The sequence below is a fragment of the Amaranthus tricolor genome, chromosome 5 (genome assembly GCF_026212465.1).
Source record: "Amaranthus tricolor cultivar Red isolate AtriRed21 chromosome 5, ASM2621246v1, whole genome shotgun sequence".
NCBI classification, from domain to species: Eukaryota; Viridiplantae; Streptophyta; class Magnoliopsida; order Caryophyllales; family Amaranthaceae; genus Amaranthus; species Amaranthus tricolor.
The window spans coordinates 21,919,323-21,991,411 of NC_080051.1; the positions used below are offsets into that span (position 1 = coordinate 21,919,323).

The 72,089-nt window shown below is 31.3% G+C and overlaps 4 protein-coding genes across 5 annotated transcripts; 2 read left to right on the top strand and 2 right to left on the bottom strand.

The window, feature by feature from the left end:
• Positions 1-6,138: 6,138 nt before the first annotated feature.
• LOC130813736 (probable disease resistance protein At4g27220) lies at positions 6,139-15,443 on the bottom strand. 2 transcript variants are annotated; one of them, XM_057679593.1, is made up of 5 exons: positions 15,315-15,443; positions 9,725-11,351; positions 8,365-9,611; positions 7,345-7,913; positions 6,139-6,827 (listed from the first exon to the last, which is right to left on the bottom strand). In XM_057679593.1, the coding sequence occupies exons 2-5, from the start codon at positions 11,238-11,240 to the stop codon at positions 6,695-6,697; spliced, it is 3,465 nt and encodes a 1,154-aa protein (XP_057535576.1). In that variant the 5' UTR covers positions 11,241-11,351; positions 15,315-15,443; the 3' UTR covers positions 6,139-6,694. The 2 variants fall into 2 exon arrangements, with proteins under 2 accessions (XP_057535576.1, XP_057535577.1); XM_057679594.1 differs by having other exon boundaries at positions 9,725-11,248; positions 15,315-15,433.
• A 16,593-nt stretch (positions 15,444-32,036) lies between these two features.
• On the top strand, positions 32,037-37,236 carry LOC130813738 (protein Brevis radix-like 2). The gene is made up of 5 exons (XM_057679595.1): positions 32,037-32,707; positions 32,818-33,203; positions 34,970-35,105; positions 35,615-36,003; positions 36,647-37,236. The coding sequence occupies exons 1-5, from the start codon at positions 32,573-32,575 to the stop codon at positions 36,723-36,725; spliced, it is 1,125 nt and encodes a 374-aa protein (XP_057535578.1). The 5' UTR covers positions 32,037-32,572; the 3' UTR covers positions 36,726-37,236.
• A 2,108-nt stretch (positions 37,237-39,344) lies between these two features.
• Positions 39,345-50,038, top strand: LOC130813739 (uncharacterized). Its single transcript, XM_057679596.1, has 10 exons — positions 39,345-39,786; positions 41,412-41,455; positions 42,020-42,143; positions 42,738-42,873; positions 43,625-44,193; positions 46,118-46,454; positions 46,800-47,019; positions 47,697-47,789; positions 48,512-48,952; positions 49,567-50,038. Exons 1-10 carry the CDS (start codon positions 39,615-39,617, stop codon positions 49,900-49,902), a joined length of 2,472 nt encoding a protein of 823 aa, XP_057535579.1. The 5' UTR covers positions 39,345-39,614; the 3' UTR covers positions 49,903-50,038.
• A 15,939-nt stretch (positions 50,039-65,977) lies between these two features.
• Positions 65,978-66,373, bottom strand: LOC130813568 (uncharacterized mitochondrial protein AtMg00810-like). Its single transcript, XM_057679402.1, has one exon. The coding sequence runs from the start codon at positions 66,371-66,373 to the stop codon at positions 65,978-65,980; it is 396 nt and encodes a 131-aa protein (XP_057535385.1).
• Positions 66,374-72,089: the final 5,716 nt, after the last annotated feature.

Consider the following 72,089-nt stretch of genomic DNA (forward strand, 5'->3'; position numbering starts at 1 on the left):
ATATTTATATACTTATATTAACAACCGAATCTTTTTCATTAAAAGCACTATATATTCTAAAATTCTTTATTTAATATTTATATTTATATATATTTTTATACAAATAACTTCGTGCATTGCACGAGATGCTATATTAGTATTAACTAAAAAGATTGAAAAATTCTATGTGGCATCCTTTTAAGATTTACCCCGTGGAATAATCAAATTTTTTAATTGTTATATTTATTGAACTAAATATCATACAATTAACTAAAGAGATTTATTTACAAAGATTTGACACATGATATAGCATAATTTCTTGTAGAGGAGTTAAAAACACTAAATTTCTCTTTTCAAATAATTCAAAACAGGGGTAGTATACTCAAAGAGCAAAGAAAAAAAATATATATTTTTAATAATATTTTTAACGTTAAAATTTCAATTTAATAACGAATACATTTTTTTAAATCATAATACTTCTATATCTTAATATTTATAATTTCACGTATTGCACGGAATTCTATATTATTGAGAGAATAATGACGTAATAATGATGGAATGATTTATGGAAAATAATTTTTTTTTTCCATTTGAAATTTTTTTGAACAATAATCTATTTTTTTCTTTAATATTATAATTTAATTAATAATTATAAATGGGCCAACCAATTTAAAAATGTAAATGTCATGATATTTCTATACTTAAATAGGCTATAAAAAAATACATTGATGGAATATTTATAGTGACAATTATTATTATTATTATTATTATTATTATTATTATTATTATTATTATTATCTATAAAAAATAATAGAATAGAAAATTACTTATTAAACAATTTTTTTTGAATTTTTTCATATAATTATATGAAGTATTGGTAAAGATCATCTATTAACATAAACCAAAACTGTATCCAGTATATAAATAAATTGAATATGACATGAATAAAATTGAATACAAATCAATTTGTAACCGACTTTAATGTATCGATCAACATTTCAAGTGCCCTATTCTAGTATAATATAAATGACATCAAGATAGTGATATATATCTATTTCAATAAATAGAAATGATGCAAAATGAGAAAAACATTTTGAAAAAAAAATAATTCTAAATGAGAGATACGAAGGCAATATATACTTTTAATCTCTCTCATCTTAATCACGTGTTCAGTTTTTTTTTTTTTTTTTTTTTGTAATGGTTATTTTTTCATTTTATAGTAACATCTTTCCTTTATAATTTCAATTTTGTTTCTTCCTATTAGGGAAGTTATGAAGTTTCAAATTCATAGAAATCAACAATTATTCAATATAAACACGCATATGAATTTCCATAAGTACAAATTTAAATTGTTTATCGATTAATTTCATAATAATATAAAAGAAAATTGAAAAAAAAATTGTTGAGTTATATAAAATATATGACTCGAAATGTACGATTTGACTTACATTCTTTTTTTATTTTTTAAAATTTATTGTTAAATTTTATTCATATTATTGATGTTATTAATTATTTTTTAATACAATGAGATCAAATATGATGAGCAGTAAAGAAAAGAAATTTACAATTGTGAAAATCATTTTGCATTCACTACATTGAAATTTGAAAGACACATGTGAAAAAAATATTGAAGAAATGTAAATAATGTGAATACATACTACAAGGACAAGGAGTGTTAGAGTTGATTGACAATACAGAGATAGTTAATTAATTATCAATTGCTTCATATATAATCCTATATTCAATTTTTTAAAATGAGTGGTAATGGAGGTGTATCATCTTTCATAAGTAATCAAACAAACCCCACACATGTGCAATAACTTTAGTCTTTTTGATTTTGCACTTTTTTGTAGGGGAAGAATCAACACATTGTGATCAGTGTTATACCCCTTTATCAGCTCCAATAATACTCCGATTATGGACTTTACAACTTATATGTTATCATCTAACGCATTTGTATCGTGCAATGCTGCTTATACGGTCCTTAAATACTTATATTATTATGATTATAACTTATTGATTTGTTATTTGTGTTTGTGCCGCCTTTTTAAAAAATGTATCAAAAGAGCTAATACCGCTATCGATATAGTATTTGATGATTGTTGGTTCTCGACTCTACCAGTAGTTTGATTACTCATATGTACATGATCATTATTCCATACTTACACAAAACTTCTCCTTATGTTTGATTCAAGTTGTTGTTATATAAATTAAGTGTACAAAGTCGAAGTGTTAATATAGAAAGGAAACTTTTGGTGAACATTTTATGATATTTAGAGAGATAAGTTAGTTGAGAGTAGACATTGCGAAAAGGAAGAATAAAGTTGAAAATTTTATAAAAAAGAGGGTGGTGGGACAATAAAAAAAATAGTGATAAATAAAAAGTGATTTTTTTTTGATCGAACTCTTAGCTTAGCATTTTCATGCCTCAAAAACTTGTATTTTTCCATATGAAAACGTTTGTTACTTTTTACATTGAGAATACAAGTTCTCAAACGTTTTCAATGAAAAAAGTAAAGAGTATTGAGGGTAAAATGAGCGTTTTCTAGCATGAAAATACCAAATTAGAAATTAGATCAAAAAAAGAAGAAAAAGAACTAAGACGCAAACATTCAAAGATTTAGAAGTAAAATTTGATACGTGTTTATTATTTTGGTCATAACTTTTGATAACAAGTCAAAATGCTGCAAAACCAATGCCATTTGAAGGAATATTTTAAGAAATTTGCAAGGACATATATACACCCCAAACAGAGGCCCAAATAAAAAATTATAGCCATTTTACGATAGCATACGCTCATATGTTACCATTAGGGCTTGTTGACTTTTTTTTTTTTTGACTCTTTTATGCTTTTACATCTTTTGCTTAGGCTTTTAATCAGATAAAAATTTCCGATGATGGCTAAGTTTTTTAATATTTTTATTTAAAGAAAACTTAAAATTTTAAGGAAAAATTGTCCAGAATAATTCCACTTATTGTCAATCTGCTATGAATAATCCCTACTATTGATTAATTCTAAATAATCTAACCTTTGTATATTATTTGCTGATAACATCCTTTTCACATTTTAACCGGCTACTGTAGGTAAGGTACCAACTAGTCGTTACACATTCACACTGACTTTTTCTTCTCCATTATGCTTTTTCGTTGGTTTAACCCTACTTCTCTTTGTTGGTAGTTACTTACAGTAACGAATTAAAATGTGAAAAGAGTTGATATAACAAATATATATAAAGGTTGAATTATTTAAAAATAATTATAAGAGATTATATTGGACAATTTTTCAAATTATAAAAACTTTCATTTTCTTGCTGTCTTCGTAACCGACTTCTCTCCGTTTTAATGATAATAACAAAATGCTCAACTTTTCTCTAGCCGTCTCAGCCGCCCTCTTGACGCCGAAGCCAATCTGACGCCACACGCCAGCCCATTGCCAACGCCGACGTCGAGCAGCGAGCGCCTGACTCTCCCGTGTTCCCGGCTCATTCAGGGTACATACCCACTCAAATAAGATTTTCAGTCTATTTTTATTTAATGGTATGGAGCTCTAAAACCCTAAATTATGCTTATAAAACTTCTTAAATTTGATGTAAATTTTGATTCTGATTTGTGGAATTAAAATTGTTTTTGCTTATAGTTGTGATGAAATTGTTTGCATATGGAAGAAAATGCAAGTAATTATTGTAATTTTGTTTACTGAAACTTTAGTGGTTGAATTCCTGCTAATGGTTGTGTGAGTGGACTGTTGAAGGCTTGTGTTTAGTTTTGGTACGTTTTTAAATGATGAGGGAAGCTCTCTGTAAAAACTAGCAAGTGTGATTAAGTTTAAAATTCGTTGATTAAGTTTGTTATCATTATATTCAATCTTTACTTTATATTTGGAGCACCGGGGCTTTGTTTATGTCTCCATTTTAAGTTTCTTAGACCTATAAATTTGCTTTAAATATTGATGATTTCAAAATTTTAGGACATTACTCCCCTCCCCTTCAGGAAAAAAACCTGAAATTTGGAGGGTAAAAATTGATTTGTAGTTGAAGAAATACACAAAATAAAAATGGACGGTAGAAATAAGTGGTTAAGATGGAGTGAGGATAAAATTGTAAGATTGAAAGAAAGGGACTGAAACCATTATTGTTTCTGTTTTTGGGCTAGAATTAATCTAAACTTAGAATCAGTCTAAACCTAATTATGTTTAGGTTCTTTAGAGTACTAGTATGTTTAGGCTTTCTAAGGGTTTTGTATAAACCTCTCTTAACCTATTGATTGTAGTTTGTATTCTTTTCTCTCCACACTTTTAATAAAATAAGTTATCTCTACCTCTGAATGTAGGTAACACACTTTTAGTGAACCACGTTAAATCTTAGTTTGTTATTTAATATGTTTCGTTATCTTTCTTGTGTTTTTCATAACAATTACCAAAAATAATCTTTGTGAATGAGAATGAGTGGGATAGGCCACAAAAGGGACGGAGGGAGTACTGAATGAACCTAGGCGAGATTCCAAATTCTTTATGTCCATTTTATAAAATCTAATGGCCTTTGTTTTGCCTCCTATTCTCTTGCTGAAGATTAATTTTCTTCTTTCTGTAATTAGTGTTGATATTTAAGTATTGATAATAGTATTAGTATAATTAGTCTTTTTATGATATCTAATGGCCTATGGTTGTAGAAACTAAAAGCAATGTAAAAAATAATCTTGGAGCTGGTTACCATTTTAGCAGAAGTTACAAAAAGAACGTAAGAAAAGTCTAACATTTTGATCACTCCATCAATATAACAATACAGCAGGATAAGTGAGATAGGGAGAGAGTTAGTGTTGTTGAATTTTTGCCTTTGTTTTTAGTAATTTAACTATAATGGTCTGATGGTCGGGGAAGGAAAAATAAATAGGGGAGAGGTTTGATTACACTTTGTTTGGATGTAGGGAAATGAAAGGAAGGAAGGAGGGAGATTTAGAAAGATGAGTAATCTTTTGTTTGGACAACAAGTGGGAAGATGGAGGGATTTGAAGATATAAATGGATAACCATGAGTGTAACGCGACATAACTCTATTTTTTACGAGCATGTATATTTTTAAAAATATTCTTGAAATCATATAAGTTATCACAGCCTACAAGAAGATATGCAATACTCTCGTTCAAGTATTAAAGGGGTGATGAAGACTCATGATCTTCTTTCTCTCAGTTTTTTTCTCTTCCTTTCCTTCTTAACTTAATTTCTATCTAAATGAAGGATGGATTTTTCTCTCCCTTCCATAACTTATTTTCTTTCCTTAATAAGTATCTTTTGTTCTTTCCCTTCGATCCCTTTCCTCTCCTTCCCCCTCCTTTTCCTCTTAAAATTCTATTCAAACAAAGTATTAATGACAATCTATAAGGGGAGGGAAGACAAAAATTTAAATTAGGGAAGCCAAATGACCGATATATTAGCAAAATAATTATGTCAAATAACTGACACACTAACAAAATAATTATATGAAAACAAGTTATAATTGGAATGTTTTTAAATGAGAAAATTCAAAGTCAATTGAATTGTAACAAAATATAAGAGGGATCGTTAACCTTTACAAAGAATCGAACCACAAACATTATGTTTAATTTTGTTACTTTGACGGTTTGACCTCATATTTTTGTTTGATTTTGTGATATTTAATTATTTCTTATAAAAATTACATATTATTTAGGGGGTTGAGTTAAAAAAAACAATAGACACGCTTGGATTGGGGGGCTAAGCCTCAGTGTGGCTTCACCAGTAAGTATGAAGATTGCACGGGAAAGGAGGAAGATAGTAAGGGAAGGGAAGAGGAAGGGTAGGATGATCACCCTGCATGGGAGAGAGTTTCTAATTGAATTTTATGTAAAAATTAGTTTTATTAAATTTCGATTTATTAACAATCTCTTAATTCTCTTTTAAAAACCTAACTTGTGTAAAATTGTTTACTAGAAATAAAATGATCCCGAAGTTTTATCCATTTTTATAATTTTCTAAGTTCAACCTAAAAATGGAGGAAAGGTCAAAATTAAATACAACAAAATCAATTTTTTATAATAGTTATGATATGTACTAGAGCATTCAACTACATGTCTTAAATTATTCAATCAATTCTATATAAAGTTTATTGAAATTTGATCACAAGTCTTATTTAACATTTACAAGTGATATAGAAATAAAAACCATACGAACGTATCAAACTTAAAGACACTTGTAAGCATCCCTTTGTTACAAGGAGACAACTTTATCAACCAAATTCTTATTTTGCTCAATTTCAACTATTTATTGTTTCTAACAAGGAACAAGCTTTTAGAAAAGAGCTATGGGCATAAGCAAAAGCAAGATCGAAGAGGTTTTGTATTTGTGCCAACTTTACTAGAAACTAAATTTTTAAAAATAAAATCGGTTTGCTAAACAATAAGATGGTATAAGGACACAATCTTATTCTTTAGCAATTCTAATGATATAAAGTTTCTAGCTAGATGACTTAAACTTCTTTGATCTTAATTACTTTTTCTTCAAGCTCTATTCTTTGATGCTTGATTCCCGCACGGACAATGAAATTGTTGAAAATCAAGCAAATTATGATATAAATGAAATCCGTATTCTTTAAAAAGGTTTAAATTCAAATAAAAAAAGATGTACATGAAAAAAACAAAGTATCATAACACTTGAAGATAATTCCCTTTACACATTCAGTCTTTTCCTTACTGTGATGCCCTTCTCATTTTCTTTTTTTCTTGTTAGGCTCTTTCAACTTGTCGTCAAAGCATGAAAAGTTGGCGCATCCAACTGATTTCTTGCCCAAATCAATGGGTGCAACCTCATCAGTTTCGCTTGATTCTTCATTCGACTTTCTGATCCAACAAAAACATATGGTTTTTACTCGAATAAAGAAATTATAATTTTTCTTATCTTAATGCTATAATTTCTTTCAAGACATATATAAACCTCAACACATTCGATAACACATTATTTAGATTGAGGGAATTAGAGGAAAAGAAAGAGGAGAGACTTAGAGGGATATACTTTTCTTTGTTAGGATACCAACTTTGGAGCTGAGGGATTTAAAGGAATGAATTTGAAGAGATGAATTCCCTTGATTTTGTTAGTGACCAAATCAGTCTCTTCAAATGTTGAAATATTTGGAAGCAAAATGCTATTTCTCTTTTATACCCTTCCTTTCTTTTGTTTCCTCTCCTCTCCTCTCCTCTTTAAATTGCTATCCAAACGAGTATAAGTTTTATAATATTGGAGACAACAATTTCACAAAGATATAACTTCTTTGAGCGGGATATATTGGGTATGATGATGATACACTATTGTACGACGATTTTACAATTGAAAACAAAAGAGTAGGTATAGAATACTAACCTTGGCTCCTTATTTTGATTCTTCAAGAATACATTAATATTTTCGATCTCTTTCTTAGAATGGGTGCAAGGTTCAACTGTAAGCCACCATAATTTGGGTGTTTTGATTTCAATGGATGAGAAAATTTTCATATTGGGACTATCTTGAATTCTTAACTTTTCCAAAGAAGGTAATTCAAAGGTTTGATTTCTTTGATAATTTTTATGTGAGAGAAAATTTTTGACATTGTGGCACTCGGCAAGGGTAAGTTCTTCAAGTGCTGGAAAAATTTGAATGTTATCATTATGAGTGAAGTCTTTATAATCTTCTTTATCAGCCTTTATCACCGTCTTCAATAATGAACAAGACCTAATTTCCAGCTTTTTCAGTTTAACAAGTGCAGCAGCTATGGCGAGTGAGCAAACATGCTGGAGTTTTTGACACTCCTTAATGTGTACTTCCTTCAAATGCTTCAAGCTAGGTTTGAATCTTCGTGTCCATGAGGAAGTTTCAAAACTAGAATTACTCCAAATTTGCGTAATTTGGCTGCATTTAACCAGTTCCAACGTCTCTAACAAGGGACATATTACCTGCAATGGTGAAAAACTGATCAAAATGTGTAAATAAGCAAATGTTTTTACAAAAAGATGTTACATAAAACACGAAAAGTTGGATTATGGGGGGTGTTTGGCAAAAGATTTGGCTTTTTTAGTTTGCTTGTTTGATTAGTCGGAAGTGCTAGTTGTTTTTTTAGTTTTAAGCGAGTGCAACTGTTTAGGGAGATGTTTGGTAAGATTAGGTATTATTGTTAGGTGGTTATAGAAGAAAAAATGGACCAACAAACCCAAATTCAACCAAAGTAGCTTTTTCAGTATGGTTTAAAAGTCTGTTTTTCAACTGGTTAAGTTATTTACTAAATACTCTTTTGTGCCTTTTGACCAACCAATAAACCAAAAGCTAAATTAAAAAATCAATTCAAAAGCCAGCTATCAAACACCCCCTAGAAGTGTTACTAGTTAGTTACAAATGAGGAGTAAATACCTTTCCATCGAACAAAGAAGCAAAGGCTTCATTGCCAGTGATGTCAGGGGATGATATACAACCCAGTTTTTCCAATTTCTTAAGTACCAACTTCTTTAATAAAGGAATGGAGTTATATTCATCTCTGGTATCCTTTATATGCTCTATAAAAAGGAAGTTCAATTTGTTACACTTGATCACTTCTATTTCAGTCAAGTTGGGTGCCTTGAGAGGTTTAGCTGCGAAACCCTTCATCCCATCACACTCGTACATTTTTAGAACTTCCAAATTTGTGTATTCAGCCACATCAATTGTTATTTCAGGAGTGTCGAGTTTAGTCTCATTCTGCTGTACAAAAAATGCTGTATTCTTCATCCCCTCTAAGCTCAATAAATCAGTTTTGGCTAGCAGATTTTGCAAACACTCGTATTTATTAGCTTTCAGCCCACTCTCTAAGTATCCAAACCTCATAATCCGAGAGAATCCTTTTGCTGATATTGATTCTACTTCTTGATCCTCCTTACCCACAAATATATAAAAATGTTGAAGTTTTTTGACGAACTTATCATTTTTAGGCAACTGATGAAGGTGTGGCACTTTGATCTCTAGTACATTCAACTGATCCAGCTCATTCAATTCATCGAGGCTTGCATTTTTGTCCTTCCGATTCAATAAAAACGTGAAATCCTTCCAATCCTTGTTTCTTTCTTGTGTGAGATCAGCCCAATCACTTCCCTCAATACCATAACTGTATAATCCTTCCAATTTATCCAGTGTTTTCAGCACATTAGCTGGGATTCCGTTGGAGGCAATCTTACACTCGTACAAATCAAGCACAAGAAGTTCGCTCAACCTCCTTATTTCATATGCTGGAAACTTGTTCATCTTCGATTTTCGAAAACTAAGAACAACAAGGTTAACTAAGTCTCCAATCAAGCTAATATCTTCTCCCAGTTCACAATTTTCCAAATGCAACAACCTAAGATGATCTTTCAAACTTTTCAATGACATTGGTAACTGCTTCTTGAATTTCATTTTCTTAAGTTTTAAAACCTTCAACTTTGTCATTCCATAAAAGAAATCATCTTCAAATTGATCTCGAGGGTAACTTCCATCTAGAATCAACACTTCAAGATTGATGAACTCTTTTCCACTAATACGCCCATGATTACGACCAGACCACAACGAGATAGCATTGTACATCGACTTGCTAATTTTTTCCAAATCAAACCATCGAGGAATATCATCTAACAATTGTATCTTCCCACCTGAAAACAATAATAATTCTAATCATTTATACTTTCTTTGATTAAATGCATCGTCAAAAGCCAAGCAAAATTCTAAAATTGTGATTAAAAAAGGGATGTACCGAGTGATGTACCTTTTAGTTGGTCACGAGCTTGACGGGAGATTGTAACATGGCCCAAGCCTCCCATAAAGCCTTTTTCTTCCTCTTCAAGCAAAGATGATGAAATCATATCTTGAATCCAAGTATCAGCTTTGGACATGGCTTCACTAAGGCTATCGACAACTTTAATCAAGTCTAATCCGATGGCATATCTCATCCATTCTTGGATTGGTATGCTTGTTTCTGGTTGAAACACACATCCAAGCGAGAAAAACTTTTGTTTTTCTTCCTCATGAGTTTTAGAACGCTCGTAATTTATATTCAAAATCTTTGTTTTCCTCTCTTCTTGGCCCAATTCATCGCTTAATTCATCAGCCAACTTTTTCCATTTTTCGATCTCTAAATTAGCAAGATAATTAGCTAACGCTGCAACTACATTTGGGACGCCTCCACAATGGTTCAAAATCAGTTTTCTTGCGAGAGATATATACGCGTAAGATGTAATCTGATCAACCATTCTGTTCTTGCTCTTTTGATCATAAACAACATTCCAGAAAAAAGCTATAGATTCATCATCAGTCATGACCTTCATTTCTAACGTGTTTTCTTTTGGTATGTCCATTAATTTGCACACATTTTCTGACCTGGTTATTATCAAATGCTTGCAGTATTCATTGTTTCTGCCAGTTCCCAAATTGTTCAAATCTACTTTGGCCCAAAGATCGTCCAATATTATCAGTATATTTTCCTTTTTCGTTCGTATATGGTTTTCCAAAACTACCGCATTTAGCTCATTCTTGTCCTCGTCATTCAACTTCACTCCTATTCCCTCGGCGATCTTATTCTGAATGTCTTTCAAATTTGGAGAATCTCCCATCAACACCATCACTATTTTTTGGAATGCTTCTTTCACTTGGTTTTCTCGCGTAATTTCTTTTACCAATGTCGTTTTACCTACACCTTTGGAACCACAAAGTCCAACATGATGACGTACTTGCCCATCTAGCACCTTCACAATCAGATTTTTCTTCAGTTTTTCTCTTGTATCCCATTTTTTGCTCCGCAAAAGCTCCAGTTTTTCTTTAACTCGATCACCTAATATTTTATCAGTAATCGGTGGAGGAGGTGGAGTACGCAACTTTTCAATTTTTTCAAGCTTTTCACTCGCCTGTTTACCGAATGTAAAACGCTCATCCAAACTACCATGGCAGCACCCGTAACAACACTGATCATCATTATTATTCTTGATCTCAGCCGCCTTCTCTAAAAGTACTTTAAGTTCTTTGTTATCCAACATTTCATTAACCTTATCAAGCCAATCCTGAGCTGTTTTTTTTATTGCTTCTTCTTTTTCGATTTCCATATTCTGCACCTGTACTTCGAAATCTGCTTTAATGTTTTTCAGTTCATCTACTGCTTTTTCTAGTTTGATACCAATCTTCTGGTACTCTCTTATGTAACCAATGCCTTTAATTGTGTAATTCATTAATGCAGCCATGATTGGATTCAACACCTTATCGATTGCAATATTAGCAACACTCTCTGCCATCCAAGCTCCTTAACCAATCAATATAACACAACACTTTTAGTCCTTTTTAGCGTCTAATTGTCATTTGTTAAGCTAAATAACATTAATTGAATTATGGTCAATATGTTATTACTGCATCAAAGAGAAAGTGAGTAAGTTTTAAAAAAATGGTAATAAATAAAAAGAGAGAATAGATTAGATTTTATGGATGAAATTAAAAAGGAGATAAAATGTATGAATGAGATTAAAAGAAAATGGTGGGTTATTGTCCAAAAATAGAAATGATGCAAATTAAATAGGACAGATCAAAATGAAAAATGATGCACATTCAATGGGACGAAGGGAGTATGTCCGATTGGGCATTTGCACAAATATTAAGACAAAAGGGACCATGATAAAAAAAGGAAAAATTGTTGAGAATAATCTTTACTTTTACATTTTTCTGTGAATAACTCATACTTTTGATTATTCATGATCCGAACTTTTCACCTTATTTACTCACAACACCCCCATCGAAAATGTGAGTGGCTACAGCAGGTGATAGAGTCATTTCTAACCTGTTCTCTTCCTTCTTATTGCTGCCATCTTCTTCCTCCCTCTTACTCCATTTCTCCATTGTTAAACCCAAATTTAGGAGAAAGAAAATTCAGTTCATCCCTTTACATTCGAAAAATAATACATTTGGGGATTACAATCGAAAATTAAACAGAAATTTGTACATTTAAAATAGCAGAAATTCGCTCATTTAACCAAAAATTTGCAAATAATAACCGAAACATCCATGAGAATAGCAGCTTACCATTTTTATGAAGAACAACAATAAAAAAAACAACCAGATTCAACCTTCCTTCTTTGAATTTAGGGGTGAAATGATGAATCCTAGAATTGGGGAAATGCAAATCGGGGGTTTTAGGATGAATCCTAAAATTTTGGAGGTGAAATGAATTGGGTTGTAATTCAAATTGGAATGGAATTGAATGTTGAAAAGGGTTATTTTGGTGAAGACATTAAACTCAGCTTTTCGACCTGCTGTAGTCGGTCACAATTTTGGTGGGGGTGCTGTGAGCAACTAAGGTGAAAAGTTTTGATTTTTCATGAATAATCAAAAGTAATAGTTTTCCTTAAAAAAAAGTGTTTATGTCTATAAGTTAAGAGGGGATCACAATAATAGTTTTCTACATGTACACATTAAAAAAGAGACTACCATAAAAAAGTGTATACACTTCACATGTACGAGTTAAGAAGGAACCACAACAAAAAGATGTTTATATGTGTTGAAAATCATTATTTAAAATAAAAATAAGACAATTAGAGTGAACTGTCCTATAAAGGTAATGAGACACAGGGGCGGTTCTGGGGTCGTGCGAGGTGTCAACAGCACAGGGCCTTGAACCTAACGGGCTTCATATTAAAAAATTATATCAAAATAACATAGTAGTGTAGTAGAGTAGTTGGTAAGAGTTTTACTTGATATACCATAGTCATATGTTCAAAACCTATTGATTATATTTTTCTCTCCTTTTTTATCTCTTTCTAAAAGAACTCTACCTTCTAAATATTTTTTTCTTACCTCATTTAATGTTCACACATTTATCAAGTATCAATTATCACTAACTTAATTTATAAAATTAATCAACAATTTTTTTTAGTTTTTCAACCCTTTAAACTTTTACTCTTTCTATTATTGATCATCGATCTATAACTAACTTTTTCCTTCCATTTTAACATTAAAAAAAGTTTAAATTTTGACAACTTAATTTAAATTTTAAAATATCTTTTTTTTTTATTTAATTATGAAGGGCTCCAATTTGAAAATTTTATGAAAAATAAACAAGGCCTCTGAATTGTTTGCTCCGTCTCTGATGAGACATTTGTTTTCATTTCCACTTAATTTAAAGCAATGAGTATTTTTAAATATGATTTATTTGAATTTTTATGTACTAAATATGTAATTATCAAACTGCAAGGCAATTTTCTGAATTACTCCTTATAGGATTAAAATTAGTGGGTGGTTTTCAGGTATTTTTTTCTATGGTTCGAAATTTACCGAATCAAATCACTTATACAATTGTTCAAATTTCATATTTCATATTAAAAATAACAAATTAAGTAACATCAATTACAATAAGAAAAAAAAATTAACAAAAATCAAATACTAACTCTTAAATTAGCCAAGATCATTCACAAAAATCATAATCTATGTACTATATGTATCAAACTTTTGGTTTATTATTAATTATTAATTCAAATCTACTATTTATTACTTCATATATCAATCTATCCTTTTGAATTTTGATAATTAAAATGTTTAATAGGAAAATAAAAGTCAAATTACACAAATGGAGGTAAATATATTTCCCCAATATTTTTATTTCCCCAAACATATTTACCTTCACTATAAGCATGCCCTTAATATTTTTGGACCCTATGGATTCGTGTCGGATCTGGGTCCATAACCTTAGGGTCTCCGGGTATGGGTACACATGTTTGAGATCCTGATCCGACCCATGGACTCATTTACGTCCTTTTTTAAAATTATATATTAGTTATCATGTGTTATATACTTGTTTGATTTGGAATTTCGTTATACTTTTGAACATTAAGTGATTTTAAATTTTATCGGTTCATGTAATTTGAAACGTGGTCGTTGTATCTATACTTTTAAAATTAAAAGACTTGATAAATATTTTGGTATAAGAACTTGTTTGTTGAAAAGCTTTATATATTTATTCGCTCAATTAGTATAAAGTATTACAAGATCCTTGTTAGTCGAAAATGTTTAAAAATTTTATACGAATGGTCGAAAATTGTATAATATATAATTTTGTAAAAAGCTCAAGAAAAAAAATTATTTTGGACCTAGATCTAAAACTTAGACCCGCCAGACCCTAAAGGTCTGGGTCCGGATCCGGGTCCAAAATTTTCAGACATTATGAATCTGGATCTAGGTTTGGGGTCCAATAAAAAATTAGACTTTGATTTAGGGTCTAGCTAGACTAGAACCAGATCGGACACGTATCCTCCCTACTTATAAGTAAGCAATACTTTCAAATATTGTGCTAATGTCGACCACTATGGAATATTCCCTTGAGTTGACATTTAAAATTGATAAATTTGAGAAAATCATTTAGAAGGACAATGTATAATTAAGCATTTCATGAATCTAAGAAAAATCTATATTCTCCTAAACTTTTTTGATGGATTTCAAATTAACATTTTAACCCTAAGAGGTTTATTAACAATAATTTAAAGGCTTTTTATGTACTTTTTAGGTAATATTTTACTATTATTATTATTAATACTTAATTTAATGATAAGATTTTTAAAAAAAAATTTCAATGTGAAGTTGGAAGTTTGAAAAGAAAATTATAATTTGATGTTCACTAATAATGGAATATGGTGAACCAAGGGAATTATATTATCCTTTCATCAACCCATTTACGTGTAATGTGTGTAAAAAAAGGCCACCACAAACATCAATATTTACACGGCAATATTTTTTTATAATAATAAAAGGAACATGTGGTCCTCGAAACGCAAAATGTTGCATGAGACGATTTTACCGTGAGAAGCGTTTTATACATGGGTTAAAAAGAGTTCATTTAATACATATATTATGATAATATGAGGTATTTATTTGAGGTTGTCTTATCGAAAAACGATCTCTTACAAGAGTATCTCATTAAAAAAAAAAAGCAAGGGGTTAAAACTAGGATTATAACGATTTATTATTTGATTCAAGTTAAGGTAAAAGAATCCTTACAAGCAAAAGGGAATCAGAGAGCGAAATAGTCTTTTATTTAGGTGGTGAAAATCAAACCCTTACTATAAAAGTGAAAGAAATAACATTTTACGACTAGACTAATATAAGCTTATATTAATTAGTTAGATTGTCATTTGGCACAAAGGCACAATTTTGTAAGATAAATCTGACAAAACTAATTAAAGCAATTATACAAGTATACGACCATGCAAGTAAAACAATAAAGTAAGCCTCAAAATATTAGTATAAGCTTATATTAATTAGTTAGCAAAAAGAAAAAAATAAAAAAAGATGAGATAATATTTAAATGATGATCTAGGTGAGAAGCAAACCTCTCTCTATATATATATATATATCCTCTTCAAATTAATGTGTAGGGATTGAAATCTCTTTGAAGTTTATTTATATTTGTATTTGTTTAAAACCTTTATTTGAAAATAAATAATGAAATAAGGATTTTGTAGGTGGAATGAATGCTAAGGCATAAATTTTTATTAATATATATAGTGTTTCTAACATTAGGAATATTATATTACTTTGGATATAGTTTTATTACAAAGTTAAAATATGTAAGAAATGAATATTCAAAAGGTTAATTCACACATAAAATATTGTACTTTAATTTGATCACAAGAAAATACAAAGAATCTGCCCATTATATGCTCTATTTATTTGGTTGGCAATGTGCTACTATTTTAACTTGTTCAACTACTACAATATACAAATTAAACAAGCAATAGGTTTTTTTTTGTAAAAAAACAATATTTTCAAAATACTTTTAATAAAACTGAATTATAAATATAAATATAAAAGTGCACCAACCATTAACGTAGAGCTAATTCTTTTTAGAGAAATTCTATGTGATAGTATTGTGGTTTGGCGAAACGCGAGTGGTGGCATTTTTTAAAGTTTTTTCCACTTGGTAGCTACAAGATTTTAATGTTACAAGATCAGTAACAAAATCCGTTAAAAAAAAAAAATCTATTTTCCGTTAACTTATCTCTCAAACCCTAATTTTTTTTGAGAATTTTGTTCTCTGTAATTCTAAGACTGAAGTTTTGGTTTTGATCTCTTAAGGTCTTAGGTTTTCTTTTTTCGATTTCTTGTTCGTCTTTGGGGTTCTATCCCAAACATCTGTTGGGTTCCTCCTTCACCCTTAATAATTTGGTTCTACTCTCTGAATTCATTGTTGTTTAACTCGATTCCAGAGAGTAAAGTGGATGAGTTGAATATGGGGTTGAACTTTAAACTACCCTTGCATTCTTTTGGTTTAATTCGAAGCTAGCTTAGTGAGTATCAAACTATAAATTGCAAGCTTGTATTTGAGGTTAATAAACTAATTGCTATTCCTTACAATTCGAAACTAGTGAGTATCAAACTGTAATTTTCAATCTGGTATTTGAGGTTAGCAAACTAAATTATTTTCCTGAAATCTCGAATTTGTGGGTTTAATGACTTAATCACTATTTCAGAATGCAGTTTTCAAGTTGGAATGTGAGATGGATGATTTAATGCAGGTGTCCCTGACAACTACTTCCAGTGATACCAACTCCGCGACGAGGAGGCGCAGATGGCCAGTCCCCTCATCATAAGGGTTTGGGGAAGATGAATAGCGTGGGATATTGAAGGAAAATATCATTTTTTTTAAAGAAAAATGATATTGTTAAAACACAAAAGAAGGAAAATATAGAAATTATTAAAGTTGACGGGAATTGAATGTTTTTTAACGGATTTTGCAACGGAATTTGTAAAATTATAACTTTGTTGCTACCAAGTACCATGTGGAAAAAACTTAAATAAATGCTATATCACTAGCGTTTTACCAAACCATAATGCTACCATGTAGAATTTTCCTTCTTTTTAATTAAGCACATACTTAAATGACATTTTTTTAGATAATACTTAATTAATTTTAGTTCATATATTAGCATTTGAAATAGAAAATATGCAAATTAGGCATGCAAAATGATATATAATACTCCCTCCGAACCAATTTAGTTGTCCCATTTTCTTATTTGGCGAAGTCTTTTTAGTTGTCTCATTTCTATTTTTGTCAATCTTTTTTTACCTAAATATCCTTAGTTCACACAAGTAATTACGAATATATCCCCATATACCTTACTTACCCAACTACCCTTCATTACTTACCCTTCACTGCTTACCCTTTACTACTTACCCTTTTTAATGAACCCCACACCATCTTTAATAACCGTGCCCAAGCAAATGGGACATCTAAATTGGTTCGGAGTGACTATATTAGAAACATTCTTTATTTAACATGCCATTAAATTATTCTTTTAATATGGAAAGATTATTGTCCATTTAGATTTCTCACTCAATCAAATAATTACAAATGGCAATACACTAAGGAACTTGTCATTTTTCATTTTACTTCAAAATTATTAGTATGTAATATAATATGATTTCTGTGATAATAATTAGCCAGCAAGAATGTTGTGAATGAGCTATGGTAATGGTGAAGAAACAATAACAAAAACAATTGCAAAGAAAACAACCAAAATAGAGCACGAAATAACAATGGCAAACACACAAGAGATATGATGTATCTATGGATACCTCCCCTCAAAACAAGTATCTTATCATTAATATATTCAAAAATACATTAATGACTCACCTTACAAAGCTTCAAGAACTACCTCTCAAAGCAAAGACCTCACCTTTAATGGTGGTCCCACACAAACAACCTAATACAAAGAAGGGGGAGCTCTAATGGATGAACGCTAGTTGCCTCTCAAGTATTAGTCTCTCCTTACTCCTAATAATGCTCTAAGACTCCTTATATAGTCATACAACATATTAGGGAACCCTAGAACAAATGGCTAAAAGCCCACAAAAAATCCCGCTTAAAACAGAATGTCGCTGAACTTGGGTGCTGGGCCTTGCTCGACCGAGCGCCAACTGCTTAACCAGGCGAACGATGTTCCAGAACATTCTGACCTCTTCTGGATCAACTACTCCACTGAGCCAAAGATGCTCGACCAGCCGAGTGGTCCATCAGGGCCTCTGATCTTCGTGTCTTCTCCACATTAAGACACTCCAATTCATCATCATTCATCACTTCATTTAGTGACCCAAAGTATATGCTCTCATACTTCCTTGCACTCATAACTTCGTTCTCAAAACTGCAAGTCAAAGAGTAAGCAACGCAGTGATCAAACTCACCTCCAGCAAAGTGTGATTTGGAGCTTGACTCAACAAAGAGCAACAAGTTTTATTATTACTATTATGTATGATATGATATTGAATAGCTTATACCTCCTCTGTTCCACTATATTTGCTATATTTGAATTTTTACGCAATTTAAGGTGTTAATTTTGATCATTTATTATACACATCTAAAAGTTATACTCCCTCAAATTCAATTTAGTTGTCCCTTATGGTTTAGGCACAAATATTAAGAAAATAAGGAGTCCACCTAACATAGTAAACCCATGTGCAATATTAGGTATTTTAATATTAAGAAAATGAGGAACCACCTAAAAATATATGTCTTAAAATGAAAATGGGACAATAGAGATGAACTGCTCAAATATGGAAAGGGGACAACTAAGAAGAATTGGATGGAGTAAAAAGTTAATGAAAGTATGCAATTAGACAATTCAAACAAGATCTCACTTAACTATATTATTTCTTACATATTAGCCGCAATATAAAAAATAAGCTTGAACGATCAATAATTGTCAATAATTGTCATGTAGCAAGTATTTTAGAACGAAGGAGGTAATATATATTTTTTTTCATCATTCTAATTTAGTTTCAGCTCGTCTTGTTTGAAACCGTCTTATCATGAGACGAATTCATATATTAACCCATTTTTCTAAGTGATCACTTTATACTATAAAAAGTAAATACTTCAAAAAAAAAGTAGTAATTACTTTCACATACTAAATGTACATGGGTCAGTCCAATAAATTAAAATAGTCTCACCCTAAAACCGTCTTAATTAAGAATTTGTAATTTAGTTTTAATAACTCGTTAAGGCCCTATAATATAAAAAAATATAGGTCGTCATAAAATTTTGTGTATATTTATGTGACAAAACAACTAATTAAGTAGACAAGAAGAAGTTAAAGCTGAGAACTTTAAATTAAGATTATCAAAAAGCTAATGAAGTTTGATTATCTGACAATATCCAAAAGCCAAAAGGTCTTATAACAGTTAACCCTTGGTTCTTAAGGACCCATAAATTGATTTTGCAAAAGCACAAAGTTGATGAAAAAGTATATAAGTTGATACTTACATGCTATACAAACTTAGCTGCTTTTATTAGTTTTAACTATAAATTTTGGCAATACCAACCTTAGCTACTAAGGAGGGTACTAAACAAAAAGAATATTTTGGCTTCATTTAGAGGGAGGACAATTTAAATATCATCACATCTTAATCTTAATTAATATTAAATTTATCTTCAAACACAAATCTAATTTGAATTAGTAAGTCCTATATGAGATCGTCTCATCATGACACGGACATATATAATCTACTCATTAATCTAAGGGTAAACTGTTAATAATAAATTAACCTTTGCTTGATCTGCTGAAAATAAACTCACTTATTATTTATTTTTAAATAAATCCAAGTATTAGGTATAAGTGCTAAAAATAAATGAATTTTTAAAGCTTTTTTGTAAGTCAAGAATTAAAAATAAACAATAGTTAAATTTATTTTCAACATTTATACAGAATAAGTGGATTTATTTAAGAAAAAACAATAGTTGGATTTATTTTCAACGGATCAAGTAAGAATTGTTTTATTTTTTTACAATTTTTCCTTTTTCTAATCGATCACTTTAAGGTTGTAAGTGATCACTTTAAGTTTATACTTGATCACTTTAACACTCTACATTAAAGTTATAATCAGTCATCTTAATATTGTAAGTGATCATTTTAAGGTTATAAGTTATCATCAGGTCAACCCAATAAAGATGATCTCACCGTGAGGCCGCCTTATTTGAGAATTCGTCATTTTGAACAACGTGTTCCTTTGATTTTTTTTTTTTTCTAAATTGAGGAAATCTAAGTCAGTGTTTTTTGTGTATTGTATAGCAAAATCAAAATACTGTGATAACTCTTTTTATTCCTTTAAATTTGTTACAATTTTTTTGAACTGCCCTTTTAGTGTTGTTACATTTAAGTTTTTGGTTATGATCTTGTATTTTTTCATCTAATTTCATGAACATATTTTTTCCCTTATATTTCATCCACATATTCTTTCAATGAACTTATTTTTTGTTCTGATCTACACTTTTATTCAAATTAAATAATGCAAACTTTTACTTGTTAAGGCAAAACTAAAAGAACATAGAAAGTAGATTAAATATAATCCTTAATAGATGCCCAAGTCCCAACTCTTAGTCTCTAAGTTTACCATTTATCATGGAAAAAAGAAGCTGATATATAGTAACATCAGTATTTTGAAAAGTAAAGAAAAAGAAAATAATAGTTTCCTTTTTTTATGGGCTCAAATTTTTAAGAAAAGCATATAAAAGTAACTATCATTCAACCTTTAATGTAAATTAATGTTAAATTCATATTAATGTGATATTTCAATAACATTGTCTTTTTTTGTTTTGATATAAAAGTTTAAGTTTAATACTCCTATAATTTTGGATGAATTTATTAAATATAATGTATAAAATCCTATTTTTATTTGTGAAGATAGATAAATAAATATTGAAAAGCCAAAACACATCTCAAAAATGACTCATAATTATTAAATTATCTATTGCTCACCAGGAAAGTGTTAAAAGACCAACTCAATTGAAAACCTAATCCGAGGATAAGTTATATTGGTGTTTATTTGGGTTATCGGGTCGATTTCAAATCATGTATTTTCGGTCGGTTTAAAATCGGATCTTGAGTCTACATCGATTTTTATATAATTGTAAATTGCAAATTTTTTTCCCCACCTAATTAAATGGAGTTCAATTACAAGGTCGGGTAAATATGGGATGATGAAACTCTCACAACTTATTGAGCAAGTACAAGCACACTTTTGAGCGAGATCCAGGTTCCAGAGGCAGGAGGTGCTGCCAAATGCTAATGCCAATCCCTTCTAATCATATTCATATCGTGCAACTCTTTTGTTTCTTACATTCTTTTTCTTTTCTTCTTTTCATCTTTATGGAGTAAAGTACTTGGTGAGTTAGTTCGTTTTGGATCAATTTGGCGGCCTTCTTTTTATTGTTTTAAGTTCTACATTCTCAATCATGTAGCAGCTGCATGAAATTCTCTTTTCAAATAGTGTGATTGAAATTCTAACATTCTACAAATTTATGTGTTGCAGTCTCAGTGGGATGGAGGTAATTAAGCGAGAGCGTAATCGGATTTTCAATACGAAAAATGCAGTCGGATCGGATATTTGATATCTGAAACATCCCATTTTAATTTTTAGATATTACATTAAGAATTCATGAGTTTTAGTGCAAGTTCTATCCAATATTGTTTAACCAATAATAGTACGTGCAATTTTAGAATTAATATTATGTACTGGAATTTTTTTAAATGTTTTTTTAATTTAAATCAAAATTATTTTCACTGTCCATTTAATTTTTTTAGCTCAAATTCAAAATAAATACTAGTACTATTTTTTTAATGATGTAGCAAATTTGTGGCTCGAATCCCTATACCAAAATTAGAACTCCCTTCATATCTTGGAGAATAAATAAAAATACAATATAAAATAATTAAAAGAGATAAATTTAAAAGCACAGTAGACAAAACAAAATAGTGAAAGTCAAACATATACTAAAATAATCTAAATGGCCACATAATCATATTATTGGAGGCTTTAATACAATACCCCTCGGACTTTTTGAGTTTACATTATAAGATTCAAAAAGCTTTTACATATTTGAGTTTTATGGTATATGTTTAAAGGGACAAAAAAATGTTCAATTTGACTGAATTTATTATAAATGTCATCATATGATTGAAAAATACGATTAGTTGTACACACTCCATATAAGCCAATATAATACCATCCAAAACCATATAATATGGCAATAAAAAAATAGCTCCAATAACTTCAAATGTATACATCATCTTTAATCTAGTAATGTTGGATAAATCATTCTAACACAAAATCATTATCCAAGATTAGCTGATAAAATATAATTATACATCAGGATATGTATAGTAAATATAATTGCATCCAAATCCAAAAGTAAAAGCACATGGCAAACCCCACATCAAAAGCTGACATAGCCTACAACTGCAACTTGCTCTTTCCCTAGCTAATACTTCTAGCTTTAAAAGAATAGAGTTGATCCAAGACAATTAGGACCATCCAATAAAACAAGGTATTATTTAAAATTGTTATCTTTTCATTTTATCACCACTCTTATTTTATTGAAATCACGAAAATGTCTCCAGATTTAAAATTTGTTTAAGACACTTCAATTTCACTTAATAATACTTTTATCACTCTAAAAGCACCAAATCAAAATAAAATATTTATGGAGCTAAAGCGTAGGAAACGAAATTCCAAACACTTTTATTGTCACCTTATATATATTGAATTTTCAATATTACCCCTGCATAATATACGAACTTAAACACAATAACATCTCTCTAAAATCTCTCTAAAAACACTCTCTGAGTTAAAACAAGCTAAAAGTTGGAATCGATTTACAATGGCTAATCAAAGAGACTATGAATCCGATTCGATACGTAGTTTAATCGATTCGAATGGTTTTTTAAAAAAAAATAAAAAATTAGAATCACGCAAAAAATTGCGACTGGGCCATGGTTGGGTCGCACAAAACGTGCAACTGGACCACAATTGAGTTGCACAAAACATGCTACTCAACCATGGTCCTGTCGCACGTTTTGTACAACTCAACCACGGCCCAGTCGCACGTTTTGTGCGACCCAACCGTTGCTCAGTCGCACGCTTTGTGCGACTACAATTTTTTTTTTTTTTTTCTTCCCTCTTATTTATTTAATTTAATTTATATTTTATTTAGATTTTGTATATGTTGTAGTATATTTTTTTATTTGATAATTTATATTATTGTTAATTATACTATTTAAATTATTTTTAATTTTTTATTTGAATTATTTTTAATTTTTTATTTAAATTATTGTAGTAATTTACATTTATGTTGTAGTAATTTATTTAATTTATAATTTATGTTCTAGTAATTTATTTTAATTATTTTATATTTTAGTATTATTTAAATTATTTTATTTTATATGTATTTTATTTACCTAATTGGTACCTAAATATTTATTTTATAATTTAAATACTATTTATTATTGATTGTAAATCTATGTTACATTTGCAGGACTATGAAAATTTAGGGGACAATGTAGATTACTCTGGTAGATTTGTTACGGATAGGAAATTTGATTCTGTAGATGAATTACATGCTTCGGCCGATGAGATTGCAATAGGAATTGGTTTTCAATTTACTCGTGCTTCATATAAACAAAAAGAAGGACGTTCTAGAGTTAGTTTGTATTTAAGATGTCACCGCTATGGTAATGTTAGGGGTAATTTGCATAACTTAGATAACGCTACCTGACTGGGTTCTAAAAGTAGAACATGTAGGTGTAAATTTATGATTGTATGTAGTAGTCGTAAACCAGGGAAAAAACCTTGGACGGTGAGAGTGCGTCCTGGTGAAAAAGGAACACATAGCCACCCGTTGTTCGTGTTCAGAGATGGTCATGTAAGGGCAAATAGGTTGACTGTAGATATTCGACATCACATATGAGACCTTAGTGCAACCGGCATGCAATCTGCCCTTATCATAACCTCAATTAGACAAAATTTTTCTGGTATTTTTGCTAGTTGAATCAGATATATAATGTTAGATAATCAATAAGGAGAGAAGAGATAGAGGGTAGGACTTCGCTCCAACAGTGTCTTTATATTGCCACAGAGCATAACTACGTGGTTTAGACAGACTTTGACATTGAAGGGAAATTGAGTAGATTGTTAATTGTAAATCCCACATCCATCCATATGATACGTACATGGCACTATTTTGTGTTGATAGATACGACATACAAAACAAACAAACAAAAGTGGCCGCTTTGTGAAATAATCGGAATGACGCCAACCAATCACAACTTCTTGGTTGTGTTTTGTTTGATGCGAGATGAGGCGGCCGTGTCATATTCGTGGGTGTTGGAGAGATAGAGAGATATTTTCGGCAGTGCTCAGACCCCAAACGTAATCGTAACTGATAGAGACGAAGGTTTATCTACAGCTATACGTGATGTCTTCCTAGGTAAAAAGGTTATATTGATTAATTATTGTCGTTCTATTTATTAAATATATGTCACTTATATTCAATCTTCTAATCAATGTAGATGCGCGACATTTATTATGCATATGGCATATTGCCAATGACATAAAGAATATGGTGGACAAATTGTGTGGCAGGAAAAGAAATCAACAGGGGCAGATATTCAGGCAAACTAGATGGAACCCCTTGGTTAACAGTTCTGCCGTCACCGAATTCCAAAACAGATGGGAATCGATTGTGGCTACGTGGTGGACTAGGAATAGAAGGGTCGTTCGATATTTGGGTGGAACATGGATTCCACACAAAGAGAAATTTGTGTGTGCGTGGACGAATGAGAGTTTACACATGGGTAACCAGACTACCAGCAGAGTTGAAAGTCAACACTCGTCTTTTAAGTACTATCTTGGGAGCGGTAATAGCTCATTTGATACCTTGTTTAAAAGGGCACACGCACAAATAACAAATAAGCAATTGAAGATCCAACAAGCGCTACGGGAATCCATGAATTCTGTTGCAAGGTCTATGTGAAATAATTTCATGAGGCCATTATATCGTCATGTATCTATTTTTGCATTGGAACAAGTGCTGCTTGAGCATAACCGTATGTTAGAGTTGGGTGATTATGTATTTGACAAATGTGGTTGTGCACTTCAAAGCACCCATGGATTGCCCTGTGCTTGTTACTTATATTTATCGATCACGTCACAAGGTGCGTTGTATTTGGATAACATACATCCGTTTTGGAAAACATTAACATACATAGAGGCAGAAGCTGACACCAACGAAGGAGTACGACACGCAAATGTCGATGATAAATAGTACTTTCAATCGTTGGTTGATAAGTGTTGAAAGCCGATCCCGCAGTTGGACGCAACATGTCTCAGGTACTTAAAGATGAATTACATCCTGATGGTACCGATATACCTGAGGCACATGCAAGTCCACCAAGAAAGGGAAGACCAACAACAAGCAAAACCCTCAGGAGAAATAAAAGCGTCTTTGAATACAACAGATCATCCTCTAGGGATCGTGGGTCTAGATCTTCATCCCGCGAGAGATCTAGTGGTCAGTTGGAATTAACTTTAGTTTCAACTTATCTTGTGCATGACTTTCCTTTCCGTTATCCACATTATTTTATTACAACTGAATGTCACTAACCGTATTTTTAATAATTGTAGATGGTTCAGCAGTTCATGATTTTTCAGTGTTTTCATGGCCCAATCACATCCCGCATATTCTCCCTCCTTACTAGTTTGATTGGGTTGATGTTATAGGTGATGGTAATTGTGGATTTAGAGCTATTGCCGTCACAGAGGTTGGAGGCGAGGAGGCATGGCCTCTTCTACGACGTGCAATGTGTATGAGAATGCAAACGAACAAAGATCAATACCTACGTGTGTACCTATCAGCCGAGACGCTAGCGAATGCTATATTCAGGATTCACACAGCAATGGGCCTGCACCGTTTAGTCACTGGTTAGAGGCCCCACGCGATCTTATCCTTATCGGCGTTCATAAGTAGTATAGGGTGAGGTCGCATCCCAGTCCTGGTCTTATCCACAATCAGTGTTGAATCTTCGATAGCCATGTAGAAGGTCGTACACTGTGTCTCTAAAGCCTGAGATCGATGGCACATGTGCATAACTTCCCCAATGTTGATGCTCCCACTGGTGAAGTACCCCTTCCTCCGCAACTCGGACATGGGCTCTCCAAACAGACTGGCCAGCATGAGCTTCCAGTCACCATCAGTAGGTTCAGCCGGCAGTGAACCATTAATACCAATGCCTAAAATTCGTTGCACGTCGTGCAACATAATAGTCATCTCCCCCCAAGGCATATGGAAGGTGTTCGTATCCGTGCGAACTTACCGGCATGCCCGCGCACGACAGTCCAATCGACTGGCTGACCAACGGAGCCTTCGTAATCACTATCATCGGAACTGGAGCCCCTCAAATTACTCTAGAGACTAGTCTGGTCATCAAAGTGAGTACACACTTGGTGCAGCATACTCGAACGTTGGGCCTGACTATGACTGGCCGTCTGTTCCTACCTAACCCGCCTAGCGGAACCCGTTACCCCTCTCTCATGAGGGTCCCCTCTCAGTATGGTAGGCTTAGAACTACTTCCGCTCAACAAGTTTCTGAAAAAACCCTTTCCTCTTCCTTGGTTTCCAGCCATTTACTACAATTTCTAATAATTTAATTAACTATTAATAATAAATTAAAATAATCAAATATTACGTTAAGTTAACTACATTAATACCAAATAAAAATTATTTCTAAAATTAATTCATGATTAATTTAATGAACATTTAAGAATAACTAATAAACATTTAAAAACAATATTAAATTCATTATTCTTAAAAATAATAACAAATAAAAATTATTACAAATAATAAACATTTAACAATAACTAATTATTAAACATTTAATTAATATGTTATATTATTTAATAATTATTAATATAATTTTATTATTATTATCATTATAATTAATTTAAAAATAATAATAATAATAATAATAATAATAATAATAATAATAATAATAATAATAATAATAATAATAATAATAATAATAATAATAATAATAATAATAATTAACAAACATAATTTATGAGCATAAACATTAATTATTACTCCCTCCGAATCAATTTAGTTGTCCCATTTTCTTATTTGGCAAAGTCTTTTTAGTTGTCCCATTTCTATTTTTATCAATCTTTTTTTACCTAAATATCCTTAGTTCACACAAGTAATTACGAATATACCTCCATATACCTTACTTGTCCAACTACCCTTCACTACTTATCCTTCACTACTTACTCTTTACTACTTATCCTTTTTAATGGACCCCACACCATCCTTAATAACCGTGTCCAAGCAAATGGGACATCTAAATTGGTCCGGAGGGAGTATTAATAAAAATAATATTGAATTAAATATTATTACAAATATAATTTTATAACATAAATGTTAATTATTACTAATTAATAACATAAATCGCAAATATTTAAATAAAAAAAAAAAGTCGCACAAAACGAGCGACTGGTTCTTCTTTTTAAAAAAAATTTTTTTTTAAAAATTTACATAGGAAATTCGATTAAAAATTACCTCGATTTGTTCTTCACGTTTTATTTTCCGTAGCTTTAGCTCTACAAATTTCAAGTTTTGATTAGGTGCTTTAGAGTGATAAAAGTGTTAATGAGTGTAATTAGAGTGTTTTATAAAAATTTTAAATTCAGAGGCATTATCGTCGTTTCATTAAAATAAGGATGACGATTAAATGAAAAGAGTGGCGAAGTTTAAGGATTGAGTAAAACAATCTGGAGCATTTCCATAATTTTCTTATATTTTCTGTGAGTTGTCACAACTCAACACCTAAACGCTTACTTTATATTTTTTCCGTTCGGGAATACTTGTTATACTATTATTATTTACACTATTTATCGTTCAAGCTTATTTTATACTCTTCTTCTTAAGTGTCTCATTTGCTTTTTGAGCTCTATTCATCTCTTACTCTTAATTTGCATTTTATCATTAATCTATAAGTTAAAATATAGTCAAGTAGGAACTTGTTTGATTCGTCTCAATGTAAGGATTATTTATATCAACTTTACATAATTTTTAATTATACACAATTAGAGTTATTAAAGATTGAATAAGTGCATTGGATAGAGTGTATAAAGCAAATGGGACACTTGTGGTGAATAGGAAGGAGTATATTGCGGCTAACATAGTAAAAATATAGTCAATTAGAATTTTGCTTGAATTGTCTAATTTCATATTTTCATGATATTAATTTTTTATAATTTTTAGTTATGCATAATTTAATAACATAACTCATGAATTGCATAAAAAGTCAAATATAGCACGTATAATAGAATGGAAAAAGTAACAAACTTAAATAATTAATCATTATTATAGTGATTGAGAGGTATCGCGCTCTTTTTCACATGTGATATGTAAGGTGTTTGATTTCCACCACTTACATGAAAAATAAACATTTCTTTTGCTTATTTGTTCAGATTTTGTATTCGGGTGATTAAGCTAAACTTAATTAAAAAAAAAAGCTGAAAATCTTTAATTCAAAGACGAAACTCTTGCCTCTGATATTCTAATATGTATGTAGCCCTAATTTATTGTCATGTACTTTAACATTGGGCTAATAATGCATACATGTCACTTGATATAAAAGATTAGGGTTTCTTCTAAGCTTTTGAACCTCCCATTTAGCATTTGTAATTTAAAATTTTGAACTATTAGTTAATTTAGTAAATTTTAAACTCATAAAAAAAATTCTGACAATATCAACAATTATATTTCACATTTTATATACAAGCTAACATGATAAGAATAGTTAAACTACTCTATATATAATCCGTATAGAGTAACTTGATCAACAAAAAAAAAACTCATTTTAATAGAGAAATAATATTTGTTATGAATGGTGTGACTTGAGTGCATAATTGATGTGTGTATTCATGTGTGACTTTTAGGATGGAATCCAATGAGCGTGTTAATGTGGGTGTATTAAGTTGAGTCTTGATGAGTGTGGTTAATGATGGTGATTAAAAGTATGGATTAATGAGATAATAAAGTGTGAGTTAATCATGGGAGTTATTGGACTTAGTGAAGAAGTGCAAAGGTTTAATTCAAGATGCTCTACTATGCATGTCGAGCAATGCTGTCAGAAGCTCTCTAAAGTGCCACTCGACCGAGCGAGCAGACAGAATGCAACCAGAAACTTCATGTAGCCCGCTCGACCGAGCGAGCCCCTATTTTGGTCGAGCGAAGTCACTGATGCTCCTAAGATGCTATTTTTAACTCTTCAAGTACTTGGGACTGTTTCATTGTCACTTATTCATAGCTTTAATGTACTTAATGTTACTTAGTGTGATCTCTTCTATAAATAGAGAACTCTCATACTCACACAAACATGATCAAACACAAACCCTAAGCCAAACATATAGCCTTTTGATTTTATCTCTTACTCGATTGTAATACTTCATTTGTAATAGTTTTTTTATACTTCATTGAAATATATAAACGAGAAACTACACACGACGGAGGACGTAGCCATCATTGAGTGAATCTTCTTAAATCTTTGTGTCTTTTGCAAGTTTTACATTATCAAACATTTATTAGTTCGTTGATATTATCATCGTTCATCAAAGTTCTTAACACCGTATCGATTTTGGCAAATATTTCAATATTCCTAGTAAATGAAATTAAAAGGATGATAGTTAAGCATCAAATAAGTTGAGTAACATGTGATTTATTCATAATTTTTCAATTTAATATCACTCGAGATTAATTTTGAATATTTATACGTCATCCATACGAATACATGCATACTCACTAATATTATTGTAGATAGAGTCAAATTGAGTATTAATTTTAAACATCAATCTTTTCAAGGACCACAAACAAAAATGGTGGATTAGGTTAAGAGAAGAATAACAAGAATCCAGAAATTGAGGCAAAAAATGATGCATGCCATGAAATTAAGAATAATAATTTTATAATTATAATAAGGTATAAAGTAAGTATATAAGTCGTCTGGTATGAAACCATATCATCATACGACGAATTTATATAATTAGCCAATTTTTCTAATTGATTATTTTAAAATTATTAGTGATCCGTTTCACTAATTCTCTATTGAAGTCGTCTCATCGTGAGACGATTTTAATTGGGTCAACTCAAATTATTTTAAAAAAATCGCTTCCGATACTAGTGGAAATTCAATTTTCATATATTTTATATGTATTTACTAATGGGCCTTGTATATGAATCCGTCTCGCGATAAGAGGGTCTCATACAAGATGGACTGAATCATTTTAACACAGTAACTATACATAGGTTAGTGGTCAACCCAATAAACATAATCTCACCATAAAACCATCTCATTTAATAATATGTGTCTAATAATAAAAATTGGAAGATGGAAACGAGCTTGTCGAGCTTTACCAAATTAAGGGACCAAAATGGATGTACAACAAGGTCTCTGGACCTTTTCCTTTTTCTTTTCTAAAGCTTTTCCTATTAATTTGTATGTTCAATCATCATCTGGGAGTTTAGCTATAGGCATAGCAGCAATACCATTATTATGGTTTATGGATTCCTGGAAACTTTTGTATTTCTGTGGGGCCAATTCAGATTATTACTTGGATTAATTAGCTTCACACCATATGCATTGCCCTTCCATGTCACACTCATGAGTATCTTTAGGACTATATTTATTATACTCCATTTCACCTTATTTTACTTGCAATATTGTCTTTTAGAATTAGTATTCTATATAATCAAATGCATAATGTTTATAATATTCTATATAGTAGTTGGAAAAGGTTAATATATATAAAGTGAGAATAAAATAAGAGTAAAATAGTATATTATATAATTATTTTTTGTCAAAAAGATAATATCGTAAGTATTGTAAAAATTCAAAAGAGAAAGGTGTTTTAAGTGATTTAAAATGGAGGAAATGAGGAAGTACATATCTAACTTTGGTCGAAAAGTTTAACTAACATAACTTCAAGTAGCTTGTTCGTTAAAACGAATGTTAAAGCTAGTCTTCATCCGATAGACTTTTTAACCGGTTATCAATCAAATAAATTTTTTCTTTAATTTAAAAATTATTATAGATGAAACTTTACCCTCTCGGATCGTCTTTTATTTTATTTCTCATATTTAAAAATTTATGTGAGGCCAAAACATTTGTACATGTGGTTTTAAGTTTGATTTCAATACCTATCTTTCTAATTTTTTTTTAGTTTATCAAAATGTAAGTGTCCTCACTTGCAGGCACGAGAGCTAGCTGGATTCGCCTATATTGAAATGGTGATTGATAATTCCAACCATTTGAGAGGAGGCTTAGAGCATCTCATGGTGTGCAAAAAAATTATCTCATAAATCTCTCTTTATACTTTTTCTTTTATCTACATCAGTTTTTATGTGAAAAATTTTGAATAAGTGTAAACTTTTTATTTAATATTTAAATAAATGTCAGCTTCTTATTTGTTGGGTGAATAAAGTTGTTTTTTAAAAAATTATGGTTGTTAGAGTGTAAAAAAATAATTTGTGAAATTTTTTGGTTTCCCCCTCCATTGAATCAAATTTTAGAGAAATATACTCCACATGTAGTGTACGTCCCGCAATTGGGAATGCTCTTAGGCAAGCATAAATTTTCATGCTCAAGTAGTCATTGAAGATATAAAAGTTGTTGGTATGTTTATATGTTGTGTGATTTTATTCCATTTCCTTGTGTTATCGTGTATGTTAATATAGTGTGACTCATAAATTGATTCGATTGGCCTGTGTTTATTGGCTGTGATAATGTTTGATACGATAGTGATTCCTCTTAGATCATTGACATTGTAACTATTGATTGATTTAATTCCTTAATTAATATAAGCTTACCTCTTTTTAAAAAAAAATAATGGAGTAATATATACCATTCTAAAATCTAAGGGTTGTATATAAAAATTAATAAATTTTCTTTATTATTAATAATTTTAACTTTTAAGAGAATCTAGTGTAGAAATTGAAAACAATCAATATTTTATATAATTATTTTAACTTTTCAAAAAGAACACATACTAAAATAATTAAGAATCTTATGTTTTCAAAGTAAAAATATAGCGTATTAAATTAAATTACATAAAAAATACAAGACTTTTTTCATATATAACCCTTTAGGCTTTATATATCATTTTCCTTAAAAAAAAATTCACCCCGAAATCAAAAGAAATTTAATTAATTGATTAATTAATAGTGCCACAACCAAGATATTAGTAGACGTTGGTACCCAAGTGAGTGCAATTTGTATCAGCAACTTCTCTCAAATCTCCACATTTCACTGAGAGAGTGTGCCAAAACTCTAAACTCTAAAGTGTGGGGAATCTCAATATCTCAACACCAACTTATTCACACTTCATTCTTCTTTCTTTGACACTACTAATTCACTGCATTTCTCTTCTCTCACTCTTCCTCAATCCCTCCTTCATTTTTACTCTTAATCATCTTTGTCTACAAACAAACCCAAAAAAACTCATATTTTTCTTCGATCTAAAACTATTATTATAGTATAATCATGATAATACCATTCTTATTCTGTCAAATTCATGTCATTAATGTCAGTTTTGAATGAAAGTTGCAATCTTTCTTACTTTTTCTTTCCCTTTAAATCTCAACAATATTGATGTAGTGATGTGACTAATCCTTAATTGAAACAAACCCATTAATTTTTTTAAAAAAAGTTTGGTTTTTTTTTGTTTTTTTTTCCTGCATTGTTTTGAGTTTAAATACAAAACCCAGATGTTGACTTGTATAGCTTGTTCAAAGCAATTGAATGGTGGATCTTTGAATACTCAACAGCAAAGGGAAGAAGATGATGATGCTGTTGTTGCTACACCCAGCAAAAAACAACCCATCAAAACCCTTACTACTCAAGTAAGTTGCTATCTTTATAATGTATAAATTAAAAAAAATAGAAAGTACCCATTTAAATTGGTAAGAAAGTTAATGATCAGTTTGATTGGTAAATTTGTAATAAATGGCAGATTAAGGGGATGGCATTGAAGGCATCAGGAGCATACAAGAATTGTAAGCCTTGTGCAGGAGGGAAGAATGATAATAGGAAGAGTTATGAGGAATCAAATGGAGGGTTTGGATCTTCTGGAAGATTCCATTGTGGGTATCAAAGAGCAGATTCAACAGCTAAAACTTGGGGAAATGAATTAGATGGAAGGGTTGTGATTAAGGGAGTAGGAATGGGGTTTTCGAGTGGAGAAATGACACCGGTTTCATTGAGTGGGAGGTCAGAGTCTGTGGTGTTCATGGAAGAAGATGAACCTAAAGAATGGATTGCTCAAGTGGAGCCTGGTGTTCTTATCACTTTTGTTTCCATGCCTCAAGGTGGTAATGATCTCAAGCGAATTCGCTTTAGGTATAATTTCTACTTGTATTTTCTTTTCTTGGTTTTAGATTGTTTGTTTGTGCTTTTTGTTTGATTTTGATCTGCATTTGTTTGGATATTTGATGGTTGCTAGCTAAACTATTCGGTATTGTCTGTTTATTTGTTAAATTGAGCTGGACTTCTTGTTAATACTATTGGTTAACATTATTGGCTAATACTATGTGCTAAACTGTACTTTTCTCTAATATACAAGTTCATTGGTTATCCATAATTTGACCTGTTACTTTGTAGTTGGACAAGTCACCGGAAATCTTGAGGTTTTGGATCATGTAAATACAAATTTCAACTATTAAGATGTCATTTCATTTGTGGAATATTGAATTGCTGGATTTTAGGATCAAATTTGGAACTACGTTAAAGGGTAAGTAAAGGATAAAATGATTATGATTATATCAATTAAAGGTTGATGAATCTTGGTGTATCATTTGAGAGGTATGACTGTTGTTGATGTTTAGTTTTCGTATTACTATATTCCTAAAGTTAACGATGGGCGAAATCCGTGGCTGTTGTTTGATGGCATAAAGAGGAGACTTGGCTGCACAAAAACTTGAAGAGGTTCCATCCTAAAATCAATTGGTATTAGGAGGAGTAGCAGCCCATCAATTATATATATGTTAGTCAACATTTCTCCTATTCTTCGATGTGGGATCACACGTGGGTTATTTTTCAACATCTGTAACCCTATATGCTTGACTTATTTTGTGATTTCATGGTGCTCTATACTGTTTGTTTCTGGTTTCCTAACAAGTGGATGAGACTCTCACTAGTGTCTAGTATTAGTATATTGATTAGAGAATATATGGTCTCATCATGTTTTGTATTCTCTCAGTTAATAATACCTCTAGTCAGTGGGTTATTAAATAATTATGAGTTGGGATGTGGAAAATGATGCTTAATTTAAACCACAAAACAGGGCATTTGTGGGCCTTTTTGTCTAAGCTAGTAATTGGTCTTAAACATGTTGTTAAAGTGTTCTCTTGCCTTATTGCATTTTATGTATTGGACTATTTGCTTTTTCCTGCACACCCTTTATTCTTGGTTTCCTTTGTCACTTGAATATGCACCTGTTCTAGGGCCTTCTTTATATGCAATCTCATTTTCTACTTTTGAGTTCCTCTTCGAGGGTCAGACTGTTGGAGGAATATATTCAAGATGCCTAGAGTATACTGTGCTTGGACTATAGAATCGCTGAATTACTCTAAAACTTCTTTTGTTCTTTCCGGTGATACATGACTTTGGATTAGATGTAATTTTTAGAGCGTTGATTAGATTAGCGAATTTTCTTGTATTGTACTTGTATGCTCTTTTCAGACTCTTGTTGATAAAACATGCACTTGTGAGAATTTCCCCGAGTGATATCGGCTTCTCACTAAATCTTGTCCGATAAGACCGGATATCTTACATTTTGATTCCTAGATTATCTTATTATCCACAAGACCACGAACGTTATAGGTGTACTTTATTTTAGCATTATTGCTCTTGTTTACGAGGTTTCATAGTAGTTATCAACCACCCGTCCACCCTAAAGTCGACAAAATATTTAGCCCAAATATGGTAAGAAGGATGGCGCTTTGTTGATTGTTATGTCCCATTGTTTTATGTTCTATTCATGCTGCTTTTAAAAAAATGGTAAGCTTAGACATGACTGATGACTATTGAATGTTTATGCTTCTCAATGAAGTTTTGTTTTCTTATTCGGTCTTTCTCCATGCCAAGTTGATTGTTTGTTGTTTCAGCCGCGAGCTTTTTAACAAATGGCAAGCGCAACGATGGTGGGCAGAGAACTATGACAAGGTCATGGAACTCTACAATGTTCAGAAATTCAATCAACAGGGCGTTCCATCAGGAACCCCTTCTAGATCCGAAGATGAGGTACGAGTGAGACGTCATTACTTGTACCTATTTAAGACGGAATTTTATAAGCCGAGCATAGGGATGAGATATTTAATAGGAAACATACTAGTAATTGTCAAGGAACTAACTCAACTAAAAGCTTAAGCTGATGGTTGAGGCCTCAGGATAAGTTATATACTCTAACTCGTCCCCTCACACGAAAGCCCTTTGGACTAAAAATGTGGATGCATGACAGACTCTTCTTGTACCTAACGCGAAATATTCCACTACGAAATGAGGGGTGGATGAGATTCGAACATGTGACCTTCCATCACATAGGCTTTTGATACTATGTCAAGGAACCACTCGTCCAAAAGCTTAAGCTGATGGTTGAGGCCCCAGGATATGTTATATACTCTAAAACTATTGTTCAATGACGATTTACCGCATTGACTAGTTTCGGTTGCTGTAGTTGACCCCATAACGTTGGGATTTAAGCTTTGGCATTGTAGATTTTGATATCCGTTAGTGTTACGACATTTTTGCAGCACTCAAAGCTTGGATCTGCACAGGGCAGTCCTGCAACACCACCTTTGAGCAAGGAACGTTTGCCTCGAAACTTCCATCGCCCAACTGGGTTAGCATATTCTTCATCAGATTCTATCGATCAGCATGCAGCTCGGCAATACTATGAATCGTGTGGACTTACTTCAACTCCTAAGCTTTCAAACATTAGTGCTTCAAAAACCGAGACATCATCAATTGATGCCTCTGCTAGGAGCAGCCTGTCGAGAGAGGTAGATCACTCGGGTGAACTCTCTGCCAGTAATGCCAGCGATGTCGACACTGAATGGGTTGAGCAGGATGAACCTGGGGTATACATTACTATTAGAGCATTGCCTAATGGCGCTCGTGAGCTTCGGCGTGTCAGATTCAGGTGAGCTTTTACTGATTTTAATGCATTCTATCAACTTCTATGTGTTTGCACCTTTGCCTTACATTATCAGAGAGTAAAGACCATCAACTCAATGGAACTTTTGAACTAGTATGAAAAACTGATGGATTAGCCTCTATTAGGGGTTTTCAATGGGCCGGGCTGGGAAGGGTTTACATGGGACCGGCCCGTTTTTATTATTAAAAATTATTATATTTCCCATTGATTAATTAATAATAAATAAATTGTAGATACGTTAATAATCCCTATTAGCATTGTCATTTATAATAATTAAATTATCCATCAATTATGCTATTTATAAAGGCCCTTTTCCGACCCTTATTAAGCCTTTTTACGGCCCATTTCGTTTTTATTATAATAGAGTCCGTTTTCAGTCCGACCCTTACAAAACCCTTCTAAACGGGCCGGATAAGGGCTCAAATTGCGGGCTAGCACATCAGTTAACTTAGTCTTGTGGAATATAGTGCATTAATTCTGTGGCATCATGATCATAGCCTTGGTTAATTTTCATTGTATCAAGACTTTCGATTTGCTTCAATTAAAAAAAAAAAAAAAAGACTTTAGATTTGCTTAATTTGACACGAATTCTAATTCTACGCTTAATTCAATTCCGTTTGTTATGCAGTCGGGAAAGATTTGGTGAAATGCACGCAAGAGTGTGGTGGGAAGAGAACAAGGCCAGGATCCAGGAACAATACTTGTGATGTGAGTTGCTCTTTGGCTTGATGGGTTTCAGTTAGGACTAGATTTTGTATTTCCTTGTAGCTGCACGAGGTTTAATCGACAAAGCAACACAACGACAAATATCGAACACACAGTGATGGCGAATATCGGACACACATACAACAAAAGTTTTCTATTTCTTCACCTTGAGTTTATATATAGAAAACTATATATAGAATTTTAATGTAGTTGGAAGTTTGGTCGGAGTATTACGTAGGAAGACGTTAATGAACCGAGCTCAGTGGATACATAAGTCGAAAGATTTTTGGCATGAATAGACATGTAAAAATGTGAAGTAGCTCGATTTAGAGTAACCAAAACTCGATTTGAGAAATTGTTTGTATACGCTTCCAAATCGTCACTTAAAACCTTCCGTTACTTTTATGCATGTTCCTGAATCATCTTCTTCCATGTCCATACATTATGAAACAAATTATGAACCTTTAACAAGCTTACAATGCAGCTAAATGTGATATTCTTTTCAGTAGCCTGAATGAACGCTTATTATGAGTTTGCTGCATTTTTCATTCTAATTTGTTTTTATATTTTTATTTTTGGTCTTAATTTACACTCTCTCTTAAATTCTCATTTAACATTTATGCATTAAATTTATCTTTTCTGTTTTATATGATGTGGGTAAAATAAGTTGGTTTAGTCACTCTTAACATACGTGTGGACCATTTGTTGAATGAAAGTAAGTTGTATAAAATTAGATGACATCGTAGGGTTTTCTCGTAAACTTTACGTTTGCTTTGATTTTGAGGCCTAAAGTGTGTAAAATCAGGATTTTTTTTTTCTAATTGAAGATGTTGTAAGCAATCATGTTCTTAGAAATAACTACATGTTAATATGTTTATTGAAGTCAGATATGCTTTTTGCAAATGGACATCTCAAAACGGTCTATAAACGTGTTTTAAGGTTTTAACAAAAGGGTCTTATAAAAAAATAAATATATAGTATATTTTATATATTTTTGATTATTATTAAAATATACTTTCTTATAAAATAATTATTATACCGCTTTTAAGGTTTTAATTAAAAAATGACTCAATAGAATAGTGGGGCACAAATGTGCTTATGGGGTTATTTGACTCCACTTATTCTTCCTAACTCTTAAAAATTTATACAATGTAAAGAAAAACCTATCACATTGAACCTACTTGATACATAGATAACTTCAAGAGGAATCTAGGTGGTTTAATTAGAGGTGCCCAATTGATTACTTGAGTGCTTCTCAAATATAATAACTTGGGTTGTTTTAATTTTTATTGTTGAGTACATGTAAGTATCTTGACAATCTGATTTAATTTATACAGTATGAGTTATTTCAGGTTAAAGTATACTCGATTTCTATTTGTCATGTTAATATAAAACAACTCTATACTGACATATATCAATCAACTTGAATTAGTATAAATGTTTAATGGACTATAGGCTTTTTGTTTCAGATTTATTATGTTTAGTAGGCAAAAAATACTAATCCTCTCCAACAAATAAATTGTTGGCCCAAATTCAAATTTAACTTAAGTTATTTAACAATTGAACATAAATCGACTAATTAAATGGTGAACATTACTAATTGCGAAAAGTTCGGTTATTAGACATTGACTAGAACTTAATTTTTTGAGCCCACTTAATATAATATCTAGATCTGTCACTAACTCAATATAAACTGGCTAAAAATATAGTGAATTTTGAAAAGAAAAAAAAAAGGTTTTTATTTTGTTTTAAGATGACTATATGCAAATACTACAAATGATTCATGTTACATCTTTCAATTGCGAGATATTTAGATGTTGTATTGTTATTGTAATAATTAAAAAGAAAATACTCGAAAACAATATATTGGGGACTTATCGGTTATCATCCATCTTCATTTAGTGAAATTTTAAGTCTATTTTAACACAGTTTTATAATGAAACGGTGAAACATTGAATAAAATATTTTTTGAAAAAAAAATCTTAAAATAAGCTTAGGAACATTTTAATTCTCTAAATAAACATTTCCTGTCTGTGTCTAAGGTCAGGCCTTGTTCACTATTAAGAAAAAAATTTAGCATGGTTTTGAACAACGAACAAAGGGAATCAAACAAATTGAAGACAATGTCATACCAAAAAATTTCGTATGTTTGTTTGCTGTTGATAAGAATGAATAAAAATTTGCTTTTTTTGTCTAGTTAAATGTGAAGACATTATCTTCCTTTTGTTTGCTGTTAGTAACAAAGAATAAAATATTTTGACCTTTTTTGACCAATTTCTATGTTCATTTTTAGTATTAGCAAACAAATACTTGACCTCAACTTTGGCACAAAGATTATATCTTGGAAATAAATTTTCCTTAAACTTATTTTGAAAATTTTATTTGATAAAAAACTTATTTTCTTTAAATTTTCATGAAACATTTTCATACAGAATTTGTTATCGACTGGATATAAGATATAACTTACTAGAGTTAGGTGAAAACAAAAAAAACCTAAACCAAATACTTAGCCCAAATACCTCAATATTAGAACCCATTAACCCAAAAGAGGGAACCAACTTCAAAAATGGTGCAAAACAAAAATTTAAATAAAATTAAATGAAAAAGAAAAAGAAAAGAAAAAGACTTCCTAAAATTAGTCTTCATGTGGTTGGAAAAACAAATTCAAAACCCTTGAAACTCTTGTTCTCTAGTTTCTCCCCCAAAAAACTTCCATCTCCCTCTTTTTTTCTCTCTCAGATTTCAACCTTCATTCACGCCTCTAATGCAAACCCTAATTTCTAGCTTCCATATTTCTTTGTCTTAGGGTTTGACTGTTCTTCGTCCTTTCTTACAACATTATTTTAGGGATTTTTTTTGCGTTTTTTTTTCTGTTTTAATCTCAAAAAAAGATGGTTGCTTTGAAGAGTGAAGGTGGGACTCAAACTTTTACAGCTAAAGTTAGAGAAATTATTCAATCCATCAAAGAAATTGTGGGTAATCATCCTGATTCTGAAATATACAGTATCCTTCAAGAAAGTAATATGGACCCCAATGAAACTGCTCAGAAACTCCTTAATCAAGGTAATTTTTTTTAATTTATTTTGTTATTTGGTTTTTATTAATTGTAATTTTGTTTCTGTATTCTGGGTATTTTTGTGGGATTTTGTTTATTTTGTTGTTAATTGTTTTGAAATGAAAGCCAAATCGCTTCCATTGTTTATGTTAGCTAGCTAACTGGACTGTATAAGTTCGAGGTAGAGATTTTGCAGTGCATGTAAAAAGGTGCTAGATGTTTCAAAGTAATTGTTACGTTTTAAAATTTTATTTTTATGATTTTTTGTTGTCTTGGATGATTGAGAGTCGAGACACTGTATGTGTTTATTAGGAGTATAAAATTGTTTAACTTATACTCCTTTTCACCCTTTGAGTTTGCTACCTTCTCTATAATCCATCTCACTTGGTTTGATATGGTTTCTTAAAAGGAGATGTCACCTATCACCTTTTTAATTTTCATCTATCATTCACCCAATTTAATACTTTTGAGAGGCTAGTTGTTGCACTAATCTCAGCAAAGATGCATAAAAGTAGATTGAGATGGTTTGGACTTGTGGAAAGAAAATTCCACCGGCACACCTGCGAGGAAGGTGGAAAACACCATGGTTTATGGAAAGAGAAGCCGCGGTAGATTAAAAGACACGGGAGGAGCAAATTTTGATGACACAAGCGAGTTCCACTTTCTTGATGACTTGGTCAGGGATAGAATTAGTTGGAGACGTCGTATTGTGTCCTTGACTTAGGATAGTCACCAATGTCTACACCTATTTCACATATGCCTTGCTTATTGTTTTGGCCTTTGCGAGTGCTTTCATATTTCTTTTGTTATGTTATTAGCCTTAATTTTTATCTTGCATTATGACATTGTCTAGTTTTTTTTTTTCTTGTCTTGCTTTACTTTCTGACGCGGTTTTTTTAAAGCCGATAGACTCTTTGACCACATCCTTTATTATGGGTATGATTTTCCGTCTTTCATTTCTCCCCGACCCTGGTCATAGTTTTATGAGCGAGATATACCAAGTATGATGATATGATGAATTAAACTACTTCATCTTTGTGCCAAACTTTTAGTAGAAAAACCGATTGGTACAAATGACTAACATATAAGAATAGTGATCGAGTTGTTCATCACATATGCATAGGTGAGGCTCAATATGTGAAGGTCACCCTATGTTTCAATTATGGATTAGGCCCAGAGACAAATAATTGAGGCAACTTTTGTTGAATCTGAAGTCCTCAGTAAGCGTCTATATTACATTATATTGGGCAATGTGAGGGATTAAATGGTTTTGTAATGTGACTTCTGTACGATTGTTATATTGTTTCAATGATTTGAGTTTTAGGCCAGCTGAACTTTTTGAATGATGGAGTGAGCCAACTATCGTATAGTAGCATTTTCTAGTCAATCGTGGTTTATCCTTAGTTAGGTGAAGCCACAACTTTGTGTTAGAGACATTAAATAACAATTATCAGACTTACAAATATGTATGCAAGTCTTTAGTTGCATTAGCTTACTTAAATTCTTGGGGGAGGGCAATCGTTGGTGAGCTGCAGTGTGCTAGTATAAAGGTTTGTAGAAGTTGGTTGTTATTTTTGTCATTATTAAATCTACAATCAAAAGCATACTAATTCTGATGTTTTTGATCTGTCAGATCCCTTTCACGAAGTGAAGAGGAGACGAGATAAGAAAAAAGAGGTAATTTTCTTGTTATACTTAATGTAAGCTTCATTTTGTTTCTATTGTGAATTTACAAAGAAACTATCTGTGTTCTTGTTGCTGCTCCAATGTGTTGCTCGATTTGATTTTGCTAAACACCAAGCTGCTGACGCAGCTTTGTCGTTGTTGATCCCCAGGTCCACTTCATCTTTCAAACTTCTGAAATATATCACAACTGAGTCATATTTAACAAGTAACAACTAATGGTGGTGATACTTGTAATTGGTATCAAGGTTGAGTTATGCAAATATCTCTAACTCTAGCTTGTAATAAATACCAATATATACTTCTACTTTGCAATTTATTCTGCTGTGTGGTGCTGTTAATTCAAGGATTGCAAATATTGTGATATTGTTGGATAGATTCATGTTTTACTGGACAAATGTGTCAAAAATCACATTGATGGTTTCTATTTAAGTAGTATCTGTGACTTGATATTTTTGGGATGCTAGTTGATAAACCTTTTCTTTTTCATGTATGATCATGCTTTAATTTCAGTCCACAACATTTTTGTTTTCATGACCAATCTGTGGTGTATTCCAGAATGTAGATTACACCAATCACTTTGAGCAGAGGAATCATGCTGAGAATATAGGTCAAAGGTTGAAACCATATGCTTCTGATCGCAATGTTCGCAGAGGGAGTTACAAAAGGAGTTCTGTACATGGTAATTGAACTTTTGAAAGACACTTCGTGTTTTCTAGTTTTTTCTCCCTCTTTTCAATTTGTCGTATGTAACCATAATAGGAACAATTATGATTCTATGCTTATAAAAATAGAAACAATGATTTTAGTATTTTACTATTATAAAGATCACAATACTGCATTAAATTGTTTCAATGATATGTGTTTCTTTCTGATGGCGGATAACAAATAGAAGTACAACAATATGATGCAAACTTGACCAATTTGGTTTTTTATATATAGTTTACATTTATCTCTGAATGATAGTTTCTGTCATCCTGCAAATATGATAAATTTGGGCATTTGTTCTTAATGGATAATGTTGAAGCTGAAACCTGAGATTCCATATGCTCTACAAGTCGATAACTACCCCTTGTTCTGGTTTCTCCAATCTTTATGTTCCATTTTAAATTTCCTTAAGTATCTTTGCTTATTATCTTCAGTTTGTTACGTTATTGGTTAAATTCCTACTTTCTTTTATAAATGTTCTAAGTGTCTTCTAGGATGTCTTTTGTGGTATCAGTATCGCAGGTAGTCGTCTTTTTGTCCTAATTGATTTATGCTTTTTTATTTCTAGATTCTGGAATAAGTCGGGAGTTTCGTGTTGTGCGAGACAACAGAGTTAATCAGAATTCTGATAGAGAAGCTAAGTCTTCGACTCACGTATCATCATTGGACAATGTTCAGCGGCTGAATGATATTTCTGAGAAGAGGTATATATATTTTTTATCATCCTTGTTTCACTTTTTATGAATTCAGCAGTTTCCTGGAGAACTAACTACTTCTGCTTATTAGATGGTTGTCTTGTAATAAATGCTTTAAAGACTTATTATAACTGATCATTCAGCTTCTCTTTACTTAATCCTCATTGAAAGATGGTACACCTTATTATTTGCCATTTTCTCTGACTTCTAGTTGACATTTGTTTTTCTTGCATAAGTGTTCGACTTTTTTATTTTCTATTTTATAAATTTGTGTTGACATCTTTTACTCTTTTCACAGTTCATGTGTATTAAAGTTCAGATTATTGTCCCACAAATGCGAATGTGATAGTTCATGTCTCAAATGCCCTTTTTGATATCCTTTTAAGAAATATATAAATGTAGCGGTTGAGTGATCATAGTTGAATGATCCGTTGTCAATAAATCCAATACATTATGCAAAATGCTGTTTTGGTTGTGTTAGCTGTCATTATCACGGTTGTTTTGCCATAGTGCAAAAACAAGACTGCAGCCTAAGACCATGTGATACCCTTTAAAGAGAAAGAGCCTAAACAGTTTCTATATACCTTTTCAATGCGAGTAGTTTGTATTTAGTGAAATTGAAACCTTTGCAAATTGCCAGTACGATATAATGCAACATTGTTTTTGCACTGCATAGGCCATGCTGCAAATTATTATCATTGTTTTGTTTCTGGGTTTATCTGTTCTGTGATGTGTTTACAAAATTTCTATTCTGTGGTAGTTCATCTGTGGCTTCTAACAACCAAAGACATTGGGGCAGTCGATCTTATCAAAAGCCTAATGGGGTGCGTAATTTTCGACCTAAAGTGGCTCGGGACTCTCATTCTGATGCTCGAAATGGTTATTATGAGAAGAAATCAGCTGTTATGGGCTCTGAATCACAGGACACCGTGACGAAGCCAAACAACTTGCACTCCCAAGCTGGTAGCAATGTATCTTCCAATGCTGTAGGTGTTTACGCGTCTGCTTCAGATCCAGTGCATGTTCCTTCTCCTGATTCTAGATCTCCAGCGGCTATCAGTGTTATAAGGCGTGAGGTTGGGGTTGTTGGCAGTCGTCGACAGCCTTCAGATAGTAGTTCAAAGCAGTCTCTACAGCAAGGTTCAATTAATAATCCACTATTGAGTAGCCCATCTAAAACAGAATCTTTTCAGCAGACATGTGTTGTCTCTCGAAATGATTTAGCTCATGCCACTGCTGTAGAATCTGCTGTGGTCAGTTCTACTGGAAGCAGATCAAGCAGTCACTTTGGTACTAGAATGCATCAGCAATCTGTTACTCATCAGAAAGGTATATTTCCTTTCTGCTTAGCGTAGTGAGATGTTGTGTTCTGCCATCTTTTTCATCTCATCTTGCTGCTGAAACCTCGACCAAACATTAGAAAATGAACTCTGAAAAAATTCGCAGTGTTGCGACAAAGTAGGCCTCTCTACTAGATCCTGACAATCATATGTCGATTTTCTGAAAAGTCTTATCATTTCATCTAGCCACAAATCCAAAGAATTACTAGGCAAGTTGATCCTCTCAAAGTTCCCTTTTATTGAATCTCTCAAAAGCACTTAGTTGACCTAAAACCATGGATGCACAGGCAAATTCTGAACTTCAGCATGTAGCGTCTGCCCTTACTGAGAGCGCCATATTTTCCATTTGTCACGGATTTGAGCGTTTTTAAAATAGCATTTTTTTAATCGTGTTTGTTGCAGAGTAATTCATTCTTCTCCTCTCTCTTGTGAGAAAAGAAATTGCCACAGCTGTAATCATAGTTGAAAAATGGGGTTTCGGTCATGGTAACGGTTGTACAATGGCTTGTGTGTAGTGCTGGTGATATCGTGGCTATTGTGGCCTATGTTTTGGCTGCACTAAGCTCAAAAACCCTAGCAAGGTGATTTGAGCCATATCTTGCACTAAGGCTATATTGTGTTTCCCTCCCCAGATTAGTGACTATAACCTTATTTTTTCTGTTTGCAATCTGTTATCAGTTTCTGAAACTGCGAGAAGCTAAGCTGTTGATGCTGAATGTATTGTATTCTTTGAGATTATTAATTTCCCAAAACAACGGATGATAGGCATAGAAAGAATACAAGTTCTAATCATGAAAATTTTGGAGTTTATCCCCTTTTTCTAGAGAGAAATTTATTGTTTTTTCTTGAAGGGGATTCGGGCTCTGCTTACATGATTATTGTCACATTCTCAATGTTTCTTTTTGACATGGGGTTCTTTATCATAAAAAACTTTACCATAGCTAGTTTGTCATCTAAGTTGTAGGGATTAGGCCCTTGGCATTGTTATTGCTATTCAAAATATTGCACGTATCACCATATTACGCATGTAGTCCACAGGTTTTTAAGCTTACCATGATTGGGTAAGAGAATGTTGATAGAAATTGCAATTGGTATGAAAAGAGCGACTAAAACCACATTGGACAGAAGCCGAAGCTATGCATTTTAGGAGTAGGATTGTTCAGTAGTAATTTGTATTTGCTTAATGTTAATTTCTTATGAATTAACCTCTTCCAATTTCTTAATTGTAAAAAGAACTAATACAATGTAGTTTGTTTTGAAATTTAACGCATCATTTTCATTCTTTTACTTGAACATCAGATATAAATTTATACCTCGTTCTTACCCAGACTCTAGAGGTATCATAAGTCAAAGCACACCCAAAATAAATATAATCCTTGTTGTTCACAATTGATTAAGGAGGTTAGGCCAACTGAATGATTGTTGTCAATTCAAGGGTGCTAGTTAATCCTGTTTGTTGGGATAAGGAGTGATATTGCTATACTGGACGCTGAGATGGTGAAGTAGTCATTTCCAGAGCCAAAGCCAGGGAGCAAATGATCTGCAAGAAAAAGGTTCTTTTACTTGAGTTTAATATAGGAAGATAGGTATATATTATAGAACTCAAGAGCACATGAGACAAGTGACTAAAGTAGTGCTTGACACTCCAACATTGTTATGACTCTTCAACACTTCATTTTGATTCAAAAAACATGAATGGTTTCACAAAATACCCGAGTCGGATACTTGGACATGTATCTCGATTAGTTACCGAGTAACATATCTGGAAGTTACCCAAAATTTAAATGTTACATGTCGTTAGATATTATTATATTTGGATTCTTGAGTTTTATTTCTATTTCATGTAACATAGAAATATATATTGCTTATTATGGTGAGTAGACATTTTTGAGAATCTCTACATTATGGTGTAGGTGCCTTGCCTGGTAAAGAATGGAAGCCAAAGACAAACCAGAAAGCCAGTGTTTCAAGTCCAGGTGTAATTGGATCACCTGTGAAATCTGTTTCCCAACAGGTTGATAATTCTAAGAATGATGAGAGAGAAGTAGATCAGTTAAAGGATAAGCTCTCGCAAGTAAAGATCCAGGATAGTCGAAACGTCATCATAGCCAAGCACATTCGGGTTCCTGAGAATGACCGTTGTAGGCTGACATTTGGAACTTTTGGTGTAGAATCAGATGACATTGAGAACCCTGATTCCAATTTTGAAGCAGTTGATGACATTGACGAATCGATGGCACAATCTCATAGGTTGGTTGCATTCTGTTGGTGTATTATTTTGTGAAGATGTATACTATTTTTCGCTTTGATATTCAAAAGTAGTAATTTAATCCTTAAGTGATTTTTTTAAATAATAGCAAAAGTCCTTAGAAGACGTGTGTTTCTGTTGAAAGTTGTTGTTTGGAAAATCCTGTACTGTTTTAAGTTTTTTATTTAAGAAAATTTGAATAGAATGCAAGTGCTACACCATCATGGAAATTAATGCCTGATAATTCTCTGCTCATAATTTGTTCATTTCATTGTCTTGTGCCTACTGCTTCATTTATGCCTTCTTAACAAACTTGGTTGCATGACCTGATCTTCTTTGCAATGCAGCAACCTGCAAACAAGCTCTGTTGAAGATCAAGTTCACAATTCTGAATCTAGTAGTCCATCAGGTGGATCATCGGAAAATCAGTCGCCTGAAAAAAAGGATTCATGTGGAATTTCCAGCACAGATGAGTTCAGTGATATGGGTTTGGTCCACAACAGTCCAACTCTGGCTGCTTCAAAGTCACAACAGCAACAGGAGGCTGCTGAACTACCCAACTTTTCCGTATGTTTCATTTGCTTCTATTGTCTTTTTTAACATTGTTTGTTGCCTTGTTTTATCACATCAACATTCTAAGACACGGTACATCTGTTTTTATTTTTTTGTGGACTAATGCTAGGATAATTCTTACTGTTTATTTTAATAAGAATGAGGAGACATCGAGTGGGGCTAGTGGGATTGAGAGAAGAAAATGTGAGAGCATGTGGGTAGAGAAAAAAGTGGGAGACTATGTGGCAGATTACTTAAAATAGTAATTTTGGTCCTAATATGACATCTCCCAGAAATGCAGATGTTGCAACTATTTAGAAATAATGAAGTATATATTTTTTCCTAATCTCTGGACTGAGGCAGGGAAGATTTTTATGTCTGGCCTTGATATCAGAGTGAAACATGGACCTCTATCCAGTTTGAGAGGATTATAAACTGTAATGAACTTGCATTTCAGATATGTCTTCCATTATCTTTCAACTGAAAATATTGTGGTTGGAACCATAGTGTAAAAATGCGGTGATGGTCGCGATCGCGATAACGGAACGTTGATGCGGTAACAGGAGTGGTGCGGTTTTTGTAATGCCTAAATGTTGGTTGAAACCATAAGTTATTCCTTGATACGGCTCAAAACAATTTTTTTACACCTTTACAACACAAAAAATATCAGTAATTCTAATGTTTGCATGCAGGCATATGATCAGCAAGCAGTTTATGACATATCATACTTTAGGCCTTCTATTGATGATGCCGTACGCGGATCTGGTCTGCCGTCTCCCCAGGAGGTAAACTTTTACTTGAAAGACTTGTGTGAATTTTCTTTCTGTTGAAGAAGACGTGTGTCCGTTGAGTTTGTTGGAGATCAATGTCATGGTTGATTTCTTTATTTTACCATCCCAACCTTTTTACTTCTTGAGTTCTCAGGGTTTTGAGGCTATTGCGAAAAGGAAATATTTTGATGTTGATTCATCTGCTCTTATTTAAGAAAACTTGTCGCCTTTCTGCAAGGAACTACTCATTATTATTGTGTAGAGTAAAATTGTAGGATAATATTGTTTCAGTAGGCAGTCCGAGGGAGATAAGAAATTAGATTATATAGATAAATTACAGTAGGGGAAAGAGAAATACGAAAAGATTTTAGATGGTTTTTTTTGTTTGCTCACCCCTGGAAAGTAAGCCTGCATTGTTGCTCGATTCTCAATGGGGAATTAAGAATATATCTTTTTTCTGTCAATTACCAATTGGTTGCTTAAAGTTAGATTTTTCCAGTTTTAGTTTTATAACATCTGTTTAATCAAAGTTTTATCGATTGCCCTACGAGGTGCATTTTTGCTCAATTTGGAAGGGGTAAGAACAGTGCTCGGAAATGCCTTCTGTTTGCTAAATTGATCCAATGCTAATTGATTTTTTGGTCGATAAATTTATTGTGAAAGCAGCATGCTGTATTTCAAATTTGAATTCCTGTTCATTTTACAAATCTATTAAACTTGATCTCTTCCAATTACAGGTTATATCTTCACAAGCTGCCAACAATGTCGTCACATCTTCTGTAGGAATAATGCAGCAGCAGCAGACTCCTATGGCTCAGATGTATCCGCCAGTCCATGTTTCACATTACGCCATGCAATATCGGCAGTTAATTCCTCCAGTCTATGTTCCTCCAATGGTTCCTGGGTTTTCCGGTAACCCGGGCTATCCTCACCTCTCTAATGGAAGTAGTTATGTTTTGATGCCCGGTGGTAGTTCCCATCTCCCAGCAAACAGTCTCAAGTACGGAGTTCAACAGTTTAAACCTTTCCCTGTTGGTAGTCCTGCTGGCTTTGGCAATTTGGCAAATCCTTCTGGTTATGCCATCAATGCTCCTGGAGTGGTTGGTGGACCTACAAGCCTTGATGATTCATCCCGTCTCAAGTACAAAGATAATAATCTTTACATTCCAAATCCACAGGTAGTTTGATTCCTTCTAAGTTTTATCGTCAATTACATCACCCTCAGTGTGTCTTGTAGAAAGTTTTTAAGTACCTCCGCAGATCTCACCGATGAAGTGACCGTGTTGGGATTTTTCCTTGACACTTTCACATTGGGTATAGAGTTGTATTCCCGTTAAACGCTTCATTTTTTGGCCAAACCCACAATTCATGTATTTTCCCCTCTAATAGCTGCCGCTGATACAAGTACACACATCTTTTGAGTGTGCCAGTCGAAGTATTACTAAACATACTGTTTATCGTAAATGCAATTCATCTTTCTGTTGCTTTGGTTCATTTTTTTTGTTTTTTTTGGTTTTTACCATCCTCATGTGATCAGGATGAAATCTTGTTTTGTTTGCTATCAAAGATAAATCGAAAACAACCTTTTTTTCAAGGGTATGTTTGGTACATCCAACTTCTCAAACGCTACCTATGTGGAAACTACTTTATGGAAATCAGCTTATGGAATGTTTTTACCATACCCAAACCTTCCTTAGGCGGTTCCACCTGACATTGCCGGAAAATTAAAAGTTAATGATTGTTAAAGGTATCTTTGTAACTTATCCTTATATTTCATTATTCTTATTTTCAGGCCGAAACTTCAGAAGTTTGGATTCAAAACCACCGGGAAATCCCCGGGATGCAATCAACTCCATATTTCAACATGCAAGGGCAAACAGCCCACCCTGCTGCCTATTTACAGTCACACACAGGTCATGCCTCTTTCAATGGTTCAGGAGTAACACCATCATCCCAAATGCAATTTACGGGAATGTATCCTCCTCAACCTGCTGGAATGCCGAATGCTCATCATATGGCGAGTGGTAACATTGGAGTTGGTGTCGCTCCACCAACTCCCGGTGCACAAGTCGGCACCTACCAGCAGCCTCAACTCAGTCATCATCTCAATTGGACAGCAAACTTCTAAGAAACTAATCCATATCCAATATCCATGCTTGCTACTGTTGCGAATGGATTATTTAGGTACAGGTTCCCAATTTTCTTGTTATATTATGACACCCAACTCTTCAATTTTTATTTAATAGAATATATGGTGTTCATCTCGCTCTCCTCTATTATATTTTATTTCCACTGTTTCTCGTGCTAATGAAACATCGTGTAGTTCTCTCGGAACTTAGTACAGTTGATCTGCCCTTTCAGAAACATAACATTTCAGAAACATAACATCTTGTTAAGGCATTAGAAATGATGGGGGTGTTGCTAGCTGATAGTCGATTAAAATGACTGATTTGACTGGTTTGACCAGCGGATTTTGAACCCGTTGTTATAAACAGTTTGTTTAAAAACGGCTTATTTATAACGATAAGTTGTTTTAACCAGATAGTTTACCAAATATTAACATTGGATAGTTGGACCACCAAATCCTCTATTCGTATCAAAATAAGCTGAATTATTTTGCCAAAAGATTCTATATTTTGCGGGAAAATGTAAGTGAAAAGAGAAAACAGTAAGTTAGGGATAGGAAAAGCAGTTGCCTGTAACTTTAGTTTAATGTGGCAGAGTCTTTAGCAGGATTTAACACAAACAGTGTACGTTAAAGGGAATGTAGCCGGCAAAAGATACGGCAGTTCTTTGAAGATCCCAAGAAACAGGAATTCTCACATAGAATTGGAGATCAGGAGTACATCCTCTCTTACTGCTTACTCCACTTTGCTTGCTTGCTTTTCCTTTTTGCTTTCTGACCCTCACATTATTATGTTTTCTCAATTTTCACAACGTTACTTATTTTCTTTACATTATCCTTACGCATTCTCACACATCCTATCCCTTCCCTAATAAAAAAATAAAAATATATTTTCTCTGTTTTATTGAGTTTGCATCATAAGATTAAAAAAGCTTTCATATTTTTTGAGTTTTAAGGTACAAACTTAAAGAGCTAAAAAGAGTATATATTTTATTTATTTTCACCTTTTTGATCATATATCTACTTTTTTAATAAAATTTTTACAATTATTTTTTATTTCGGAAAATATTCTTCACTTTCCTTTTAAGTTCTTGTTATCAAATTTGCTTAAATTTATTTTTAGTTGTAATATTTTGCTCATTGTCATTGAAGCAATTTTCATGGAATGGAGGGAGTATATCACATATACCTGGTATAAGTTTATGTAATCTATCCAGCGTTACATATATGCGAAAAGTTTGTACAAGTTTTTTTATTAACAAATAAATTAAAAAAATTGAATATTACTGTCTCTTTAAATTATTTACAAAATGAGGTGATTTAAAAAATATGTGAATACTTGAAAGTTAATGAAAATAACGAATAAGTTATATGAATAAAAGTTTAAAATCTATAAATGAGATTGATCAGTAATTGTCCCAAAAAAAAAAAACGATACCTAATAACCTCAAAATTATGTCAAGCAATTCCAACCTCAGGAGTGGAGGGAGCACAGAGAGTTTGCGACCTAATGATCCAGGCTTAAGAGTGGTCAGTTGTCTGTAGATTTAGCAGTTCCAGCCTGAGGAACAGAGTTGCCACCTTGCTCTTCTAAGCTTAAGACTGGTCACTTTTCTGTGTAAACACTCTTCTTTTTTGTGTTGGAAAAAGCAGGATCATCTTAATTCATACATTAATGCTACCTTTATTTCAAGTTTAAACACAATATCATTTTATTTAATGCTACTAAATACATATCATTCTAATATTATTATATACAAATTAGAACATACAATTGTTGGATATTAAATGAATGACGACAAAGCAAAGGGGTACGCAAATTCTAATCTAAAACTAGGAAAAATTGCATGGTACAATAATTACAAGAACTATACAATTACATGGAAAAAAGTATCTTTGTGTTAGAAATATAATGTTAATTTACTGTGATGTGAATGCATTTAATATATTGTAGGTAGAGCTTGTCTATAAATATACAAGTTTATCAAGTAAGAAAACATACTTTTAAATAAAATTTTTTATTTTTTAACTTTACTCATTTTACTCTCTTTATTCTCTCTAAGTTTTAACATCTTATATGTTATGGATCATAATATGAAAATGAAAAATAAAAAGGAATAATTGTGTATATTAATAGAATTAGTATATATCTTACTCTATTTCATAGATCACACATGAATATGTTTTTTCATGTAAATTGATGAAAACTCGTAGTCAAGGTTTGACTCAAAATTCAAATTTTCTATATTCGAAAAGAACGAAAAAGAACGAAATAAGTATTTAGAAAGTTTTCATTATTTGTTTGTATCCCATAGGATTAGTTCCCGACTTTAATTTTTGTACACCAACTTGCATTTTTTTAAAATTTACGCATAAGTATTTCACTAGAACAAATTTAACTTTTTACGATATTAGATTTAGTGGCATTAAAAAAATGGCACTGATTTAAATTTTTAGTGTAATGATTGTTAGTTTTTATTTTAAGTTCTACTATAAAGTTATTTGGTGACATTTTATTTGACCTTTAGTGGCATATATAATTGTTACTATAGTCTATAGTAACACTTATGAGAAATGTCACTAAATCCTATGTAGTAAAAAGCTTTGGTAGGATTTTTTATTATGCTGCTAAAGGTTCTAATAAATGTCGCTAAATCTACAATATATACCATTACAATTTTAAAATAGTGATATTTAAATTAAATGTATTTAAATATATCCTATTAAAAGTAAATTATATTTTATTGTCGAGACTTTTTAAGAAAATGAAAGCTCACATAAGGATATAAATTTTGTAATGAGAAGATGAAGATTTGCATGCCCTGATTTGCCTACATATAGATTGATGAAGTATTGAAGTATAAAACAAATCAAGACATATTCAATATAACATTTTATATTATTTTTATTGGTTTGACTTTAGTCAATATGATTGTAAATACTAGTATTAGGTAACTATTTTGTCCTGTATTTAACATTTTAGTTAGCTTTTTTTTTAAAAGTTATTGATATTAGATTTTTAAACAAAGTTAAATAAAAAATTATTACAATCAACTTTTAATATATTTTGTAATAATTAACTAGCTGATTGTGTCAAACACTTTTAATACATACCTAATTAACAAGTAACAACGTACTCGCACAAAGTTAAAAGAATTAGAAAAATATACATTTCTTATTTATGTTACAAGTAACAAGCTCAATTTTATAACAAGCGAGTAAAGCGTATGTTTTAACTAATTAGTTAAATCTTTGGTTTTTTTTTCTTACAAATAATCGACATAAATGATATTTAAGCTATGCGAAATGTATGTGAATATGTAATGTAGCAATCAATCGTAATTATTAAAAGAAACAAAAAAAGTGTTATGCAATCAATCATGATTTAAATAAAGATGTAACATCATTTTCATAAAATGAGGGTATAATTAATAAGGTGGTGGCATTATATAATAAGGTGTCAAGGTTGCTTTATTAATGTATGTGTAAAAGACTAAGATAGGAAGTAAGTGGCGGGGTGGAAAAATATGTCATTGGGTTAAATTGAGAATAAGTTTTAGATTAGTTTAAAGAAAGCATATAAACCACTAAAAAAAATATATAGTGAAAATTAAATGTTATTTCAGTTGAAGTATATAATAAAAAATAGTAATATCAGAATATCAAGTCAAAATAAAAAGTGCATTAAAATGATAAAAAAAAAGATACTTTTGATTTTTTTTACTTGCACCCAAACAACTTTTACGCAATCTAATGCGTTTGTTGAATTATTTTTATTTAGAGTTATATAAAACTAAAAAGTATAAAAATTTAATATTATGAAAATATGCAATAAGATGAATAAAAAAGATCCCGCATGACAATGTTTTTCCTTCTATAATAAGAGTAGCATATAAAATTCATAACATGGTGAACAATGCAAAATTGGATTTCAGTGCAAGTAACAAAAATAAGGAAGTGTAATAACCATGTAGCTAGATTTATAAAAACAAAGTTGATGGAATAAAGACGGTTCCAATTTCCAAATAAGTTAAACTTTATTCTATCATAATATGTAATTTTTTTTAAATTTTGAATTTAGCTCTTAGAATTCATAATATTAGTAATGAATGGATCGAACTTTTAAAGTATTAACTAAAAAAATTAAATTGATGATTGAAAACCATGATATGTTATATACTCTATATTCTATAATATTTTGTCCCCTCACACGAGAGTCTTTCGGACCAAAATTAATATTTCACTTTAAAATGAGGAAAAAATGAGATTCTAACCTGTGATCTTTTGTTACATTAGATATTATGTGAATAAAACCCATAATTAAGTTGATGGTTAAAACCCATAATGTGTCATATACTTTATAATGAACACTTATCTATTGATCTTTTACGGAACCTCTATGCTATGCAATTTAATATATATATATATATATATATATATATATATATATATATATATATATATATATATATATATATATATATATATATATATATATATATATATATATATATATATATATATATATATTATTTTTTATGAAATGACTCAAGGCAAGCAAATAAACAAATATTTCTTGTAGATAAAAGAATTTTCTAAGTTTGTAAAATGTTGACCCTAAATTGAAAAAACAAAAAAAAAAAAAAATTTTACACATCAATATTAACACAAATTTTTGTTTGAGACGGTTTCACCCTGAGATAAGTCTTATACTTAGATTAAATAGCCCATTAGTAAAAACTTTTAATTTAGGAGTTTCTTATTTTGAGGTGGTCTTACCGACAGATTTGAGTTATTAATATGTAACCTAAAATTTGAACAAATTTAAAATCAGCTTGATTCAATTGAATTGAGATTTGAACAAAATTTAAAAGTGGGATGAAATTGAAGAGGGGTGACTGGTGAGTGAGAGAGTGTTAAAGAGTGAACAGCATATCCACGTGTGAGACCTGACAAAAGGGTTAGTGGTTCACGTGCCACACGGGAGTATGGGCCAAATCAAAGAAAACGAAATGTGAATATGTGATGGTTTTTACATTTATAAATGGGCCCTGCTGTTTCTTAATTAAATCTACTTTTATGGGCTTCTTTCCCATGCTTATTGCCAACCATTTTTCTTTTTCGGCTTGGTCACGGTGCATTTTTCATTAAGAGATAACAATCAAAATATGGTAATTAAATTGTTAAGGATTAAGAATTAGATATTTGATTGAATTGGAGATGAACACTAAGAACTAGAAACCCTAAATTGAAAATGCAAAAATGAGATCAAATAATTAAACACCATATGAATTACTAAGGCTGATCAAATATGAACTATGTCCTCCCTGATCTAAATGTCTATTAATTGATGCAAATTGAAGGGCTTATGAGTGCTTCAATGGAGAGTTGTAATGAGATTCAAAAATTGGAGGAGAGGGTGGGGATCTAGGGTTTACACTTGAAAGAGAATGAGATATTAATTGTTGGATTAGGGATGATAGGCGTGTATAATTTCATTAGTTTCACACTGCATTCGTCCTAATTGGGGTAGATATATTTCTCCGCAAATAACTACCACTGAATGAAAAACGTTAGTTGGTCGTTAAGTTTGAGGGTTTAATCAATTTGAGAGATTAAGCTGTCTATGTGGCAGTATTTCATTGGTTCTCGTGTTTTAAATAATTAAAAATTAAAACACATAAATTAACAAAAAAAATAAAAGATTGACGTTATTTTTAAGTATCATAACGATATTTTTTCAAAAAACGGATGTTACGATTATTCTTATAGGGTAACTCTTTTAAAAATCCGGTCGAAACAAATACTTATTCACCTATTTCCCGACACATAAACCGAAAAAGATATTTAACGTCATTTTTACCCATCATAACGATGATTTTACAAACAACGGCCGTCACAACTATTCGTATGGGTTAACTCTTTTAAAAATCCGGTCGAAACAAGTATTTGTTTTTACTCATCATAATGATTTTTTCAAAAAATGAACGTCGTGATTATCCTTATGAGGTAACTCTTTCGAAAATAAGTACTAAATCCGAGTGTATTTTCGAAAGAGTTAACCCATAAGGATAATCGCAACGTTCGTTTTTTGAAAAAATATCGTTATGATGGGTGAAAATGATGTTAAATATCTTTTTCAGTTTACGTTTTAGAAAATAGGCGAATAAGTACTTGTTTCGACCAGATTTCCAAAAGAGTTATCCTATAAGGAAAATTTCGACATCCGTTTCTTGAAACATCATCGTTATGATGGGTAAAAATGACATTAAATATCTTTTTCGGTTTACGTGTCGAAAAATAGGCGAATAAGTACTTGTTTCGATCGGATTTCCGAAAGAGTTATCCCATAAGGACAATTGTGACATCTGCTTTTTTGAAAAAATATCGTTATGATAAGTAAAAAATTACATAAGATAGTTTTTGCAAATAGACCTCCGTTTTATTTTTTTTTGTTAATTTATGTGTTTTAATTTTTAATTATTTAAAAATACGAGGATCAATGAGATATTGCCACATAGACAGCTTAACCTCTCAAATTGGTTAAACCCTCAAACTTAACGATCAATTAACGTTTCCGTTAAGTGGTAGTTATTTGCAGAAAAATATATCATACTAGGTAGTTTTTTTGAAAAAAAAAAAATAAAATAAAAATACATAAGATAATTTTTTGCAAATAAACCTATATATTAAGTAGCTTCTTGTAATTTTTCCAAAATTATAACTCCAATATCAAAATGGGACAACCAAAAATTGATTATAAGTATAAGATTAGCTCTTATCTAAAGATAATAATTACACAAAAACTATTAATGCAAACTCTATTATTACAAAAAATTTAGCTAGCCATCTAACCGATTTAGAAAGAATCATATAGAGTAATGATTTCAATACATCCAAGAACAACTTAACTATTAGCAAGAAATCAAGTACTTCACCATCCAAAATCCAATTTCCCAACTAAAGAATATATATATATATCAACTAATAAGCTAAGGGAAAATTTCTAAGCATGAAATGATGAAAGGCATGGACACAAGAGCTTATTGGGTTGTAGTTTCTCCTAATTATTTAGGTGGGTATGCTACAACATCATGTCATGAGTAACAAATTTAAAGCCTAAAAATCAATCAATAGGTGTTACATTTCTCCTTAAGTGTATTTACTTATTGGAAGCCATCAAATATACTTCCTTCTATTCATCATTAATATTTTTAATTGTATATAATTTAAAATTATAATAAGTTGATATTATTAATTTTTATATTGATACGAATCAAATAAAATTTTACATGACTATGTTATAACTTATAGATTAAGAATACATAATGCAACTTAAGAATAATTAATAAATAATGTCAAAAGTCAACTAAAATACTCATGGTGAATATAAAAGATACTCATGACTGAATATAAAGAGGAGATTAAAAGCTCCACTTAGTTAGGATTTGACTTAGTGCATGCATGATCGAGTACTTGTTAGTTGAGTCGCTTCATAGGAAGAAAATGCATTTGGGATTTGCTTACTTATATAATGGACGTACGTCACGGATTTGTATGAATCAAATTGGCTTTTTTTTTTCTGATTGGGATGAAAATGAATCATGTTTAGACAAACCATACATGCTACTTATATACTTGTCTTCTTATTAGTAATCAATATTTTCATGCACTTTTTTCATTAAAAAAAAAAAAAAAAGATTTTATGCACTTTATGCATATTGAAATGGTAGTTGTTTTCTTTTTAGGGTTTTTCAAGTGTAATGTCTACTCCTTACTTTTTAGTCTTTACCTTAGCTTAAGAAGTATTTTTATTTTCCTTGCTCTTTGGTTAGGTTTAGGGGTTTGAGTAAGGGCTATATTGAAGTTATGATTCACTTTGTCATTAAAAACAAGAAACGAAACTTTTTTTTGAGTTACAACTTAGGCTAAGAGAATAAGAGTGTTTAGCAAGATCTAAATTTTGGTTTCTCTGAAAAAAGTAAAACATGCTCCACTTAAGCCAAGACTCAAAATTTTTGTGATGGTAATATTAAAATTTTAAATCAAATTTTATTTACATTGTGTACATAAAGTTCTATACACTTGTGTCAAATTAATAATGCGAATTACAAAATAACGTGTATACAAGTAGTTTTATTAGCATTTAAAAACGAGAAAGTTTTGTATAGACTTGGTTCATACTATTTTAGTGTGCTATAAACTTAAAAGGTATTACATTCGTTTCGAACTACTTGAAATTGATTGTGACATGTTGTGTGGGAAAATATTGCTATCAGGTGCATGCATAATTAAACGGATGAAATATTAAAATAATACTTACTATTATTTAATTGATGCATCAAAATAATATGGACCAAATTTGTACAAAACTTTATAAAAGCATTTGATGTTATAGGGTTACTTTTGGGTGAATTCGATGAAAGAAATTAGGTTACACTCAACCTAGCTACACTATGCATATATAGTGGGATGATTTATGGAGTATTAGGATAAAAGGGCTGTAATGAGAGGAGCCTTTTCTTTTCTATGGCTTCACATTTAAAGTTTAATATTTTGATATGTAAACGTGAATAAAGAGTATTATTTGTCATGATTTTTATTTTTAATCTATGATACAAAGCCCTAGGAAGCCATGACAAATGTCAATAATAGATAATGTATACACTTCATGCTTGTGCTAACTTTTTATCACTTGTATTTTTTTTGTTTTTATTGAATTAGAGAGTCGAATGAAGGAAGCAAAAATTTCGGTGATTATTGAAGTTAAAGTTTTTATTAAAAAATGGCAGTTTAATTTTTTAATTAAATATATTTTAGAAAATAAACTATGCCATCTTTAACACTTAATTTGTTTGGATAATAATGTGGGATGTAAAGGGAAGGGAGAGGGTGGGAAGGTAAAGAAAGGGAGTGAATAATGAGAAAAACTAGAAGCTAAACCTACTATTTTTATAAGGTGTTTTTATGAGATAAAAATTGCTAATTATCCAACATAACTTTGAATTAATTTATAAAGTGATTTAATATCAAAAATACTAGTAGAAGTTACACCTACCATTTTTTAACTTTTTTAAGTATAAAATTAAAATGCAGATTTTCTTTTCTAGGCTTGTTTTTTAATTATAATTTTGCATCGCTAGAGTGACTATAGAAGGTTTGAGAAAGTTCACATGTGACGAGAAGAGTGAAATGCATCATCATACTGAGAATATTGTACATATACAAAGAAGTCCTTTAAAACCTCTATACTATTATTTTGACATAAACATTTTTATTTCTTATTAAATCTAATTATTATTTCATACTACAACTACAAAATATATGTACGTATACTTGCATCATTCTTTATATTTTAATCTCTATTTTCAAACTATTACATTATTAACATATCAAAAATTAAACTAGGTAATATAATTTATACTTTTATCATTGTTTAAAAATCATTTTATAATTTGTTAATATATTAAAAACTTCTGTGTATTACGAATTTTTATATTAGTAGTTTTATAATTTTTTTTCTTTTAACTTTTTTTGTGTGTTTTTGTTGTCAAAAGGGACACGATACTAATGAGTAATGAGTATGCTATATTTATTGATACGAAGAGTTCTTTGTAACTATCTTTTGAATGTTAATTAAGTCATAAATATATATATTTTTGTAGTTTTTTTTAAGGTTATGTAAAACCATCTATATTAGAGCTGGTAAGCTTGGAGGGGTAGCGGACCGAGTAGCACCTAAATATTCACCCGCAGGCTTAAATATTCAAAAGCCCGCCCGCATTTTGCGGGCATATTTTTTGTCACTACCCGCTAATTTTTAAAGTGGGCGGGACCCGCAGGTAGGCGGAAAGTTAAGTTTTAATAACAATTAAAATACAATGTGTTGTCTAAAATACTCTAAATATATATAAAGTCGCAAAATACTCAAATTACATGAATATTGATTATAAAAGGTGGAGTAGGCTACTTATTTGAACGTTGATAATCGACTGCTTGGGTGCTTTGGGGGTTAAAAACATTGAATAGTGACGGTAGAATTAGAAACTTTAAAGTCTAAAATAAACAAACCCCAATACTAGTACAAGAGTAATAAATTAAAGTTGGGCATGGGTATTAATTACTAAAGTTGGGTATGGGACATGTAGTAGTACTAGATTAATAATTAATAGAATTAATTATTTAATAAATAATATATTAAACTAAGCGGGCGGGCGGGTATACCTGCGGGTACTTTTTTGGTGTCGCTACCCGCCCATTTATCTTGACGAGCGGGTATTATCCATCCAAACTTTAAATTTTTTTGAAAAACGTTGTCCATACCTGCCTGTTTTTCGAGCTGGATGGGTCGAGCCTAGCGGATAGCCCGCCCATGAACATCTCTAATCTATATATTTGCAATATATTAGCTTTTATTATTTTTTTTCAATGAAAACTAACTTTTAAAAATGTAAAGTTGCAAAAATTATCTTTACAATTTTTTTAAAAATTTCAATTAAAGCTAAGGTTTAGTAAATCAGGTTAGTTCTCTCTAAACAAGTAAATTGTAGTATATATATTAGCATGTTCAATATGTTCGGGGCCTCGGAAAATTAAAGGTCTCAATATTAATTATGTATTATATGTTAAATATTTAAAAATATAAAATTATTAAAAAAAATATCATAATTTTTAAAATTGCACAAAATCTTCATAGAACTTTTCAGATTTTGCTTGCCAGTTGTACTTTGTCTCAATGAATTATCAATTTATCATTATTTAGAAATAGAATTTTTATTTTTTTTGCAAAATTTAAGAGAAATCTAACCCTCAGTGTTTTATGTTGGCCAGCTTGAAAAATTGTCTACAGAATAACAAAACATTCCTTAAAGAAGAAATTTCATGTTGAAATTGTTTTTGTTTTACCTATTTAATTGCATAAAGTATTCAAAAGCCTTGCTTAGACAGCTTTTACCCAAGGCCTAATGCTTAAACATACCCTTTTTATTTAAAAGTTCTAAAAATATAAAACATATAGTATGCGAACGTACATAACTAGCTTTGGTACAAAAATGTTTCGAACTGGAAAAGGAAGCAAAGAAGTGTCATAGTAGCTTCCTCAAACTAGCTAAATTACAACTATATAATCTAAATCAAATAATTTTATACTCATATGATTAATTAACTATATATTATATGCATAAGAATAAATAGAAATAAAGTTGCCATCATTATATCTAACGTGAATTTGAAGGGACGAAGAAGGGGGTGGGGATTGGGGAAGGAATAGAAATATCAAAAAAGCATGAAATCTATTTAAAGATTATTACTCCTATTATTATTATTATTATTATTATTATTATTATTATTATTACTCCTTCTAATTCATAGAAAATGAGACATTTACCTTTTAACACTATTTACTTATTAATCTTAATTTGTAATGTATTCTTAATCTATAAATTAAAGCATAGTCATGTTGGATCATGTTTGATTCATCTCAATGCAAAGATTATTAATATCCACTTTTTATAATATTTCGTTATGTATAGTAAAAGATATTAAGCATTGAATAAGTATATTCATTAGTGTGCAAAAGTAAATGTCCCATTTTCTATGTATTGGAGGGATTATTATTATTATTATTATTTTATTTTTAAAACTATTACTCCCTCTGTTCCTTTTTATTTGTGCACTTTACTTTTTTACGTATTTCAATGTAAATTTTGAGCCTTGATATCTCATAGTACGTATAATAAGATATTCTAAAAATTAAATATTAAAATTCTTTGCATCAAGACAATCACATGAATATATACTTTAAAAATCAAATTTAAATTTCTCTCTCGTAAAATGGAAAAACTTAAAGTGGACAAACAAAAAAAACGAAGGAAGTATTATTAATATTATCATGATAAAACAAATTTAACAATAATGAAATGTTTTGCAATTTTTGGCTTTTGCCTTTTGAATTTTATTTTTTTGGTTGACAAATATAACTAAAAGAAAAAAATGATAAATGACATTAAAGTTGTAAGCCAACAAAAAGCTAACCTTTTATTTTGGCTTTTGATTTACTTAATTTTTAATAAACAAATAAATAATAAATAATTTTTACCAAAAATCTTTTATAAATCAATATTTTCAACTTCTGAGCTGAGCCAATAATTTTAACTAAATATTGTAATTAATAGTCCTTTGTTATACAAACTGAATATGGAAGAGTAGTAACTAAATACTATGAGGATACTTAATTATAATTTGGTCCATCAATTCCACTTTTTGATTTGTTCTAATCCTTTTCATAAATCAATCAATCAATCAATAAGGAAAACCAAATCTTACTTTATCAAAATTTATTTAATTTTTTCTTGGTAGCCAAACCTACAACTACAAGGCGAAGGGATCCAATCTTTTATTTAATTTTTCTTTCTCACTCTAGAAAAAGTTAAACGAGCCACGAGTGCAATCATTATTATGCATATTAAGACTAGCCCACCAACACACAAAATTCTTCCCTTTTTTTCTAACATGCACATGCGCACACAACAAGTTCAAGTGGGTTTAATTAATTAATTAATTAATTAAACTAATTAATTACACTCGTTTTGGACTTTCTTACTACTACTAATTAATTAATAAATTAATCTCATCATTTGGCTTTGTTTAGTTTAAAAGGCTAAGACTAGTTTTCATTAATACTAATTGAGCCACACCTAATTATGATTTTTTACGGTTTCCAAATTAAGAAAGTAATTAAAACATTAATTGAAACTGTATAGATAACATCTAAACAGAGAAAAATAATAAACATGTCTTGTGAATGTAAATAAAAAGAAATATTGAAAATATTTTGCTAAAAGAAAATAGTGTAAAGTTAAATGAAAGGATAATAATATTAATAATAATAATAATAATAATAATAATAATAATAATAATAATAATAATAATATTAATAATAATAATAATAAGTGTAGTAATATTATAGGAACATGGAAGACAAGCTAATGAGCTAGGGAACTCATAATGTGAATCATGACAAATAAGGACACCCTACGATTTTCTTTTCTTAGTTCTTTATATAGAATAAAGTTCATTAGGAATTCATTTGTTTGTATAAATCTAGTCTATAGAACAGCACGCCATTTTATGTACACACATAAACAATTTTTATTTGCAATTAAAAAAATTATTATTCGTTTACTATCAAGAAATTTAATTGTTGAAACCTCATAATATATATGTTTTATAGTTAGTTAATAGAGTATAAAACATATTTTTGAGGTTTCAACCATCAATTTAACCTTTTAGCCGAGTTAGTTCTTTAACAAGTATCAGAGCTCAAGTCATAGAAAGGCTGCGAGTTCAAATCGGAATCTCATCTATTCCTTAGTCAAGTAGAATATTTTACACCATACATGTGGATGACATGTTTAGCATTCATATTTCAGCCGGTCTCTTGAGAGGCCGTCTCTTTGAGAGACGTCTCTCAGGACTAACTCATTAAAGCTTAATGCCTACTCTTACTCAACATTTTTCTTATGAGCCGGCCCAGTTAGACATGGTCTCTTAAAAAGAGCGTCTCTCACAAGAATTTATGTTCATATTTATAGTCCAAAGGAATTTAGTGTGAGGGGTGTGATCATAGAATATAAAATATATCATGAAACTTTAATTATTAGTTGAGTTAATTTCTTACTAGTATCTTTAGTCTGAAATCTCCTACAAAATAAATGGAAATTATTGAGTTTAGAGCAAATAAGTAATTTTTTTTTCCATTTGTTGGAGAACTAATATTCGAATTTCGAAGTCATAAAGTACTTGTTGTGTCCTTTAGCAAATTACTTGCTTTGATCTTTTTATAGATTTAGTGATCAAAAAGATGCTTCGCTTGTAACGGCAACTCTCAAAGATATTTAGTAGTTCAAGAAATGCCACTTTAAATAAAGATAATACTTTTTTAATTAGTTTTTATTTGCACTTAAATATTTTTTTTAAATAGTTAAATATATTTGTCAGATTATTTATATATTGAATTTGTATATAATAAAAAATTAAAAAAATTTAATATTATAAAAATATGCGACAAAATGAACAAAACAAAATCTAATAAATAACTATATTTTTTCTCAATAATAATTGCAATATACAAAACACCATAAAATAATAAACAATATACCTAAAAGCTGGTTTGAAAATAAGTGAAAAAGTATAATACTTGAAAGGTTCAATATTTGCATCTAATTTTGCAACTTTGGGTTCCCGATCATTTGGGAATTTTTATGCCTCGTGTTAAGTCCTTGTTTATATGCTCAATTGTTTAGCATAACAATTGTTTTTTTGGGAATTTGAAAATAAATTATTAAGCCAACTTGAACAAAGAGCAACAAAGATGAAAGGCGAACCTCTCAAGCAAGCTAACTTATCAAAGGCTATATAGACTCAAGCCAATTTTGGTCCCTAAGGTTGGTTTTGATTTTGATGAATAATCCAATAATTAGGAAAAATCATTTATTTTCTTCATGATCAAAAGCTATATAGAATCATGCCATATATAGGATTTACATGTAATATTTATTTTCTTCGTGATCATGCTCTTAGGAAAAAGCGTAACCAGAGACCAATAAATAGTACCACGAAGCACAATTGAGATCACCAATTGAAGTTGGTTGTATATGACAAGCTAAGAAGTAATGTAGAATGAAACTTGAATTCAAGAACTTTGCCAATGGACACCAACAATCGTACCTTCATATCCTAGACTTGTACTAGAAGAAGATCGTGATAGTATATATACCAAATGAAAATCGATGCAATATTCTAATATAAAATTGATTTATTTTATAATGTGTTTTTTTGTCAAAAAAAAAAACTATGAATAGCATTTTTTTGCCTCACAATAATTGTGGAAGGTAATGTGTTGGCTTATAGGCTTGAAGTTAGATTTTGTTGGATATTTTAGAGTAATCAAGTACATTTGAGCTAATGATACAACAAGAGGCAGTAGTCTTGAATGACAATATGTTCGTTCGAGCAAAGAAACACTAGTCTGATTACTTTTTTCTCATTTGAGCACTTTGTCTGAGTACATCTTTCTATTTCGTCATATTTTTTGCGCACTGATGTATTGCTCTATGTATTGACAAAATGATTTGTTACTTGCTTCATAATGTTGGGGCATCTACATCTTTTCATTGATAAGATATATGTTAGAAATGTTTAGATGGAAGTAGTAGTGGGTTACTTATTTTGTTTAATAGTTGAAAAAGAAATATTATGTGATGTTGAATTTGTATAAGAGAAAATGCTTTTGTGAAATGGTTGGGTTGTTATTGATTGGAAATGCTTTTCTTACATATATCCATATTTATAGGCCTAGTATGTTGGTTTCTATAATGCACTAGAATTCTCTAGTTTTAACTAGTTGTAACTATAATATAGATTATTCTAGGATTATTTCTTCTAGATTTTCATTTAGGTGATTATTAGTCATATCCTAGATTTTTCTAGATATTTACATTACATATTTTCTTAGGAATAATCTAGATACTAATGCTTATAGATTTTTCAAGATTAATGTTTTTAACACTCCCCCTTAATCTGAAAAATCTTAAACTTCGAGTTGACGTCGAAATTGGAAGAATTTGTTTGTTGGAAGTGCCTTGATAAATATATCCACGATTTGTTTTCCCGTCCTGCAGAATTGTAGCTCGATCTCTTGTTTCTCGACCAATTCTCAAATAAAGTGATGTCGTATCTCGATATGCTTCGTGCGACAATGGAAGACTGGATTTTTTGTCATAGCTCTGGCTGACATATTGTCACAATAGATGGTAGTTGGATCTTCTATCTCTTGTTGTAGATCGTTTATAATTCTTCTTATCCATACAGCTTCATATGCCGAGCTTGTAGCTGATATGTATTCTGCTTCTGATAATGATAGTGCTACCGTTGCTTGTTTCTTTGATGAACATGAGATAGACTTGGATCCCAACTGGAACACATATCCGCTTGTACTTTTTCGATCATCGATGCTTCCGGCCCAGTCGCCCTCTGTGTAGCCTGTGAGCTTGAAGTCAATCTCGGACTCGTACATTATTCAATGGCTTTTCGTTCCTTTGATATACTTGAGAATCCTTTTTGCAGCTGCTAAGTGAGCTTTGCTTGGCTCACTTATAAACCTTGAAATGATGCTGACTGTATGAAAAATGTCGGGTCTCGTATTTGTAAGATAAATGAGAGATCCGACCAAACTTCGGTAGAGTGATGCATCCACTTTTTCTTTGCCATCATTCTTGGAGAGCTTTTCATTTGTAGCCATTGGCTTACAATTGCTCATGTTGAATTTTTTGAGCATATCCTCAGCATATTTTTCTTGTGAGAGAAATATTTTATCTGGACTTTGCTTTACTTGCATGCCAAGGAAGTATTTCATAGCTCCGAGGTCTGTCATTTCATATTTTGACATCATTGATTTCTTGAACTCATCTATCATACTCGAATTGGCGCCTGTGTAGATAAGATCATCTTTATATAGGCATAAGATGAGAAAATCTGAGCCTTGAGTTTTGATATAGAGTAATGGCTCACTTGGGCTTTTTCTAAACCCATTTTGGAGAAGATAGAAATCGATTTTGCTCGAGGAGCCTGCTTGAGCCCATAAAGGGCTTTTCGAAGGCGATACACTTTGTCTTCTTTCCCTTTGATTACATATCCTTGTGGTTGTTCAACATATACCTCTTCTTCTAGCTCCACATTGAGAAATGCTGACTTGACATCTAATTGATAAACTGTTAACTTGAATTTGGCAGCAAGGGCGAGTACTGACCTAATTTTTTCCATGCGGACAACTGGAGCATACGTCTCGTTGAAGTTGATGCTAGGCTGTTGTGAGTTGCCTTTTACTACGAGATGTGCCTTGTGTTTTTGGATGGAACCATCTTCATTGAACTTGGTCTTGTAGACCCATTTGAGGCCTATAACTTCCATGTCTTGTCGCTTTTGCACGAGCTTCCATGTGTCATTCTTCTCTATCATCTTGATCTCCTTATTCATGGCGTCGATCCATTTTTCTTCTCGAGCTGCTTCTTGAAAGTTTTTTGGTTTGCATGTAAAGAGTGCCATGATTGCACTGGTATTCTTTAAGTAGCCTGGGGGACGCCGATCTCGATGTGATCGTCGAATTTTTGGTGTTGGACTTGATTCTGGTGATGGAATTGAGCTTGATGGTGATCTTGGGTTGCTTGATGGTGATCTTGGTTTGCTTGATGTTTGAGTTGGTGACTGACTTAAGCCTTCATCCTGATCTGGACTTGGTAGTGGAATGACTACTACTGGAATTTCTGGATCATTCTCATTCTATTTCAATTGCGCTCCTTCGTCGAAGATGACATCTCTTGAGATGATCAACTTCTTAGAATCGGGCTGATAGAGACGATATCCTTTAGACTCGTCACTGTATCCAATGAAGAAACAATTTTCTCTTTTTCCATCTAACTTATCCTGATTTTCTTCGGGACGTGGGCATATGCAATGCACCCGAAAACTTTAAAATGCTCAACCATTAGTTTTCGTTTATGCCAAGCTTCGTAGGATGTCATGCTTCCAATTGCGTTTGTGGGAGATCTGTTGAGGATGTAAATAGCTGTGTGGACAGCTTCGGCCCAAAAATATTTAGGTAGATTTTTTCCTTGCATCATACTACGAGCCATTTCAACAATTATTTTGTTTCTCCTTTCTGTCACACCATTTTTTTGTGGTGTGGGTTTGACTGTTAGCTCCTTTTTTATGTCGTGTTATTTACAATAGTTGTTGAATTCATTACTTGTGAATTCTCCCCCACGATCGGTTGGTAAAACATTTATTGAATGCCCACTTTGTTTTTCTTGTGAGGGCTTTAAATTGCATGAAGTGGGATAATGCTTCTGATTTTTTCTCCAGGAAATATACCCCACATCATGTGTGAAAAATCATCAACAATCTACAAAAAATATCTTTTTCCGCCAAGAGACGGATTCTTGGTAAGGCCTCATATATCTGCATGGACAAGTTCTAATGGAGCTCTGGCCCTCCAAGATGAGGTTGAAAATGGTGATCTATGCATTTTGCCATAGATACAACCCTCGCAAATTTTCCTTTCATTAGTGATTAGTGGTAGCCCAATCACTGTTTCTCTATTTTTTAACAACTTTATAAACTGTCAAAATTTAAATGCTCGAATCTCAAATGCCACGAGGTGGATTAATCCACTATTGTACTGAGGGCAATATTAGACTCTAATTGCATTTTAAGTGGAAATATTTTATTTAGAGCCATTTTAGTGGTTGTGATTAATTGCCCATTTTTCTTATCATATATGTGGCATTGATTATTATCAAATTTTACGATATAGCCCTCTTGAACTAATTGTCCCACACTTAATAAATTTTGTGTCAGCCTAGGGACATAAATTTTTGTTTTAACAACAAGTGTTTCCTTTCCGGAAACTTTTTTATTACTCCCATCACCAAGTGTTATTTGTGATTTTATATTTTTATCAAGATTGACAAAGAAATTTTTACTTTCGGTCATGTGGTTGGAACAACCACTATCTATGTACCATGTGTCATTTTGCTCTTCTTGAGCGTTTAAACATGTGTAGAACAATTGATCATTAAAGTCATTATTTTCTGTGAAATTAGCTTCTTATTTTTGCCGGAAATAACAGTCTTTTTCAAAGTGAGAGTGTCGTGTACATTTTTTGCATTTGTACTGACAATCTTTTGTGTTATGACCATTTTTCTTGCATAATATGCAATATGAATTATTATCTCGACTCCCTTGATTTTTATAAGTTCCTCTCCTCCGACCACGGTTATTATAATTTCCTCTATTTGATTGAAAATGTTTATCATGAATATTTTTATTTTCTCCATTATTAGAGAATTTTAATTTATTCATGAGCTAATAGAGAGCCCATTAGCTCAGTCATGGTGAGTGATCTTAAATCTTTATTAGACTCTTCTATAACAATCACTATGTGATCAAAATTTTTAGTGAGTGTTCTTAATATTTTTCGAATTATTTTCACATCTTTAATTGTGTCTCCATTAGATCGAATTTGGTTAACAATATTCGAGACTCGATCAACATATGTTTGAATTGATTCATTATCTAACATTTGAAGGGTATCAAATTGACCCCACAAAGATTGAAGTTTAAAGAGTATAACCTTATCGAGCCTCTATGTTTTGTCTCCAAAATACTCCGTGCTTCCTTTGCCGTTGTAGCAGCCATGATTGTTGGTAGGATTGTTTCATCTACCCCTTGATATATTATCGATAGGGCATAATGTCCCTTCTTTTATTTTGTTTATATTGACCTTTTTTGGTCTCATCCCAAGAAGCCTCTTCATTAGCATCATTTGCATATCCCTCTTGTATAATTTCTCATATATCTTGGGTGATGAAAATTGATTTCATTTGCATGCTCCATTGATCAAATTTCTCCCCCTTAAATATTGGTACTTAATTAACTTGGGGATTAAAAATGTTTGTGTTTGGAGTAGGGGAGGCCATTTGAGTTGATGAGGAGTTTGTATTGATATGGAGTTTGGATGATGGATGAAAATTGGAGACTTGGATTAATATGGCTTTGATATCAAATGTTAGAAATGTTTAGGTGGAAGTAGTAGTGGGTTACTTATTTTGTTTAATATTTGGAAAATAAATATTATGTGATGTTTAATTTGTATAAGAGGAAATGCTTTTGTGAAATGGTTTGGTTGTTATTAATTGGAAATGCTTTGCTTACGTATATCCATATTTATAGGTCTAGTATGTCGATTTGTGTAATGCACTAGAATTCTCTAGTTTTAACTAGTTGTAACTATAATCTAGATTATTCTAAGATTATTTCTCCTAGATTTTCTTTTAGGTGATTATTAGTCATATCCTATATTTGTCTAGATATTTACATTACATATTTTCTTAGGAATAATCTAGATATAGATTTTTCAAGATTAATGTTTTTAACAATGCAACCCTATAAAAAGCATGTATTGTTTGGATTAAACATAAGGAATGAACTAGTTCCAGTAAGAAGTGTTTATTGGCCGGAACGAGTCGAGTTAGGTAAAATAAAAAACTTTAGGGTTGGGCAGAGTCAACAGCCCATTTAACCTGCCTAGCTCGTTCCTATTAATTTTTTTTAATTTCAATATAGCAATTATTTTTTTTTAATCTAATTATTATACTACATAATATCCGAAGCTTTTTATGTTGCTGATATTTGATTTGACTACAACTGTAAAAGTCATTCATTCAAAATCCCAAGAGTAAAAGATTCTACTATTTTTAAACAATTTAACGGAACCAATCGTTTGATGAGACAATTCAAAATTTTAGCAAGAATATGGCAATCAAAAGATTGCAAATGTAAGCTTCTTATACTATCAAATAGAAGATTGAAATCTTTTTTCTAATGGTGTTAGTAAACATTTAGAGTTGCAATTGTAAAATACTTTATTTGTCAAGTGATAAGGGATCATTAACAATACTATTGGGAAATTTTCTGTCTAATATGAAGTCGACCGTTTAAAGCCTAATTTGACCCATTTATTTTCTGGACAGACTCGGTTTTTTAAAAATGCTGTTCATTTAAGACGAACTTGACCTTTAAAAAAGACAAAAACTTGGACGCGATGGTCTCATATTGAGGCAGTCAACATGAGCCGCCTAAAACAAAAAATTGAAAAATAAAAATGGCCGGTCTCCCAGACTTTAAAGGAAAAAAAATTAATTTTTACATTAAAGGTATCAGGTTTGACTTTAAAGATATCAATTTCAACTTAAAGTAAACCTTAAATAGATCAATTAAAATAAAAAATTTTAATTTTAATTTTTGACCTATAAGTGATCAATTTTGACGTTGAACTAATCAATTTCTACCTAAATATGGTTTTGTTTTCACAATTTCAGAATAGAGGTAATAAAATGGTGTTATTTTATGGATGATTTCAAACAACAAATAAATGGTCAATAATAATATTAATAATAGTGTTAAAAAACATTGCATAATACAAGTAATCTTATTCAATGCAACATGATGGTTATAATGGAACATAAGAGCATTGTACTTTTTAACCATCAATCAATAATAGTGATATCGTTCTTCCCTCAATAATTTCTGTTCATAATGGACTTGGAAATAAAATTCTAGACTTATAGGTGTAGTGTTTGCTTACCGGAGGAATTGTCGATTTAGAGTTATGTTTGCCAAATGATTCGGTACCGAATGCTCTTGGAAATGATCAAAAATTCATGACTGTTTTGTTATAAAATTTTCAATTTTGATCTAAAAATGATAAATTAAGAATTTAAAATGATCAATTAAAAATTTAATTTTGACCTTAAAAATATTAGTTATAACTTAAAATAGATCAAATACTGAACGTATAATGGGACCGCCACTCCCAAAAATGGCTATTTTAAAAATGGGCTGTGTCCCAAAGGGTCCCGTCTCGTTGCACATCTCTAGTGCCAATATTACTATAATTAATGGCATTGGGCGTTAAGTTTCTAACACAAATCAAAATTTTTGAAATGAAAACACAAAGCAATGCAAATATAAAAAACTCGTTAGCTTTATAATTACTATTGTCTTTTTCTCATTCATAAATCATTTATTTTACAACAAATTTGAAGGTGCTTGAACAGGTTGGGTGATTGTTTTTTTTTATTATTTTTTTTATATATATAAATTTTCAAAAATCATAACACTACAAAAAAGGGGCAATTCCGACTAACCAAAACAGTCGGAACTTAGTTGGTATAGCTCTATATCGACTGAATTCCTACTATTTTGGGGTAGTAGGATCAAAATGGTCGGAAATTCATTTTAGTAGGAAAACAATCGGATTTTTCAACTAACTTTTGTTAGTCGGAAATTCCGACTACCGAATTAGACGGAAACTAGTCCGTAAGCACTATTTCAGAATTTAACCCAAAATAACAAGAAAAAGATTTTGAGTCGATAAGTTATTTTTTTTTTTTATAGTGTAACTCGAATCACTAAAGTGGAAAATTATTGTATTAAGAAAAGTTCTTTGAATGTCCTCAATTATTATGCTATATAACACAAAATACATCTCTTAAATAAGTTTCAATTTCCTATCAAGTTGGTGCTTTTATAACTAGTGTGACTAAATAATAATTACTAAAAGTATAGACAGT

Bases quoted from the DNA above. Each gene is read 5' to 3' on its own strand.
- LOC130813736 (XM_057679593.1), bottom strand. From the start codon at position 11,240: ATGGCAGAGAGTGTTGCTAATATTGCAATCGATAAGGTGTTGAATCCA. The intron at 9,612-9,724 runs GTACATCACTCG...TATTGTTTTCAG, and splicing joins AGCTCGTGACCAACTAAAAG to GTGGGAAGATACAATTGTTA. The intron at 6,828-7,344 runs GTTAGTATTCTA...TTGTTGGATCAG, and splicing joins AATCAAAATAAGGAGCCAAG to AAAGTCGAATGAAGAATCAA.
- LOC130813739 (XM_057679596.1), top strand. From the start codon at position 39,615: ATGGTTGCTTTGAAGAGTGAAGGTGGGACTCAAACTTTTACAGCTAAA. The intron at 41,456-42,019 runs GTAATTTTCTTG...GGTGTATTCCAG, and splicing joins GACGAGATAAGAAAAAAGAG to AATGTAGATTACACCAATCA. The intron at 47,020-47,696 runs GTATGTTTCATT...GTTTGCATGCAG, and splicing joins CTGAACTACCCAACTTTTCC to GCATATGATCAGCAAGCAGT.
- LOC130813738 (XM_057679595.1), top strand. From the start codon at position 32,573: ATGTTGACTTGTATAGCTTGTTCAAAGCAATTGAATGGTGGATCTTTG. The intron at 32,708-32,817 runs GTAAGTTGCTAT...AATAAATGGCAG, and splicing joins TCAAAACCCTTACTACTCAA to ATTAAGGGGATGGCATTGAA. The intron at 36,004-36,646 runs GTGAGCTTTTAC...TTTGTTATGCAG, and splicing joins CTTCGGCGTGTCAGATTCAG to TCGGGAAAGATTTGGTGAAA.
- LOC130813568 (XM_057679402.1), bottom strand. From the start codon at position 66,373: ATGATAGATGAGTTCAAGAAATCAATGATGTCAAAATATGAAATGACA.